We start from the raw sequence: 72,089 nt of genomic DNA, 5'->3' as shown, positions 1-72,089 counted from the left end.
TAACTTGGCATTAAAATACTGACAATATAGCATTGAGAGTACAGCTTGTCATCTGTCACTGTAAACACTTAAGCTTGTCCGTACTATTAAAAACAATATACGGCATCTCTAAAGAAGATTCTACTAAACTAAACTTCAAAGGAAATATACAGAAATCCTTCTTTATATGAACACTTATCAGGATTTTGGCTTCCTCCCTGTCTGTGAAAGTGACCAAGCATCCATGGTATTATCACCCCTTGAGTGACTAAATCACTTAAGAATGCTATTTTTTTCACTTAAAATGAGAAAGGGTTCCCAAGGCCAGGAAATAGTTAAGGAACACAATGACCCCTCAGTGGGGCCCACATTCATTGATGGGAAACAGTCTCTTTTGAGTAACATCAGCCCAATAGACTTGGGTGTGCACCCCTGACGTAAGCCTTTCTTTTTCCACCTAATTTATCTCTTGCAATGGTTTCCGTGATTACCAGTGGGTGGCTAAAGGAACGGGACAAATTGAAAGACACGCAAAGTTGTAAAAGTATCAGAGTGTTCAAGGTGAACATGAAAAAAGCAAGTGGAAGGAAGAGGTTTAACAAAGTCATGAGGGACCACCAGGAGAAAGAAGGGAAGTTATGCTTTGGAGGGAAATGGGGAGGGAGTGTGGTGGAGAACAGAAAGTCGTGAGATCTTACAGAAGAAAACAAGGGAGGTGAGGCTGACAGTATCTGGCAGCTGTGATTATTATGGTTCTGATTTCTTACTGAATATTTCTGGAATGTAGGGAGAAGCAGACACACACACACACACACACACAAGAGGATAGGGTGGAGCAGGACAGAGAACAGAGCAGTGGGGCAATGGAGTGAAGGCCGGGTCAGCAGATAACAAGAATGGAGTTACACTGGGTGGGAGAGGCTTACAGAGGGAGGAAATACAGATGGAAACAGTAAAAGCAAAGGAGAGGACAGGTTTTCACCAGCTGTCGGATTACAGTGCGCTCGCCTCGCGGCATTTTATACAGTAATTGCAGGATTTTTTGACTTTTATGAGCGTGAGGCAGGATTGGTTTTGGGAAGAGGCGACTGAGAGAAGGAAAAGGAGATTGGGCTTGATGCCAAAAGAAAGACGCTGCCAAAAGCCCCATAATGAAAGACAGACTGTTTTTTTAAACAGACCCAGGTTCACTGTTTTTATTTTGCTGTGTTGCAAATGCACTTTTTCTTTCATCAAATATCCTGTGCAAATAGTTCGCAGAGCTCAGCAAATGAAAACACACTCAGCAGAATACATAATCTACCAACGGCTTCTGAATAGTAGAATTATACGTATGCACTTTTTTTTAAGTGGTGGTCCACAAATATTGATAAAAAGTATCCCCATTTGATGCATGGGGGCACTGAGAGTGAGTTTTATCTTAAAGATCTGCTTTATTTTGGTCACAAACATTGTTCAGCATGGTGGTTTAGTGTTATTAAGAAGCGTGTTGGAGGTCTTGAATTATAGCCAGAGGAGTTACATAACTCCCACAGTTATACACAGGGTCACGTTGTAGCTATTTGATGGACAGTAACACTCTTGCAGATTGAGCTGGCCTTTCCCGCCCATGTGTAACTTTCATAAGAGGCCTTCTCTCAGAGATTAAAAACTAGAGATACATCTGCTTTGTGCCAATATTTGCTATCAGAACAATGATGCCATTCCTTATACAGCTATGTTCTCTTCACATCTTCCTTGTCAATTCAGGCTTCAAGAGATATATTGACTTTGGAAGAGATTCTGCTTCAATCCTAATATTGACCCGAATAGCACCCATTTCATTCCAGACAAGTTATGTAACACTGTCTGTCTTCCCTCATTTTTCTCCTCCTATCACTTGTCTTCTATCTGCCCTCTCTTCCACATCTCACAATCTAGGCAAAACCTCATCCCAGTTCACACCCACTGCCAGCTTACCTTCACACCAGGGGTTGAAGAGCATGAAGATGTTCTTGTTGGATGTGTAAGAACTCGTGGTCTCACTCGCCAGCAAGCCAGTTGTGACTGTTAGGCCATACAGGCCAATCACAGCATTGGGTGGCGAGTTGACTGACAGCTTGATCTTCTTGCCGTTCTGCTCTACAATCTTGGCCTCCCAGCGTTCATCCTCCAGATGATCCACCAGTGGAATGATAACATGGGTGCCTTTGGACACGATGGGCAGCGAACCTACATATCACAGGTTATATTTGAGTCAGGTTTTAAGGAAGCAACAACCAAAAAAACACGATAATAACATTTTTCCTATACAATAATTTGGTACATCACAATGCTATTCATGCTATGTCTTCATATGGTATTGTACAGTTCTTTCATATCTTTTCGAATTTATGTGCAGTGTTCTACCGAATAGAAAATAGTCAGCAGGGGAAAACAGCTAGTCTTGATCCTTCCAAAGGTTAAAAATTCATACTAGCACTAGCACAAATATTCCTACTAGCACTTTGTAAGCCCGAAGATGAATGTGTATGTATATCATTTGTGTGGCTGGTTTGTTTGGTTGGTAAACCTGGTTTAGAAGAATAATTTAGCACAACCATCTGCAGCTAAACAACAAATTCTTTCATCTAAAATGAATGAACATTTGGGGCAGAACAACATATTTGATGCTTTTACTTTAAACAATACAACCTTCCACAGGCATGTAATCTTGTGCAGCTTTGTTTCAATCAAAAGTATCTTTGAATCATATTTGGTTTCATATGTTTGTATGTAAATTCGTATCATGTGTTTCCACTGAAGTGCCTTGTAAGCATCTTTCATTCATGATTCTTGGCTAACCTTGAAAGTTTGGATTAACTACTGTTAGATGGCAGGAGTGGCAGTAGAAGCACTTCATTGCAACATGTAGCCCATGGGCACAAAGTAAACTCTGTTATTTACATCACAGTAATTCTTAGTTTGTTCCCACAGTGCATGACAGAACCTTAGCAAACTGTAAACCACAAATACATCACTGCCTCTGCATCCAGCAGTGCATGGTTTCTCTGAGTAAACAAAATGTGGTTGGTGGAAAGCCTCTCATCCCACACATAACCACAAACCAGGCAAACACAGGAGTATTTTATCTTAAGGACAGTAAGCTTGGATGTTACTTTACAGGTTTGTACTGGATGATTTCCTCAGAGTTCTTTGCTGCTGGGCTTTAGCTGACATGTACTAAAGCGAGTAAAGAGTTGATCAAGAAACCATTGTTCTCCAGCTGACCGCAACCAAGACTCCCCACCCTTCCTTTGTTAGAAAGGAAATCAATGGAGAACACTGTATCTTTTATTCTGAACCAACTTCACCTTTATTGAAAAACTTACTGTGCCACCTAGTTGAATGAAATCACAGGTTAGGGTGCTACAATGATATAAAGCCCTCATACTTAACGCCTTTTTCACAGCAAATGACACTGTCAAAGCAACAGTAATGAAAGTCTGTTGAAGTTGATTGTGTGTTGTTTCTTTGCCTCCCTCTTGGCAGTGGTGATGTAATGGCAATTCATTCCCAAGTGTGCAGTGGATCAGTGTAGTGTGAGGTCTTTAAATACCAGAGTGAGGTGTCCGATGTCCTACAGTCTGGAAACTGTTAACACTGCGGGTGGAATCTAAACCTTGTGGTGTAGCCATGGTTGATCATGCAGCTCAATATAAACGTGGTAGCTACGTATAGCATTCTGAGCATGTTTCCCATGCTTTGTTTAGTAAATGGTTCGTTCCTCTGCAATTCACATGGGCTTGCAACTAATATTGGTTTAACACTACAACAATTTTACACATGAACACCAGCCTATCTGTCATGATTGGAACTATTCAGCCTGTGAAAACTGTCATATTATTTCTACTGCCTCTGTAGAAGCTTTATAAAGTCAGAAAAAATAACTTGGACATGGAGTTTAAAGGATGAGGGCATTTACCAGGCAAGGACAGTCTAACAAATCCTCCCTTCCATCCTCATTGACACGACATACAATAGACAGTTGTTTTGCATTATGGGAATTGTAGGATCCAGATGTTTATTTAGCTTGACCCATAGGGCATTAAAGTTAGGATATCTCAGCCTCTGCTGCTTTGATTTTGATTGTTCTTTCTTAATCTGTCTCTTATAAATACCCTATATTTGTGTTGGCTGCAATCCAATTACTGGAGTGGCCTTTTATGGTTTACTAATATATTTTTCTATCTTTATTGTTTTGTTTTTCTTATTGTTTTAGTTTTGATTTCCTTCTTTCCTTCCACTGCACTGCTTATTTAAGTAAGATATATGAGTTTGGAAAGTATGACACACACTCTGTCCTTCCATTATCCTCGTACCTGTTTTCAGGTCCAGATGCAGCTTGTGAGTGTCAGCATTGAAGGGCCTGTTGAGCTCCATCTCTATCTGGAAGGTCTGCCCTCTGCGGATGATCAGCTCGCTCTCCTCAAACTGGTCGGTGTGGTGCTCTCGTCTGTTCTGACCTAGCTTGGAGCTCAGCAGGTCCACAGAAACCACTGACAACTTCAATTCTGACAGAGAAAGATTGAATATTAAATTTAAGCATGCGTCTGTATTACTGCTGGAATGGGTTTGATATTTTCTGTAGGAAACATCATGATGCAAAAGTTGAATGAACTTTCTAGTAGTATTACACCAATTTCCCGAAAAGGTCAATCTCATTACCTTCCATTTCCTTTGCTTCTCCATTCTCTGGCTTTGGCTTAACAGGCTCTGGGGCCACGATTGGGGCCGGGGGTTTGACCACCTCAATCCTGTCTGTAACATCATGAGAGGTGATGTTCTGGGGCTTACAGCAGCACGGGCAGATTTTCCTTAACCAGCGGCAACATCCTCCTTTCTCCTGCTTTTTCTCTTCCTCTTTCTCAATGGTCAACTCCACCCGGGTCGGCGGGGCTGCTCCTGGGAAGCGCCCCACCTCTGATGTGTCTCTTACTGTCAACCGTTCACCTGGCATTCTGGGAGATGTGGAAAAATTGCTATTTTTAGATACAAATCAAGATAGTAAGTAGTAGTAAATAAATAATCCCAACAGAAATTAATAAAACAGAGCAATTTGCCATCTTTAACAGAATGAAGACTAAGGCTGAGACAGTTGGTTTTGTGGCTTTTCTAGTAAAATCGCAGAAAATTTGATGGTCGAGATATCATCTCAGTATGACCCAGAAATCACTGTGGACAGATTTCATTGGAACTAAAGTAATAGTTGATTGGAAAACTATTGACTGTGTGTTCTTTGGATTATCCAGACTAATTGGGACATTGTTGAGAAGTTGTTGTTGATTTTCTTAATGCTGAGAACCCCACAGACATAATTAACCTTCATTGTAAAAGGGTAGAAGCAGAAAAGCAGCGTGAATAAATACATCTGTGCCTATAGAAACTCAACGAAATTGTAGGTAAAGGATTTTAATCGTGGCCTCAAAAAGTTGTGTACCCACTTCTCGCTTTCCTTCATCTCTCCATCATACAACAACCAATAGCCATCTCTTTCCCACAATTATCACATACCAGGCATGCACTTTTCTTGGCCGTCATGCTTTCCCAAAGCATTCTCGGGTAGTTAGCCTTTTGTCCTTGTTGGAAGTACTCCCTCTGCAATCTAACATAGTTTACCTACTACAACAGCTGTATTCCATTTGTCTCACCCCAGCTGTTTGGGCGTGATACAGCATGTGGTATGCCTCTGTGCATTCACATAGGTGTATAACGCTGTAAATCATATGAGCATTTATCATAGTCACATCCCCACCCTCGTACAGTGCACGCACTCATAATCACAGTGGAATTAGATCATTTGTCACATTAAAGATAAGCTTGTCCCTCGTGTTCGTCCTCAGCTTTTAAACTTGAGTCCAAATGTCAGCTTTGGGAAAACAAACAGTGTTTACTGAGATGAAAGGCAGAGGGGAGGGGACTTTCCCTGGTACCCCCTTCTTTCTCACCATCTGCATCTTTTCTCCATCTCATCGTGAAAGCCACATTGGGCTGCAGCCAGGCGCTACGCACACAAAAATAAATCTATATTACCCAAACATTAAAGCGCCAGTGGGCTCTAGTAAAACAGCCAAGAACTGTAATGAGCTGCAGTAATGCACGTAGTCAGCGGAATACAGCATTGTTGAGTAAACACGTATAGGAGATGTTTGCTTTATGGGGTAATTACTCTCATTTTTGCAAACAATTTACTAAACAACAGGAGTTAGGACCTTAGTTAGGACCTCTGTCAAGCATGCATTATACATAGCACTTGGTTTAAAGTGATACATGAGTACATGTATGGCTACATAGATGTTGTAATGCTAAAAAGCTAATGCTAAAGCTACAAGTTGCATTCAAAATGTACGCATCATCGTCAGTAGGTGTTCCACTGCCTTCATAAATACTAATAAATACTGCAGAAGTTAGATTTATGCTTTACTGTTTGTGTTTTACTAGAGAAAAGACTTTGAGGACTTTAGCTAATAAAGGACACATAATGGCATCTCAGGTTGTGAGTTTAAAACCAATAAAAAAGCTAACAAGACTCTAAATTTCTGATATAGTACACAGTGGACGTCCTGAAGGGATTTTAAAAAACCTAAAAAACTTCACCTGTAACCCTTTAAAATAACATAAAATAGTTAGCTGATGACATGCCCCTTGACTTTGGAGGCTAAGCTAAAGCTAAGTTAGTGGGCATGCTAATGTTTGCAGCTTAACTTAGAGTAGATAAACACACTTTTTTATGTATTTCTTATACTTTTTCACTTTTGGTTTTGGAAGGGTAACACAGATGATACCCTTTCTAGCCTTTAAACTGCTGACATACGGAGTTTTGCTCCTGCTGTTCTGTGCACATTGCTTCAGCAAGTGGAGAAATCTAAAGCCTAACAGATAATCATTTCTAGTGATTATTGACAATTAGACAATCACTGTTCAGTGGAGGGGTTTAAGGAAAAGTCAGTCAGTATCTGTGCACATCTGCTTAGCTCTGTGCATATCTCTAGGTGTCTTACCTATGTTGTCTTTGTTGTACGTTAGTGTTCCTGCTTCGCTGTAAGTAAAAGGTCAGTGCTGGGCAGTTGATGTGAAATATCCTCTATAGGAAAGCACAAGCAGCAGTGAGTCTTTCGTAAAGTGTTGCTACTTTTCTATTGATTGCATGTTTAAATATTAACATAGGACAATCATGCTGGTTTGAGGTAAAAAATAAAATGCATGTAAGTGAAAGTGAAGTAACAGTATAGTGACATTCAAAACAAAAGAACAGGATGTGGTAGGGAGGAACATCTCTCAGTATCAGACCCATGTATAGCATATGTGGGCGGCATCTTAGTGTGCATGTGTGTGTGTGTGTGTGTGTGTGTATGTGTGACTACTACAGTATGTGTCACTTTGAACATTACTTCCCGAGTTCATCAGCTGGTCAGAAGGTATTCCCCTCCCTTAAACTGTTTCCAAATCCTTCAAATATTTGGCAAAAACATTCATAATCATCGTGACAAGAACAATGGTACAAGCCAGGCGTATGTGTTGCACCATGAGCTCCACCCAAAGCTGTCACACTCTCCACACATTTCTGTTCTGCATCTCTAATTTTAAAAGGTGTCTGCATGTAGATTGAAATGAAGTGAATAGCACAGTGAAGTCTGGTTACAGAGCAGTATCTCTAGATTAATTATATTGCATTAAGCTCATCTGCTTTTTTCTTCTTACTAACAGATGATAGGTGACTACATTTTGGGGGAGACAAAATACAAGATACAACATACAAATTGCCAAATAATACAGCAAATATGGATATTTTTCAAATGCAACAATTGAACAAAAGTTTTTCAGGGTGTTTAGTCAGTAATGTGTGTCTTCACTGGCTTTCTAAAAATCAAGTTATCTCACGACTCCACCTTAGGTGGCCTAAAATTGCCCAATTAGAGTTTTCCACTCAACCCCCTAAAACCATGAAAAACCATTTCACAAGCCTAATTTTTGGCAGCTTCGCTCTTCCCTCACACTTTAATGCAGTCATTTAATTGGATTTACAATAAAGCCATCAGCCAGGCTTGAAATGAAGTGTTACTTCTTCATCTTTTTATCCCCCCTTGCCTATCACTACCACATGTATCACTTTAATCATTATGCTGCATGTACCCACAGTCCCCCTACACTTCTCCCCCCATGTCAGTTTAACTTTGGCACAGCTGGCAGTCCTGCTGGCCCCTAAGATAAGAGCTTCCAATTCAAGTCAATATTACCAGTAACAACAGGAGCCACTTTAAACAGCCAGGCTTGTGTGTGTGCTGATGTTGAGCCCATGTAAAGCTAATTAATTGATTAAAGGAGGGAAAACTTGAAATGTGGCAGTGCAGTAAAAGCCTGAAAGCCATTACATGCAGAGAAAAATAGCAAGAAATTGATTAAACCCTTTGTACTGCATATCCTTCAAGGTCTCTGAGAGAAGGATAGGGATAAAGCTGGTTGGTGGTCAACCAGCAGCAACAGAAGGCATGAAAATACCTGAACAAGCGTCAGCAACTGTTTGTTGTCTCCATTGAACACATTGACATTGATTTGAAGCAGTGGTAATCACAAACTAACTTTGGCAGGATGGAGCCCCTTTCCTTATGAACTGCTGGAAGCCAATCAGGGGAAGTCATTCATTTGATTGTTGCTGCATTTGACACAAACTAAAATTTCACCCACCTACCATTTAATAAAAAAACTTAGGCTACATCTCTAATAGTCAAATCATGACATCACTGACAAATGAAGTAAGTTTTTAAGCAACTTAAAAACTTAAAGCAGTCAATTCAAAAATAGTTTGATTTATTTAATGCTCGGTGGCTTCTGTAAATGTGATCAAACTGTTTCCTTCTCTCTACTCTCTTCCAGATAATTATCATTTAATTGCATGAGGGACTTTGTCTTTTTCTATAGGAGGAAACCGTTAGGTCAGGCGTGTCCCGCTACAGGTTCATTCTTCCCCTCACGTCCTCCTCCTCCTGGAAAAACAAGGATAAAGCAAAAAAAGAGAAGCAGCGAGAGTGAATGAAACTCTTACTTTCTATTTGAAGACTTTGCTCTCGATCAGCGATGAAACCTCTTTGTCGTCCTGAGTAATGATCCCTCCGCGTTTGAAAACTTTTAGAAACTTCTTTCTGAACTCGTACTCGTTCTCTGAGAATACTAATATATATCTGCTTGTCTTGGAATGTACTGCACGCTACTTAAAGCCCTTACACACCCCTTTCAGCTCAGCCCACCCCGCCCCACCCTGTCGGCTGTGGTGTGCCTAGGAGGTCCAGCCCCGCTGAGCTCGTTTAATATCTACACAGGATTCATAGTGCAGATATGTGTCATTCAATTCCTCCCAGTCAAAATGAATAGGGCTTTGAACTTCAGATATCCAAAGTAGCATTTTTAATATATATATATATATATATATATATATATATATGAAGTGGAGATCTTACTCCCATTTCAGATATCTACAATCAAATTCTTTGGTTACATAATTTTAATTTCAGATATCAGAAATGGAAAACATATTCATGATGTAATGCTTACTATCTAATATACAGTGTGACTAGTTAACGTCATTACACATATCCACAATTAGTATTATGACTGCCATTCATGTAAGTCCAGAATGATCATTCTGGATATCAAAAATGTATCTGTGGGTATCTGAAATTGAAAACCAAATAACCTACACATGAATGGCAAAGGTGATGTCATTGGTCCTAGGAAGAATAAAGCTGTGGATACTTGAAAAGTTCATTTTGACTATAGGAAGAAGTGAATTACATATATCTTTAATATATACCTAGTCTAGCTATTAAATATTAAAATAGACACTTATACTTTTTAAATACCTTACTCATTTTAGATGCGTTATTTTTGACTGGTACAATCAAAGTTACAGTTTAGTTACAATTTCTACTAGTAAGAATGACATATGGATATGTTACTAGTGAGAATATAGTTTTGACTATTAGAAACTGTATTCTGGCTGTAAAATGTAATTACAGATAGGACTGTTTAGATGTTAATTAAAATGGCATGACGTAGTCTAAAAGAATTCATGTAGTGAGTGGTTACATGAGGAGTAGCACACACACACACACACACACACACACACACACATGTGCAGAGTGGAAGCTGTTATGCAAGACTCAGCATTGCTTTACTATGCTGGAAGGGAGTGGAAACAGAGTGGTGGGTCTGAAGAAAAGGACTTGTGAGGCACTGTGATCACCCAGACAATCAGAGGCATTAACAACACAGGAATTATACAGAAACACAGCTGTTATACTTGCGAATTAATGATAAAAAAAGATTTTAAAAAAGATTGATGATTAAACTGGAGTGCATTTGCCTTAACTTCCTCTGAATACTTTCACTTCACTTTTTTAAAGCAAAAAGTAAGGTGAAAGTAAAGGGTGAAATAGAATGTCTGATAGAGCAAAACTATCTCACAAGCCAGCAACAGGAAGCCAGAACTAGTGTCTGCTAATTGCATAGTGTTGAAGTAAGTCCAAATCATCTATTCAGCAGAAACACAAGATGACATGTTTAAGTTGTCATAGATTCCAGTTTTTCCAAAACTCCTGCAACCAATAGCAGGAGTGGTTTGGCAGTGGTTCATAATGAAGTCATATATTTGTTCATAGGTGACAATGGAAAGTCTGGATGCGTGTCTAATCCTGTCTTTTAAATGGCTACATCATACCAGCTGAGAACCACGCAATGAAATAACATCAAACAAGTTTAAGTTCAGGTTTTTTTGTCTTTCCCACCTAAGAGAAAAACTGTTGAAATGCTATAAAAATCCTTAGGGATGAGATCAGATCAGACCAAGATATAATAAACTGGATATATAAACTGACAACTTGTACAAAAAACATAAAAGCAATAACGCGCGTATACTGGTGAGTGACTTGATTTACATTTTGTGTGTGTTTACATTAGCCGAGGTGTGGTTCAGTTTGGAGTCCTGACTCTGAAAAAATGTATGAAAAGTCAATGAATGAATGAATCAGTGTTTATTTATATAGCGCCAAATCACAGCTAACGTTACTCAAGGCATTACACATGGAGCAGGTCTAGACTGTTCTCTTGTGTTGATTTAATACATTCTCTTCTGTCACACAGCAGAGGGCCAAACAGTCAGAATAGTAACAACTAGAACACTCAATAAAAGAAATTAAAAACAAAGAAAACAGACATATTTTTATTGAAAATCTGCAGTGTATAATAATAAAGGATGTAGGTTGTTCTTCTATATTATTCACTATCTATCTATCTATTATTCACTGGATAACTTTGCAAAGTGCAAAAATTGCAGAAGAGTAAATCCAGTTTTTTCAGTAAAATGTACCACTGTCCTCGCTCATTTTCACTCGTCATTCAGAGTCAAGACTTCTTATTTTCCCGTAGACATCCAACTTGAGAAAATTGTCCTTCAAATTTGAATCACATTGCAAGTTAAATCTTTTCTTGGTGCACTTGGACATATTTTATCAGTTTCTCTACCCAGGTTACCTCTAGATGGTTTATTATAGTTAAGTTATAATATGTATAATACATATATTATATATTATTATAGATTATTATAGATTATTATGCAATGGTTTCACTGGTCATGCCCACTTAAGATCAAATCGGGCTGTATGTGGCCCCCAAACTAAAATGAGTATGACACCCCTGTTTTAGAGTATACAATTCAAATATACCATTCAGTTTAATCAATTACTATCCAGTAGATATCTTTCACAACAGACATTTTGACATGTCAAAGCACAGAGTTGATTTATGATGGCTAACTTAATCAGGTGTGTCAGCGCCTCTTGTGTCATCATGCTGGCTCAATCACTAATGGATTGAAAGCATCATTAATGTTATTGGTCACACCTGTACTCTTCCTGCTGTTACAAGTCAATGTGCCTGCAGCGAGAAGAGCTCACTGTGGACTGAAACCCCTTCATAAGTATAAAGTGATAAGATAACCTTTAGGAACTGATTCATTCATTTTGCTACAGTATAATTTCTAGAAGCCGGACTTGTGGCTCGGAGCCACACATTCCATTTTTGTCATGACTGTTTGTATTTTGAAAAATGCAGACCATTTACAGTTTTATTGTGGGTCCTGCTGGCCTGACGGCAGCGTGATAAATGGCACGGGCAACATTCTGCAGCTTCTGCAGAGCGGTGGGCGTGAGAGGAAACATAAAGGTGACTCGGGTTCGTTGAGGATCTGAGTGTAACAGATGGGACCAAGTCCACGACTCTCTCTCTCTCTCTCTCTCTCTCTCTCTCTCTCTGTCTCTACGTGCAAAACCAAACAGCCAGCAGTGTGCCAAAGGATACTTCCAAACTGTGGGAGACACACTGGAGATAAGGGAGAAGATATGCCCCTCTGTGTTGTAACCTATACATTTCCACTCGGAACAAGTGAAAAATACAGCGTTGTTCATCCAGTGTGTAAGAAATCTATCACTGCAAATGTAGGTTGTCCTTGTGTCCAGGACTTTCACAGAGAATATGTTTGGTATGTGCTGTATTGACACTTCCCTGTTAAATAATTACCAAGTTCCTCTGACCTTTTCTGCTACTTGCCAGGATGCAAAATTCATGCCGTGCCACAATACACAAAACTATAAGACAGCTGGTTGGAAGACAGCCAGATAAAAAATAATACGGTGGATGAAAACAACACAAACTGTATGCTCATGGGCCTGTAACATTAAAGGAAAAGTTCAACATTTTGTGACCCATGCTTATTTGCTTTCTTGCTGAGACTCAGGAAGATTGATACCGCTAAGCTAGTTAGCATAAAGACCAGACTGCATCTCACTTGTTTATTCCATATAATATTTCCATATAATTGTTAGTCCTACAGGATAACATTAAATGAAAAGTTCAACATTTTGTGACCTATGCCTATTTGCTTTCTTGCTGACATGCTCCCAAAAAATACCACTAAGCTAGTTAACATAAAGACTGGACTGCATTGTTCATTCCATACAAAACACAAAGTATAAAGACTAAATTTTAGGGCTACAAGATAACATTGAAGGAAAAGTTCAACATTTGTGACCTATGCTTATTTTGGTGAGACTAAAAGATTGATACTGCTAAGCTAGTTAGCATAAAAACTGGACTGCATTGTTTATTCCATATAAAAAACAAAGAATAAAGACTAGGCTATATATTTTAGTGCTACAGGATAACATCAAAGGAAAAGTTCAACATTTTGTGACATATGCTTATTTGCTTTCTAGCCGAGACTTGAGAAGATTGATAGCCTATAACTAAGCTAGTTAGCATAAAGACTGGACTGCATCTCACTTGTTTATTCCATATAAAAAACAAAGTATAAAATACATTTTAGCACTACAGGATGGATATGTGCTGGACTATCTTGGCTGTCTCTGGCTGTTTGTTTCCAGTCTTTAAGCTATGCTAAGTTAAACTAAACTAACAGGCCTCCTGTAGCTGAAACTGAACAGACACATGTGACGGTGATTTCGATATCACAACTCTTAGCTAGAAATAGAATACGTTTATTTCCCCAAAATGTTGAGCTGATCATGTCACTGCTGGGTGTTTGTTATAAAAGTCAGTGATTGCAAAATTCGGAGGAAGCATTTGCAATATTTTTTTCCACTATGAGTAATGTAACCTCTCAACTCTTGGAGTATAGCTTCAAAGGCAGCCACAACAGAGGAAACTAGTGATTTTACAGTTGTGATTAATATTTACATAAACTTTACGATTGTAAAGAATCTTCCCCTCCCATAATTACTTAAGATGGGAGTTGGCATTCAATATTCCTGCTATAGTTCTGATTCATGAAATTCTCGAGAAAGATTGTTGTGACATCAAGCATTGAGTGTTGCACTGGTGGAGTGATGAAATGTGTCTATGTACGTCTGTGTGACTCTTGAGGCCTTAATCACTTGCAGGGCTCATTCAGAGTTTGCCCTCCAGGAGCTGATTCATACGCTGCTGTTGCTCCGGAGATGAACACAAACAGACAAATCTAACAATCCAGTAGCTGTGCCGGCGAACAAATAATTTATCTGTCGTACTTGCTCTCTGCTCGCCCCCCCAGAAAAAAAAAATTACTCAAGCATATTATATTCTGTTTCTTCTGTGTGTATTAAAGGCATAGCGGTGTGCTCTCTGAACGCATTTTAGACAGGAAACACTTTCTTTCCTGAAAAGTATTGAATAATTTAGTGGAGAGCAGACCAGAATGTAATTATTTATTTTACTTTGCTTAGGTTTCATTCTCTTCCAAACTTTTTTGTCTAAACATTGTCTGAGAGTGTACAGCCATGCAAGCTCTAAGAGGCTGGCAAAGTGTTGCTTTTGAGACGTCCAAATAAACACTGAATTAAGTTTTTCTACCTGTTCATACTGGCCATTAGAAGATCCCCTCAATTGCACTCACAATGTAATTGATAGGGCCAATATCCACAGTCCTCCTTCTGTGCATAAATGTATTTAAAAGCCAAATCAAATAGATATCTTCCAACGTTACAGTCTTTTTAGTGCCAAAGTCCCTCTTTTTGGTCTTATACTTCCACCACAGCTCAACAGAGAAACACTAAGAGAGAATTTGATGCTAAAAAGATTGAATGTGGCAGATATCCACTTGATAGGACTAACTCAGACTACTAAAGCCATATATAAACTTCACATCAACTTTTAAATGCACAAAATGTGTGGATTTTGCCACCCATCACTTACACTGAAAGTTCAGTGTTCATATGGGCACATGACTGTTGTTTTAAGACAGATTTGAAACATTATGAAACTGTCTTTTAAGAACTGTAGTTCAATTGCACATATAAGCTGTATTAAAAAAGACTCACAACCAATGACCTCAGTGATAAAGCCGTCAGGTGGTGAAAACATAATGAGGAATGCAGTATCTTTAATATACGATAGTATAGGAAAGAAACATTGTTCTCCACCAAAGACAAACTAAAAGATAAGCATGCTGATAGATTTGGTGGTATAAACTCTTCTTGTGCCTGCTGGAATACATGCACTATTATCATTATTATAATTATTATTATTATCATTATTGTAGTTCTTATTATCATTATTTCTATACAGTAAGTGTGTCAAGTTAAGCTCATATTCCATAACCTTTTCTCCATCCTTCTCTGGCATGTTAGAAAATGCTTGATTCATTCATTCATATATTCATTCATTCCTTAGAAAAAGCTTTTCGAAGCGAGGACTGATAGTCGTTTAGTAGGCCTGCAATTTGAAAAACTGCAGTTTTTGTACTGAGTATGCAGCTGGAGCAGCCAAGGTTCTTCTCCTTTGTGCTTGGGAAAGGTTTAACTTTTTTTTTTTTTAATAATTGTTCGAGTCATGAGGACAAGTGAAGTCATGACTCACTGGTTGGGATACAAGTCTTTGTCACATGCCCTGGGCACTAGTCCACACCTCTGATCATTATCAGCTTTTACAGTGAACATGGATTCTCTCTGCCAAGTTACTGTGCTGCCCTCTGGTGGTTATTACTAAAGTTAAAGTATCTGGACTGATTTATTATCTGGTTGGTATGGGCTTGCAGTCAATACAGTATATCTGTATTCATTTATTAAAGGAAATAATCTGATTAATTAAAGAGACTGTAGACTTTATTCTGTAGGCTAAATCAGAGGGAAGACAAAACAGCTACCACGGTTAAGCCATGGATGTATTACAAAGGCTCTTATAATACATCTATGAGATAATCCTGATGGGTCCAACTACTTCTGGGTAGGCTTTTTTTGTTAATATTGACAGTACAATTTTTTGTGTTGTCTTTTTTTTTGCACATGTAACAAATCAAGATGTAGTTTTCCAGAGAACCTTGTAGTAGTAGTTTAATAAACACTTCTAGCCAAAAAACTGTCCTATTAAACCAGTTCTGCTCAATATGATACACATACTGTATTTGCTTAAAGGGCATAACAGTGTAATTCATTAGGAATATGAAGGGAATAATAATGAATTCATTTATTTTCCTTCTTTTGGTAAAAACTTAAAATAAGCTCAAAAATCATATTACACAGTATATGATTACTAGTCTATTAGTACTGTACTATAGATAGATAGATAGATAGATAGATAGATAGATAGATAGATAGATAGATAGAAAAATTGTGTATGAAAAGAGAGAGTGAGTGCGTGCTTGTGTGTAGAAGACGCGATCCCTCCCCTTCTTACGTCATCACCACGCGTCAAAGACACATCGCCCCTGTCAGGGCTACATGAACAACACGTGAGTTAAACATTGTTGCCTTTTACAACTTGTGTTTTTGTGGACTCAGATTTTGCAAGCTAAATACTACTTTCATGTGTTCGATATGGATTTGTTAAGATGTCAACTTGTTCCAATAAACACTGAGATAGTTGTGGTTGCAGTTGTGGTGTTGATAGTGTTAGCATAGAGGGCTACAGGTCGCCTTCTAACAGACTCCATTCACACAATATTCAAATGTAATGTTTCGCCGGGTTTTCGGCCACTACATTGTATCGATTAAATGTGATACAGGATATTCTCTGAATTAGTATTCATGTGTGAGTTCGGCATTCATTAACCTGACCTAGGTAGAATGGGCAAAACAATAAAAACAATAAATCCATGCTTAGCTATTAACCCTAACCCAATATTGATTTTTGTAGTCTTGCATATCTACTACCATGAATTGATCCCAGGACAAGTGATTCCTCTAATACAAGCACAGTTTTGTCATTGTTTTTAATTTGGCAAAGTGTTATGGAGTTGAACGCTACATTCCAGTTATTGCTTCATGATGTCTCTATTCTTTCTCTATTTCAGCCTGAAGATTTAGGTAAACACCCTTTCAAACAAACACCTGCTGGTAACCTGCATATTATAAGGTTACGAGTTATGTTGGATAAAATGGAGGAGAGGAAACCAGGGAAAGGGGGAGAAAAGAAGAGGAGGCACCCCGATGACGATGGTCTAGGAGGAGAGAAGAAGAGGAGGGAAGGTGAAGACGGAGAAAAGAAAAAAGATGGAGGCAGAAAGCGTCTGGATGCTATGAGTGTTGGCTATTTCCGCAGAGTCGGGGAAAGACTCAGTGAAGGTTTTGCAGATGATGAGGAGAGAGGTGAGATTTTTCTTCACAAGATATGAGCAGTCAGGTTTGGGAATTGAATTTGGAGTGTGCAGCAGAAAGACACATTACACCATTACTATAAGAATCTATGTTATAACACTGCAGGATGTGGAGGTAAGGAAAACAAAAGTCTATCTCCTGACATCAATAATGTGATGTTTGATGAAGTGTGAAAATAACAAATGTGATGAGGAGAGATGCATTGTACCAGGTTTTAGCTAAATTGCCAATTTGCAGGTGGAACAATAGATTAAATTAATGATATAGTTCAATGGAAATGAAGTACAAAACATCAGTTCATTAGATTTTACAAACACTGTCTTCCCCACATCCCACCCCATCTAATCATTTGACTAATAAACATTGACTTTGACTTCAGCTCCCAACCTCAAATTATTCTTACTGAAGCCATTTTTATCACATTATCACACTACCAGATTACAAACTGTAGTGTCACTTCCACACACCATTTAGACCATGTGATCAGTCTGATCAATATATATTTATTAGTCGCATCACAAACAAACATCACATCTCTTCCTGGGCCCAAGCGTGGGGAAACTTCAGTGAATGTAAAGAGTCAGAATCAGAATGCCTTTATTGTCATTGTATCATTAAAAACCATACAATGACATTTTGGATTGCTACTTTTGTAAGGTGCTGCAAGTTAAACACACATCCTCAACACGTTCATTCAGACATATTCCACATAATAATACATTATGAATTAGAAACAATAAATAAATATAGCAGCTGCTGTAAGAAAGTGTGTGTTCAAAGTATATCACATTTAGTAATAACAGATAGTTGTCCCATGTTAAAATGCCCCTTGATCGTACCTTTAACCTTTTTATTTGGGCTTTATGTTTAACCTCAATATATTTGTAATTCCAAATGAAAGTACTGGAAAAAACGTGTTCAGATTTGTTCTGAGTTTTTTTTCTTTTTTTTACATTTTTACATTGATTTTAAGACATACTTTCGATTTAGACTTAGATTTATATGTTATTTAGGTAAAGTTGTTGCACAGGTGCTTGTGTTTAATCAATATTTAACAGTTGAGAGTGATAGAGTAGAAAATCACCAGGGCCGTATTTGTTGATGATGCTGATATAAGGGTTTTAAATAAATCCTGATATTGATATATTGGCCAATAATAAGCTACAGAATAATACATAAACACACATTTTTCTTCAAATATCACTCAAATGTGATCATCAAACACTTGTGACAAAAATATGTAAAGGAGGCACAATAGTTTATAGTTTAACAATAAATTGTATGGTATAGAATAACATCTGCGGACTGAAACAGTAAACTTCACTGGGAATTTAATCATTATATTTAACTACAATTTAACACCTACAGGACAATTAACTATTGGACTTGAATTAAGAAAAAGGATCAAATATACATAAAATGCTGCCTATATAACTTTAAAGCACTACATACAAATATCAGCACTGATGTGAAAGGCCAGTATCAACTGATAATATCAGCTGATCAATAGATCATTCAAGCTCGAAAAATCACACTTGTGTTCCTGATGATGAGATGATAAATAAAGGTTTTGGTACTGGTATGGAAAGTCAGATATTTGCACTAGCATCACTATATGTCTAATAATACTCAGCCCTACGAGTTACTGAATCTGAGCATTTATTTTTTACTTCAACCTGCATTTTTTAGTTCTCACTGAGTCACAGCTCTCAGTGCTGTCAAGTATCAGCAGAGTCTTTGTTTGAAAGTCCAAAAAGAGGTTTAAATATTGAAAAGCTTTCCTTAATTGCTTTGACAAGTTGTACTTCAGCTATGTAGAGCCTTTGTTTTAATGATGACACATCACCTGGCTTTTCACTGATGCAGCCATTCAGATGTAACAATCCCCGGCTTCAAAGAGATATTCACGACTTCTCATTGTCTTGTTATCCATACACTGATTTGACATGATTCTGCTTATTGCAGCATTATTGCATCATTTTACTGGAAATATAAAAACCTGAAATATAACTGCTAACTATAGCTACATTGCACCATGCATACATAAGGCAATATATGTACATGTGTGTGTCCGACACTGTCAAAAAAAGTATCTAATGCTTGCTTTGTAGAGATGTTTGTGGAGAACGTCCTCTTAGAAGTGAAAGGTAAAGCGAGCCTGGTGGCGATGGACCAGACAGGAAGCATCACTCTGCAGCGCCTGCTCCCGCTCTCCAGTCCCGAGCAGGTGGGGGAGGTGCTGACTGAACTGGGTGGAGAATCAGGTTCAGAGTTGAAGGCGGTTTCTTGTGACCGGTGCGGCGGCCACGTAGTGGAGAGTGCCATCAGACAGGCGTCCAGGTGGATGGGTACGTTTAAATCACTTACCGCTGTGTAACGTGAGGTTGTCTTCAGTTGTATTAAGTTGGTGAGACTCTTTGCTTCTGTCCTTTTTAGAATCACCACAGAAGGAGGCATCAGAAGAAGAAGAGGAGGAGGAGAGTGCTGGAGTGCTGGAGACTCAGGTGTTGTCTTTAAGTCAGGTGGTGAGAGAAAACACTGAAGACTTCATCAAACACGCTCACGGCTCATACGTGGTCCGCACTCTTTTACACGTGCTGGCAGGCTGTCTCGGACCCCCACGCACTGAAACCCGTCCAGGTACACAAACAAACACACACACACACACACACAAAAGGCTCTATCCACTTTACATTTGCACCCATGTCATGTTTCCTCTCTTTCTTTCCTTTTCCTTTCAAGGTGTAAAAGAACGCAACGTCGCTCCTCAGCTGACAGACTTTGAGATTCCCACGTCGTTTTGGTACGAGCTGAAAAACCTCACAGAGACCTTGATGGACAACGTTAACTGTGAGTCATCTAACGTCACACACACCCTGGTCTAAGTTGTCACATGAGGAAAGATTAGTTGTCTTGTGGTTAAAGGTATACTGTACAGGATTTGTCGGTTGGTATTTGTAAACACAGCAAAGATTTAAACTTTGCCCCTCGTCCCGTTTGGACTAGAGTACGCTGAGAATAGAGATAGAAGTGGTGGTCAAATAAAGATAATAAGAATAAAACATCATTTTCTGACTGTTTCACGGCGGTTACGTTCTAAAGCATAAATAAAAACTCAATAATAAAGTACAAGCAGAGTGTCTCCACATAAGTACACTGCCACACTCTTGTAATCACTCATAAGTGATGACTGAGAGGGATTATTGTAGTCTATACATGTTTTTTTATTTAAGAAAATCCTGCGTAGTTATAAAAATGTATTTATTTATAATATAAATGTATTTGTATAAAGTTTATTCTTCAGGGAACAGTCTAGTATTTCAAAATAAAGGTAGTATCCTTGGCATTTAGTCCTATCTGTTTTTGTATGTGAATGGGGGTAAATAAGCTAAAATATCTGTTTATCTGTCTTTAGTTGTTTGTTGTTGTGGTCACTTTAGTTCCATTATTTCAGGAATTCATTCATATTTTCTGCCTCGACCATTTTTATTTGAGTTTTTTATTATTTTGGACTGAATATATTTTTGTGGACTGAATATATATTTTATTTTATTTATTTATTTATTTATTTATTTCAAAGACCCCCTATAGAACAAACGCCGTCAGCACGGCTGAGTCGTCCTTCATGTCATCGACTGACTGCTCTGACATTGTTGTTGGAATTGGATGAACATTCAACCGCATTCAATGCCAGCGAGGACTCAGCGGAAAGGCAAAAGGGAAATGCTCAAGGGCAGCTCCTTTAGAACAGAACACCCTCCGTATTGTGTTCCGAATTTCTATGATAAAACTCAAGCTTGCATTTTGAATAGCAAAACAAATAATAATAGTCGATAAACAGCCTTGTGGCAAATGCACACCACATAGAGCTACAGTATCTCAGTGCCTTTTATGCAAAGTGACGTTGATTTATTAACACAGACACACAAAATAAATACTATCTGGAGAGAAAAGCTGCATATATACGTGAGTCAGAAACATTTCTAACTTCCTTCCTGTGCTTCAGTAGTAAAAAAAACCCCATTTAAACCAAAGTCTGTTTATGATACGTTGTGTGTGTGTGGTCTAATATCTTCCAAACTCTTCACACAGTCAACTTTGCCAACATACTGCTGGGTACAATAGTTCATTTTGCTCACCCCCTTGCATTATTATGCTATTATCATTATATCAGTGGTTTAAAATTATCTTCAAATGACAATAATATTTTTAATTGCGATTATTTCTCAATATATCATGCTTCTGTTTTTTCGTTTTCATCTCACTTCCTGCACATTTTCCTCTCATTTTCTCATATTTACTTATTATCCTGCATCAGTCAGTTGTATAAATATGTATTCCTGCTGTTCTGCGTGTGTGTGTGTGTGTGTGTGTGTGCATAGCATGAAAATTAAACAAAACACACAAAACATTGGCAGAGAATAAAATGTTTCCTCTTTCCTCTTCTAGTAAGCGTCACTGATGTTGTGGCCAGCGCAGTGTTCCAGACCATGCTGACCGTGTGTCACAGAAAAAGGCCCAAACTCTGCAAACAGCTCCTGAAACGCATCACAGAGTATCTGACGAGTCGCAGCGCTGCTCCTGGAGTAAGGTCAGAGTCGAATCTAGTTTCATTTCACTCTCATATCCTGCAATGAGACGCTAGAGCGAAGATTTAAACAGCATGAAATAACACTGGGGTTTGTTCTCTCTTCCTTTTCAGTCCACTTCTGGTTTTTCTAAAGGACCAGACCTCCAGTCACCTCATTGAGATCATCATACAGTTATCTCACAAGTCTCTGCTGTGCAGCCTCTACAAGAACCACCTCAAGGGTCATCTGGTCGACCTAGCCCTCCATCGGATCGCCAACTTCCCCATACAGAGGCTCATCGCCGCTTCAGCCAAATGTAAAATGGTAGGTGGAACTTTCAAGAGGAACGTCTTGGTTTCTTATTGATATTGAAAGGAGGGATTTAATTTTTGTCCCTTCTTCTCTTTACAGTTCCTGAAGTTGTTCGATGAGCTACTCGAAGGTGCTGAGGCCATCTTGGCGGCGGGTCACATGGGTGTGATCGTACAGATGGCAGATAGCTGTGCAGAGAGTGAAGAGAAACAGGATGACATGATGAAGTGCCTCATGGGTGTAAGCCTTAAATCAACATAACAAAACCGTCATCTCAGTTTATTTCTCCGTCTTTACGACTGATACCGAACATGGCTGACAAACAACGATAAAACTGCTTAATGGGTAGTTTATGGTCTTCATGTTGTTGTGTTTTCTCAGGCTTTCCACTGCGCTGAGCCCGGCTCTCGACACACCAGCTGCCTCCCTCTCTTCATGTCCCTGCTCACCTACGAGGTGTATTACCACTCTGACACAGCAGAGGGCGGCATAGACATGCAGGTAAACAGCTGAGAGACGACCCATCAAATCATTTATCCTCACAGTTTAATTAGCAGAAAGCTGCACTGCAAATGACAGCAAGCTACACTTATGTCGAATACATGCGGGAGACATAGTGTGACACAGTCTCCATCACTTCCAGGTCCCGCTGTCCTCCATCTGTTACCACGGCTCCCGGCTGGTCCAGGCGCTGGCCAGGTTCAAGGAGCGCTCTCTCCTCCTCAACAGTCTGCGCTCTCTGACCCCCGCTGACCTTCTGAAGCTGGCCTCCGATCCCTCGGGCAGCCACGTCCTCCAGGCCCTCATCACCACATCCAGCGACAAGGGCAGAGGCAAGATCCTCAGGAGGCTGGAGGTATGAGCATGGACAGTTCCACAGTGTTAAACAGTAGCAGTCAAAAGTTTGGAAACACCTTCTCATTCAAAATGTGCATCCAAGGTCTCGACAGTATAGTTAATGATGTTACAACATGAAAACTTCAATAACTAAAAACGATTTAGAAACAGTCTTTGCCAGTTAAGTAATCGTTGCATCAGGTTCAAACAAAGAGAATGAAAAACAATGAATTCACAATGAAATTATGCCATTGACAAGTTCTGTCTATGTGGTAAAAGCCTGCACTTTGAACCACACTGTTACACAACATTCCTGCTGCTGCTGCTGTAAATACCAATTTGTGCACCAATTCCACAGCTGAAAATAGATCTAATTACTCCTGTTTGACTAATGTTTGCTAAGAACTACAATGCTCAGCTGTTTCTTTATTTAACCTAACTTTACAGCAACAGTCTGACACATTGTTTTGTTCTTTTAATGGAATTCAATGACAAAAACAAGAATACAACCAGCCTTGTACATTAAAGGTAAAGGTGAGTACCTGTTTTGTTTCTTATTGTGTATGCACATGAGGACTGTCAGTGGTTTCACACTGTACCACTGATCATCAGGGGGCAATGCTGCAAAAAAATGCAGCAATGTGCCTGTAAAGGTAGGGAAGAATAAGGCAATGCCTGCCACAATAATTATATTATCGACTGTCAACTTTTTTTTTATGATATTGCCACACTTCACACTTCACATTAGCAGCTAATTGGCTATTCATGTCATATTGGCAAAGCAAGTAGTGTCCTCCATTCCTCACTGTGCACGTCCTGAGTGGAGACTGTAGAAACGAGCGGTGCCGCCTATATGTAATTATAGGTAAATAACTCAAATGACAATAATGTCATTTATCACGATTATTTCTGAGACGATATATTGTCCAACAAAAGTTATCGTGACAAATCATATTCAAGATTTAAGATCTTTATTGTCTGTCACAATTGATTGGAGCAGCTCAATCAAAGACAAATGTATGGTAGACAAATGTAACAATAACAAAGTAAAACCAACAGAAACATCAGAGTAATATAAGTTATGCCATCAATACTGTTAGAAGACAAGTCTATTTGTGAACAATGTGAATTCAACACACTATTGACCTCAAGGATACACACAATGTATGTGTTGCTCAATATAATACAGTTCAAGTTCAGTTCACTTCATTTCAACCTCAGGACACTGCTTAAAGATGTGTTGAGCTCTGCTATTACTACTTTTCAAGTGATTGGATTTCACATTAATGGATCAGTCCACTGAACCAGTAATGACAGAAAAGACAGACTGCAGTCCTGATTGAAGCTGCTGTTGCTGCTGCTAATGGAACAATTTCGTTTTTTTTGCAGAGGTATCAGATTGATATTGAAACTAAGTACGAAAGTATTTATTAATCAGCCACAAAAAGCCACATATTTAAGGTACTGCAACAGACTTCTACTCTAAAGGTGTCCTTGTAGTTGAGAAAATAATCTTATCACAATGTCAGCTTAGTAGCTGCTGTAGAGCTTTCGATCCTATCACACACAGTGCCTACCTGTCATGTAATTGTTCTGTTTTACTAAGCACTCGAAGGACTTCTTGTTATTGTTTGTCTTGAAAAGTTGAGATCAAGGTCCACTCTTCTATAATGACATAGCTCTTGGGGGGAAATTGTCTCAACTGCTGTTTCAGGGGTCTAGATAACAGCTTCTTGTTGTTTTTATTTGTCATTACTCCTATGATTTTTCTTTTCATGCATCATCCCTCTTAGTTCATCTTACCATCTGTCTTCACAGGGTCAATATGTTCAAATGGCCTGCTCCAGGTTGGGCAGTCGGGTCCTGGAAGCCATATGGAACTGTGCTTCAGTCAATCAGAGGCAAAGCATCGCACAGGAACTAGGTAATCTGAACTCAGTCTAAGATTTCTTTTAAATGGTGGCAAGATGGTTTTTTTACCCCCTTTTTTGCATATTTTTTCTAACATGATCATGACTTCCTTTCCCATCTCTCCTTCCTCTCCAGTGCCGAGCGAAAACCAGCTGAGATCAGATCAGTTTGCGCGCCACATTTGGCCCAAATTTGCTCTCTCACACTTCATCCAAAGACGAGCTCACTGGCAGGAAATCCAGACTGGCGAGTCCAAGAAGCGGAAGCTCTTCAGTGACATTATTGAATGATATACATTTGTGATTTTTTAATGTTTTTATTTCCCCATATAATCAGATGAAAAATAATAAAAAAGAAAATATTTCTTATTTCTGTGTAGAATTAATTGATAATATTTTAAGTATGGCAATGTCAGCTATTGAGTAATTTACAGTAGTTACATTGGATGTACCTGTAAGGAGCAATTTGGCCACCAGGGGCTGCTGGTGGAATATTTATACTCAGACTCTTCTTTTCCTTATAGTCCAGCTTTTCAAATGAGCAGAGCAACACAATCTCAAATTTGGGATCATGAAGTCAATACGAAAACCTTCCAAGGACACACAGCTGACACTGCATCTTTTTTCAAATCTTATTTTGAGTGTAATGTTTGATTGGTAGCTATCTGGTGATGGCTGTGGCAAGAGGCATTATTTTTTTGGGTTGACTGTCCGTCCGTCCGTCCCATTCTCATGAATGAAATGTCTCATGAATACTCAGAGCAGAGGAAATTCCATTACATCCATTTTGTCCACTCAAAGATGAACTGATTAGAATTTGGTGGTCAAGGCATTTTATATGTAAATGGTCAAAGGTCAACTTCACCATAACATCATAATGTTCTGCAAAAACACTTTTCTAGCTATTATTCAACACCATAACTCAGGAGCAGAAGGGGAGATTTTGAGCATATTTCACACTTAGTTGCAATACTGAATTGGTGATGCTACTCTTGGGTGTCCACCTTTAAACTGTGGTGATTGTTTAGAACTTGTGAGCTGACAGGTTGAAAATGTGTGTGAAAATGTATGTGTTGAATATGTGTCGTGTCAACTGTGTTCTATCACAGTTGACATCTGCTTTATTTGCCAAGCATGTGAACCACATAAAAGGAAAATACATTTAATACCTTTTATATTCAATTTCTTCACTACAAATATACATCTTGACAGATATGGATACAAACTGCAACTTGACTGGTGGAGGCATATAACATTAAGATGGTATTTCTAGTTCTTTCTCCATTGATATTATGGAATGTTATTCACAGTAACGGAGTGAATATAGTATTTAACTATATAGGCATGCAAATATGTAAGAGCATTTATAGGAGGGCTTCACATCCCTCATGATCCCTCTGTTTCTCTGTATGTCATGTCTCCTCATAATTCCTTAACAGAAGCACAAATAAATTCAGAAATCCTTCTCTGCCTCAGCAGTGAGCCATTTCTGGCGCAAGCCTTTTGGAGACACATTAGATTAGTCACAGAGGAGAACATTGATTATAAATTGATCGGAAGAAGGAAGGCCTTTATCTTGGCAGATGCCTCTCAGTGGAGAAGAAGCACATGGCCAAGAAGCCACGCTGGAAGACAGCATGTGTTGTCGGTGTGGAAATAAAGCGCACCATACGCTTGGGTAAGAATCATATTGTCATTCATCCTAGACTGTCTTGGCCACTGAATTTTTCACTGTCTTTCTCTAGCTCAGGTATAGACTTTTTACACGTTGAGAGAAAAAACAAATGTATTCATATTTTGTTCAAAGGTCTTAAAAAATAGTCAAAGGCTTTATGTTTGAGACAGGAAGATAGAAAGCGCACTTCATTTTAATTCAATCCAACACTAGTCTTGTTATAAATACTACCTTTCCAACACCATTGACATGGTGTCATGGTTGTCTGGAGGTATTGATTCAACTCCAGTCATTTTGAAGTTGTAGGTTGTTTTATTGGATTGCTTTATAATGCAAATGTTCCCCGCATTTTTGCCCTTCTACATAAATTAAGTGGATAAAATATTCTTTCAACATAACCCAGTGCAATATATTCACACCAAACTACAGTTTCAAAATGTCTAATACATTTTAGTCAGCACACATGCAGACTTGCAGAGCAGTATAATAATAATTATTATTATTACAGAGCTGTATTGCATTGCATTACATCATACTGGTATTTATGTTTTTCCAGTCACTCAGTGTCTAGTGTATACATGCCCATCACATAAGCATTACAAGAGCAACTTGAAACAAGATCATTCGTTAATGTGGTATACTGTATTTATTAGTTCACCGAAACTGGAAGAAAACAAGTTTTATAACTTTCCCTCATTGACATCCATTTGTATAGTCCAGATGTTATGTAAGGAGGTTTTGAGATATGCCACCAACCCAATATGAAACAAAAACAGGGACCACAAATAACCCAGAGACCAGTGCATGAGTCTCAATTCACAACTTGCACAATAGATATTTCATTGTCAAAAGGTTAAATCACCTTGAAAATTATATATATATATATATATATATATATATATATATATATATATATATATATATACACATACACACACACACATATTCAAGCTCCTAAAGAGATGAAGTGCCCTTTTTTCCTTAAATCTCACTGACCTATGACACTGGTTCCCTGCTTGGTCTACCATCAGTGGTCTTCTTCCTCAACCACAGATTGTCTTAGTCCTTTTTTTTAAGACCTTTTGGCTGAAAAATTGGTTTTATAAGTAACTTGAGAGAAAGCACCATTTAACCTTATAACTGAATCTCTGTGGTTTGGAGCTAAGTTCCTTACCTTTTGACTTCATTTTTGTCTCTTCTACTGCTAAGACACATCACAAAATTATTCATACCATCAAACATGGTGTAATATGCATTTAAGCCTTTAGAGACGGTTTCCCCTGGGCCACAGGCCACTATTAGACCACTGAACATTTGTTATCAGGCCACAGGGAAATTGTATGATTTGGCCATTATCAGAAAGTAATTTTTTTTGTTACTTTATCAGCATGTACTTTGTCCCAATTACTGTGCCAACCAGCTATTTAAAAATAAGAAGATGAGAACTTATTCAGAGGGGAGCTCATTTGTTTGTGATGATTTTAATACCCCGTGGCCAGCAAGAACATTTTCATAGTCTGCGGGGACACCTGATTTAAAGGTATAGTAAGCAATGTGGGGGAAAACCAAAACAAACCTGTCTCTGATTGGTTTGAGCATTGTTGCGTTAGCTTGCGCCAAGCCACATATTTATCAACTGAATCTCAGAGCCAGGCTGTGTATTGATTGAGACCAGACTTTTTTTTCAGCACGCACTTAGAAGGGACAGCTAGCGGATAGTGAGGAGAGATTTGGTGATTTTGACAAAAAATGTGTTGGATTATTATCGCTTACTACACCTTTAAGGGAAGAGTTTGACAGAGAAATACTCTTACTCACTTTCTTCAGAGTTAAATGAGAACCTGGAGCAAAAAGTTTAGCTTAGCTCAGCACAAAGACTGAAAGATGGCTGAAACAGCTAGGCTGGCTTTACCAACACCTCTAAATCTTTAAAAAGGTAGCTCAGTACCTCTAAAAAGAAGGTGACAGATTTACTTTCTTTTGACAGAAGCAGGCTGGTTGTTTCCCCCTGCTTTCAGCCTTTATATTTACCCAGCAGATGAGAGAGGTATTGATCTCTCCATCAAACTCTTTTGCAAGACTAAGCATATTTCCCACAATATCAAATTATTCCTTTGAATGTTTAATGTGTTGTTCGCTAGGTGCTAGCATGTCTTTGCAGTGTGACCCTCCTTTTACATGATTCATGGCATGGTATCCAACAGATTCCCCATCACATCCATGTAGCCCAATGTTGCGATCAATACTAATCTCATGAAGGCATCTTATTATAGTCTTGCTGGATTTTATAGAACATATGGCTTTGCCCTCACCTTTTGACCTGCTATTCATCTACATTACTGTGGGGTGTGTTGTAGAAAGAATTCTGACCTTAATAAGGCTGATTTGTACTTTCTTTTTCAACCCCTGTTACAGTCACTAGGCCTGATGTTTCACTCTGGGCTTCTTGCGTGGACCAAACCAGTCTTAATTACACATGCTTCAATCCGAGCAAGACTGGTCTGGCTTATTCTGGCTTCCTTTGTTGTTTGGTTATTATAGCTCTGTGCATGTATAATCAGCTCTGTGCACTCAGGAGACAAAGCAGAGGAACAATGACCTTTGGGGTACAATGAGCCATTGCTCCTCGAAAACAAATCACATGGAATCCCCAGAGATTCAGACACACTTCCTTCACTGCCACTCAATGTCTGACCACACCAGCGTATGGCAATCACTGCAGACTCCACATGCCCTGGTCTATACCTAGTTATACTCCGTAGACCACTTTTGGCTGACATGCCTACACCCACACCTCAGGAAAATATGCATTTCATTAGTTATGCACAGTGCTCACCGAAAATAGTCTTTCTTTAGTGCAAAGTGAGGAGTTAGTTCGACGGGCTTTCACTGGCACACAGTAGGAGGTTTTCCGTCTTTTAATCTTCCTCTGTCTTCCCTGCTCTCGAGAAGTATTCTCTTTGCCCAAAAATCACAGTAAAAGCCCACAGAATGAGTCAGCGACAGAAAGACAGAGAGAGGGAGGATTTCTGTCACGATTTGAGCGAGTGATAGGGTGTCACAGAGAGAAGAGAAATCATATCATATTATCCTTGTTTCCTCTCATATTTCCTGCAGGCTTCTGTATAGCTGTCAAATGTATGATATCAGTTATCTGACCTGTTTAAGTGGGATAAAAATCCTTTGTCATTTTTCCATTCTTTGAGACATATTTTATCATATCCAGCCTGTTTCTGTTTGAAGAGTTCACATTACCTCCATGCTTATCGCTGTCTGTCTGTTATTCACCTACTCGGAGGGGGGAGAAAAAAGTAAAACAAACAAAAAACCTCGTTCTGAAAATCAACATAAATATAGGACATTTGAGATGCCAAAGGACTCTAGGACTCATCGTCTCCTTGACAACAGTCTCCAAGCAACCATTACTCCTCAAAGCATTTCTCCAACCCGTCTCTCTCTCTCCGACTCTCTCTCTCTCTCTCTCTCTCTCTCTGTGTGTGTCTCTCTCTTCAACCCCTCTATCTCTTTGCCAGTTTTTCTTCCTTTCAAGAGTCCTCCTGTGTATCCACTTCAGATAGTTAGCGTACCAGCATCAGAACACCAGCTATCTGATCTGATCTCATGTGATTGGCTGTTGGGAAAATGTTCTTGCTTTTTAACCTTTTTTTTAATCGATATTTGTGCTTTGGGGACTTGAGCCAGTGAACATAGTGACACAAAATGCTTCTATAATGGTACATTGTGGTGAAGTAACACGTTACCAAGTTTTTGGGAGATTGGCACTTTGGGGATCTTACAACTAATAGGACTATAGCCCTGTTAGACAACTGATAGGAATGGGCTTTTTAGTATTAAAGAATATATTTAATCCAAAAGTGGTATATCCTGTGGATTCATAAATGATCCATATAACTGATGTAGCTAACACTATTTCAGGTAACCACCCACTGCATAGTTATTTTAGTTGTAGACAGTCTCCTCTGGCCTCTGTCCTTAAGTTCCTTTAGAAGGAGGGAAAGTAAGACCTGATAGATCCAAGCAGTGTTTTGTTTTTAGACAGCACTGCCTGGAAATCGTGATGATTTTTCCAATATGAGGTAAAACTGAGACAAATAATATTATTTAATATCATGTTAACTTTGCATTAAGTCGCTCAACATGGTTTTTTATAGGGTCAGTTTACCCAATGTTGGGAAGGCTACTTTAGGAATGGAATAGGTTACATATTACTAGTTACCCTGTTAACAAATGTAATGTAGCTATGTAGCTAACAAATGTTTTAAACTGGGCAATAAAGCTGAAAAGTTCTTAAAGCATACATTTAAACCAGGCAGTATAAACCTTACCTACCTGATTTCTAGCACTGAAAGGCGTTGTTCTCTGACATGGTCACCCACTTTATTGTGGTCATCTGGTGGCAGGTATGGCATGCCTAGAGGAATATGCATTGATTTGTTTGGCAGACAAGAGGCAGTGTCAATTCCAAACAAGAGAGCCAATCAAAAACAACTCTCAAAATTGCCAAATGACCAGAACCTGTCTAGACATAGAAAGAGCTCCTTGTAAGCCATGCTACCCTTGATGGTGTTGCACTTAGATTTGTCCCAATGGCTTTCCTGACCCGTGTTTTCCTGAGATATGTCAAAAGAAAGCGTTCCTGCATGGGGAGGAGATGCAGGGACCGGATTCATACTACATTGTACATTTAAGCTTTTTACCGAAAATAATATATTCAGACGTAACCTGTTTGAAATAATCAACATTTTGATGAGTAACTATAATTTAATGAGATATTGTAGTTACTCCCCAACATTGGCCGATAGTAAGGAATAAATAGTGTACTTGCTATAAGAAATGAATGAACAGTTGATATAAGGTTAGGGGTTAGTTTAATAGAAAGCATCCAGCTTCTGCTACTTCAAGAGTGCAAAACATTTCAATGTTAAAGTATATGAAAAAAAATCACAGCAACTATATACACTTATATGATGAGGTCGTTCTCTTCATCTATGGGGATGTGTCAGACAGAAAAGGTTGGGGAGGACTGCAGTTGAAAAGAGAATTGGTTTTGAGTTGGTGATTTTAGCATTCCCATCATGAGCAGGTATATCACATTTGCCTAGATACATACATGCTGTATGTACCTTGAAGTTAGGACAGTTCAAAAAGCTTGTTCTCTTGTTCACTTGTTCTCGGTTCCTTTTCTCCCCTGACACAATCTATTTTTAACCTGAGATTTTGCTACTGCCACAAAGTGTCGACATGGCATCTTTTTGCTGCTCAGCGCTAAATGGAACAACTGTCCTGAGAGGCCGTCTCACAGTCTGTCTAGAGAGGACCCGTGAGTCACCTGATGACCTGTCACGCCATCCCTCAACCTAGTAACGTCTGTAAAGAGACATTCATTGCAATGTTGTTAGAAAGAAGGACAAGACACTTGTTCAGGACGTCAGACAAAAATTAATTTATTCTCTGTGGAAAGACGAGAGTGCTTAGTAGACGGTGACAAAAACAAGTGAGCATGTGTCAGTGACGCCAACCACACTTTGACGAGATATCCCAACAACGTTTCCAGAACGTTCTCTTCTCTTGGGTCACCTGTGTGGCCAGCCCCCACAGAGTTCAGTCCAAACACGGATAATGATGCCAGTGGGTAAAAAGAGAAAAATGAAAACATCAAACAGCCACAGGTAGATTAGGTTTACTGTTGTTTGTCCTCCTCGTCCTCAGGAAGCAACCTAGTGTTCTGTGACTCAGCTTCAGTTGAAGAAAAGTTCAGTCTGATCGGCCGTGCTAACATCTTATTCCTTACAGCCGTTTTGACCTTTTCTCCTATGCTCTGCATCCTACGATAAAGGGTTCTTTGTACTGATTGCTCATGATGTTTTCAGCAAAAATATGGCTTGGGCACTGATGCTTTTAGCCTTGGTATAAAAGTCACAGATGAACGTTTGCCATTGATATCGTCAAACACTTCCAATCAGTACGGGACACAAACGGTGGATGCGGTGTGGAAATTGTGGCTATAAAACAAATGCGCAGAGAGGGAGCATTTTCTTAAATAAAGGGTCTTGCCTCAGAGATGGCATTGCTAGAGACGCTAGCTAGATTGTGCATTAGCTATTGGCCACTGCGGAACAGTGAACCCAGTATCATGTAGCTGTAAAACCTACAGGGTCATGTCATAGATGGTCTACTCGGCATGCTATAAAACAGAGTCTACAATACATGAGATTGCTATATCAGTCTTTACATAATCAGTGCGTGCTACGTGTATGTGATTATTTGTGACTTCGCCCCCCTGCCCCGTCCTACCCCCCCATGTTTCGCAGCAGTAAGTGTTCAATCAGCGTGACTCTCTTCACCATCGCTAATTTTCTCTCTCCTGCTCTCATCAGGTAATGAGTGCTTGCTAATGCACCCAAGCTGGAGAATCAAAACCAGCTCACCTCCTTATGTATTTGTTCTGTTCTTTTTTGTCTCATATCTGGCCTCTTCCTCTCTAAAAAATGGTTTTCTTTCCTTGATAGGTAGAAGATAAAGGTTCAGGGCTGCGATCCAGGCTGATTTCTGCTATATCTGTCCATCTTTCCCTCCCACCTCCTCTCTCTCCCTCTCCTCTCCTTTCTCCACTCTTGACTTTTATCCACCATTGCGAAAATTCTCTCCTCCTCCCTTAATTTAACCGCACGTGTGCCTCCTCCATTTCCATCCTTCCATCTATTCATCTGCTCCTCCCTGCTGTTTTCCATTTTACCATCTTTCTCTCTTCATCTTTCACACATCCCCCCATATCTTCTTCAATCTTATGTGTGTGTGTGTGTACATGTGTGGGAGTGTATCTCTTTGCCTGTGTGTACTGTATCTTGTATGTATGTGTGAGTTGTGTGTTGTCACAGTGCACTGAGGTCATGGCAGGAACGGGATTTCTGGCGGAGGATCTTGCTGCCCCGGTGGCGGCTCATCTCCCTGTAGCGGCCGCGGTCCCGGTCTCGGGCATACGAGCGTGGTACCAACCCCGCCAGAAAGCGCTTGGCTCGGCTGGTCAGGCTTTCTCTGCGGCCCGACCCTGGGTCACCGTCAGCCCATCCGGGGCCCACGCAGTCGCCTCTCGCAGTCCGAACCGCCGCCTCCAATAACTCGTTGGTGCCGTGGTCCAATGAGGCTGAGAGCTCCAGGTAGTGGCAGTCAAACATCATGGCGCTGGATTGGGCCTCTGGTGTAAAGAGAGGGGAAGTTCAATTTTAGAACCTTGTTTATGATGCACAGTTTGAATACATCAATCTGCACCAGAGAGCTTCACACACTGGCAGCTGCAAACCGCAATTAGAGATAGCAGTTTGAAATTTATGGATGTTTAATCATGAAACCAGTAAGCTGTCCACAGCATGTTAACGATCCAGCTGGCGTCTGATGTGTCTCACCCTAACATATGTAGTACCACTGATAGACTACTGTATGGGAGACCATTAGACTCTTAAGTATTCATTCAGTCACTTCTTACAGACTAAATTATGACAAATAGAGTGAATCTACAGAATATCAAGTAGGAATGAGACAGTCCTGCCTTTTTTAGAATTCTTTTGAAATATGGTGTGACAATCATGGCAGTGAAAGAGACAGAGTCAAAAAGGAGAGACGTTTTATTGGGATGTTTTCAGTGAATCTTGTTAAGTGGGTTTTTATACATCGCATAAATATTTCAGTCCATTATTGACCATGGAAATAGTATTTTAGCAAAACAATCCCAACTGAATGTTCACTTACCAACTTTTTCTATAACTGTCAACTGTATTGTGTGTTCTCACCAGTGGTAGGAGTTTGCTCTGTGAAGGAGATGGATCTGTTGATATACTACTGTATATATGGTTAAAAAAAAATAGTAAGTGGACCTTGAGTGACGTTTATTTAGTCAAACTACTATTTTAATCATCAAGGGTGAACTTTCCTGTTTCATTACTTTTCAGCCGTCCTCAAAGTGCTACTGTATGGAAGATGAATATTCAGTCATCGTATGCATCTTCATGACAACTGCGCAAAACCAATTAACCGTTGAAGACTGTGATACGGTTGAAAGCACAGGAAATAGCTAGTAAGTGGACCTTGAGTGTAGTTTATTTTGTCAAAACCACTATTTCAAAGGTCTAGAGTGAATTTTCATGTTTACTTTTCAGCAAAAGTAAAGAAGAAGTCCTAAAAGTTGTGTGAAAGAAGAGACTGCACGAGTCATCGAATGCATCTTCATGATAACCAATCCACTGTTGAAGACTGAGTCGAGACAGTTGAAAGTACTGGAAAAAGCTAGTAAATGGACTTTGAATTTGTTTTTTGTTTTTTTTACCAATTTTACATGTGAAATATGCAGATCTTTCAAAACCAGAGCTGTTCTAAAAGGCAGGTTTTTTAAATTCAGAGAAAATCTATCTGTATTACAGATTTTCATTCATTCAACCCAATTTAAAAATAAACATGAGTAAACATTTTAACTAATGGGCCTTAATTACATTGTGATGTTTTAAAAGAATGAACATTTTGTGTATTCCTTGTGCAAATCAGTCAAATCAGAAGTCACGACTGAGTATAAAAACAGAGCAAGATGGCGAAGGCAGGATGGGGTTAATGTTGTCTCTCGCTGAATTATATGAGCTCAAATCTCTTGGCTGCGGCTCAATTGGGAAAATGTTTTCTATCTCAGTGTGACTCTCCTGGATAAGGACAGGTGACTGAACATGTTGTTGACAAGGCTCCATATCTCAGCTAAAAATGCCTGGATGGCTGGTCAAACAATCCCTCGATGATAAGGAAAGCTGACAGATACGGATCATTCAGCAACAAACAGGCATCATTATCTGCTCAAATAGCATTTCTCCTTTTCAACAATACTTTCAGAGATCTTTTGCTTTACCTTACATCTGTTCAGAGAGCTCAGGAGCTGTGCTTAGCAGTCTGTAGCTGGCACAAAAAATGCTTTTAAGGTGTACTATTGGTACAAATCGAGAACTTAAATTGACGGCAGAGTTAAAAGGTCACTGCAGACTAATATTGTGAGTAGTTTCAGAAAGAGTCTTTTATATACCTCAATTCTGTGTATTCATCTAAAAAAATGATTTTAAGCACATTATAATACCCTTTAAGCTTGGATAAAAAAGTATCTACTCTCAGGAGGATGAAAACTCACAGTATGTATAAAAACAAAGCAAATCTAATAAGATAAGTACCAAAAAAATATGACAATAATGAATCATTTCAAGACAAACAAGAGACTGCTGCCCACAATGTGATATTAAACTGAACACAGACAATATTATTTTTCCATTATCTGTCACCATTCATTCTTATTATATTACATTCTGCTGGTAAATTAGAAATGGAAGTCATAAAATTGAAGCTTTCTTCAAGACAAAAATGAACAGAAATCATTACCTGAGCTGTCCATTGTAACATTATTATAACTACACTGCATTTTGCATCAAGTCTGACCTATTGCACTTAATGTATGTATATATGTATGTATGTATGTACATGCATGCAATTTGCAATTATATAACAGTTCAGGTGTATTCACATTCATTTTTACTTCCAAATGAGTAGTTTGAGGTAATTTGGTTAAGCTGGAGAGCTTGTCTAAAACCCGTTTCTCTTTGTGCTCTATTATAAAGAAATATCTAGCTCTCTCAATAATAAAATTCTTGACTGGGAACAAGACCTTGGTTGTAAAATGACTGCTCTCTGATAGGAGGTAATAGTTAATACTCATATTTCATTCTCTAGTAAAACTGTTGTTAATACTGTGGGAGCATTAGCGCCAAGTAAGGTGTTGATCTGGTTTTTGTGTGGATGCATTCACACCATCACTGTATACGAGCCTGTGTTACACGGGTGTTACAAAAAAATCCACTAGATTTGATCTGGGTGTAATAATCCAGCCGCACAGCAGCTGTCTGCCCACAAAACTGTCACCTAATAGTGGGATGAGGTAAGAGTGGGACGGAAAAAAAAGACAAATCCCAAATCAGATCAAACAGGGCTTATCCTTGTATTGACAATGGCTGATTGAATTGAATTAATAAGAGGGTAAAGGGGTGTTTGGGGAAGTGGCTTGGAGAGGAGAAGGAGGAGGAGAGGGGGAAAATGGAGAGGAGATATGAGAGAGGAGACTAGAAGGGAAGATGAAAGAAAAGGAAGAGGTGGGATGAGGAGAGAAAATGAGGAGGCAAGTTGAAGAAATGAAGTGGGAAAACAGAGAAAAGAAGGAAAAGCAAGCGAGGCAAAATGACAAGTTTAGAAAAGGAAACTAGGAGAGAAGACAAGGATAGGAAAGAAAACAAGGAGAGGTGAGAACAAGAAGAAGATAAGAAACAAAGTAACAAGAGAGGAGACAAGATGAAGGAGAGGAGAGGAGAAGAAAAAAGGAAGCAGGAGGGGGACAAAAGGTGAGGAGATAGGGAAGGTCACTTCTTGTGTGTTTACACGGAGAAAAGAAAAAAAAAGGGGGACGGAGAAAGAGACGGACTGACAATAAAATAAGAGCGACATGTAGATGAACAGGAAGAAACATGTGAGTCACACAGAGAGAAAGAAGAGATGCTGAAAGGAGATGACAGGCAAAGACGGGAGATGAAATGAACACGCGGGTAGGAGACAGAGAGAGAGAGAGAGACAGAAGGACAGCGGAGGGAGACAGACCGAAAGGATGTCGACTAAGCAAACGGAGCCAGAGTGCATATTAATCAAAGCACTGAGGAGCAGGACCACCCCATAGCCATATTGTAGCAAATGATAAATATGTTCTCAGCGTGACAGTGTGTGTATCACTGTGTGGATGGGCGAAAGAGGGAAAGAGAGAGAGAGAGGGAGAGAAAGAGGGAGATGTAGCAAGGGGGAAGGTGAGAAATAGCAGAATAAAGTGTCACTGAATGTGCCATAAATAGACTTTATGACTCTTTCAGCCAGGCCCGTGGTTCTTTAAGGAAGATGTTAGCCGGTCAGGCACGCCCGTCGGCTTCCTCTGTCAGGCTCAAATATCAGTAAGAATACATGTGGTCTGTCCAGTGAGAACATAAGAACATCCTTGTCAGGCGCCTCGGGAACAACAATGGAGCATTTCCATATCGCTGACCTCATCTATGCTCCTAGGTTATGTTTGTTTTTCTTGCTTTCTTTCTTTCTTTCTTTTCTCTCATAAAAACAGAATATGCTGAGTATAGGCATCTCTCATTAGTCATTCCTCCTCTGCCTCCTCTATGCACTCGTGTCATTAAGTATAAACGAAAGCTGTGACCGAACTTGAGTCGACAGCAGTGTGCAGGCACCGATGTGCAGAATCTTTTACACTTGCTGCTTCTGATTAACTTGCACAGCAAAACAAGCCCAGCACAGTTTGACCACCAAGCTGTGGTTTCTATACTTCAACAACACATAAACACACACTTTTTCTATTCTTATGTCCTTGTGAGAACTTTCCACTGACTTTCTTTGTCTCCGTGTGAACACACACTGTTAGAAGCTTTAAGTTAACCCCATATGCATGGCTAAATTGTCCTAAACGACCACAAACCTTAAATGTATTATTGTTATTTATTATATCTTAAATGTATTGTTGTGATTGAAACATCTCGTGCTGCTTTTGTTCAGTTTGTTTAATGTAACTGTAGAGGTATTTATGTGTGCAGCCTTTGAGTCCAAGACAAATTTCACTACTGGGGCAATAAAGTATATCATTTCATATCATTATGATATCGTATCGTGTTGTAAATCATAATATAAATTAAACTTTAAACTTGTTTGATTTCTAATCATAAATCCCTTAATTATAAACTTAGCCTGAGTCCTTGTAGGATTAGACATTTAAAGGGTTAGAAAGACAATACCAATTCTGATGTTTTAATTCTACAGTATCTCCAGTTAAAATGCTGCCAATAGGGTGCAAAGCCCAGTGTTAAGCTCTAAAAGTCAAAGTGGTTCTTTCAGTGACAGCAAATCAAGCTTCACTCTCCCCAAAACACACAAAGCACTACTCTCACAATGTGTTTCACACATCTTTTCAAACTGAAGCAAATTCTGATTGTATATATTGTATCTTTGGTCAAGATATTGCCAATAGTTTGCAAAGTTGTCATCAAGATATACAGTGACTACTTTGAGGAATCCAAAATATAAAACATTTAGTTCTTTTAAACACTTTCCCCATAATGTGTTATATTATAGTTTTGATGTCTTCAGTATTATTTAACAATGGAGATAAAAAATACAAAAAACCTGGCGCGCAGGTCGAGTGGTTAGCGCGCATGCCATATACGCAGCCGACCCCGGTTCGAATCCCGATCGGAGGTCCTTTGCTGCATGTCGCACCCCCCTCTCACTCCCATGTTTCCTGTCGGTCTACTGTTAAATAAAGGCATCTATGCCAACAAAATCTCTTAAAAAAATAAAAATAAAGAAAAACCCTTGAATGAGCAGGTGTGTCTAAACTTTGGACTATGTGCATTTGCAATATTTTTCTATTAAATGTATTCTAACAAAAAGTACATTTTTTAAAAAGTCCAAATTTACAGCAATTTACTCAAATAACATTAAAACTGCACTCAGCAATTCCTCACCACTAGTCCAAAACAAATCCACACGTACATGTTGCTATCTAACAGCTAGCTTACGAATTTTTTGAGGCTAACATGTTAGCAAAACAATATGGGCAACATTAGCTTCCCTTTTGAGTCCTGTTTCTGGCCACCTTTACTTATAACTCTGCTTTAGTCTACACTAACTCCCGAGAAAAATATCAGGGTCTTAAGCTCAGATACTTGACTTCAAAGTACATTGAAGTAAATTGTTAATTTACTTCAGAGTTGTTGGGGGTTTATTTGTGATGGGCTTCTTTAGTGTACAGAGTAAACATGCTAGCTAGGCCTAGCATGTTGGGCTATGTTTGGTAAGAGCGGTAAGACTCAAATTGGACTATATGCAGGTCAGGGAATCAAATGAAAACTCTAAAAGTACAAGTATTGCTGAGCTGAAGAAATACTTGTGTATTCTCTGTGGGTTTGGCAGGACTAGCAACCCTCTCCTTAATACAGGGAGCAATAAAAAAGTATAGCTTCATATTTTAACATTAAAGACCTGACATGACACTTTTATCGTGAGAGAATCTTGTAAAGAAACGTAATTGAAACTTGTCTTGTATCTCAAACTTATGTTCAAAATGAGACCATTTCAGTTTTAAAGCCTCTCAGGACCAGCAACAATTTCTGAGCAACCACTACACTTAAGGACAGAATTTTACAAAATGGGCAACACAAGAACATCTTTTATAAGAGAGCGACAGAATAACCAAAATTACCTCTTTCATGCTGGCAAAGAAAGATGGATATGTTTATATTAACATCACTTGACTGATGTATGGAAAACAGCAATGCATTGGTGTAACAGTAGCCATATAGCTTCCATTTGTGAAAATAGGCTCAATCTCAAGAGTTAAAACTCAAAGTGGTTCTTTCATCACAACAGCATATCACTCACTCACTCTCTCCCAACACACACACACACACACACTACCATACACTCACAATGCGTTTCACACATCTCTCTTCAAACTGAAATTTACACACACACGCACACACACCGTTGTCATGCGTTTACCCTTCCCTCTGTCACTCCTCTTCTCCTCGCCCCTCTTATCACAGCCCTCGCTATGAAATAGCCTCGCTGACATGCAGGCAGGGAGAAGATGGAATGAGACGAGGGAACGTTTCTGCTCGTTTGCAAGGGGAGGGGGATGTTGAATATGTGTCTGCTGTGTCTGTGTACATGCAGGGAGTTGTGCATGTATGGCGAGTACAAATATAAAGGTAGTAAAAACAGCATTGTCCTGTTAGAAAGAGATAATCCAAACAGAGATGTGCCATCTGGAAACAGAACAAAACAGAAAAAAACCTTTAGAGCTGAGGGACACAGGGAGATGGAGCCCTCCCCAGAGGATTAGATAGCGGGGAGATACTGTAAGGTAATGTCTGCAACTGCAGCAATACATGAGTCTTTTTGTTAGATGGATGTGATAGTGGATAGAATTATAAACTAGATGTATACTGTGAGTGTACTGAAATTGCATAGGTGACGATAAGGGTTTGAATTAATACAATGCCAGCTCAAATCAAGGTGAAACTGCTGTCACTCTCTCTTATCTACAGCCACTCTGCACCGTTTCTATTTGAAACATTAATGACAGGCAGACAAAGAGATGTTCTGCCAGTGCCCCATAAAAATTCACTCATAAAGTCCAGAAAAAATTGTAACCTGCCTGCAGCCTGATCTCTGCTCAGTGGATTTTTAAGCATCACTAAATGGATTGCGGACAGCGCTGTGTCTTTCTTTTCCAGTGAATTTGTTTTGCCAAAACCTGCTTCAGTGTAGCATGCCAAATTACAAAAAGTCATTTGAGCTCGCTGCCCAACAGTATTTACCAGAATAAGTTTTATTCATTTTGCAGCTGTTGCACCATAAGGCCAGTAAACACACTATAAAGCCTATAAAAAGTCTATAAAAATATTCACCCACTTTGACCTTTTCATGCTCTGTTTTTACCACTTTATATCATGTAGAAGTAGACGGAATTAGGATTTTTGACAAGGATCAACAGAATAAGGCAAAGATAACATACAAAATAATCAATTACACTTTCCTCCTTAACAAGTCAAATGTATTGATGAGGCACTTTTTGCAGGGATTACAACATTGAGTCTATGTGGACAGGTCTTTAACAACTTTGTACAATTGGGCACTGATTTATTCACTCATTTATGTTTAAGAGATATTCAATAACCTGAGATTTGTTTGTTTGTTAATTATGTATTTTACCCAGAAAATCACCCTCCAGATGCTCAACTGATTACTTCTGCTTCCATTACACCTTGATGTGCACTTCATTTAACTGGCTGCACATGTGGTGCTATATATATATATGTTCTCCATCTTAGTCTAGTGTTTTAGCATGCTAATATTAGGTCATATTGCTACCAACTGAATACCTCTACCCTCACCCTCCCCTTCAGAGCATGCAGGAGAACCTACAGTGGACATGAAAATCATTAAAAAACCCATATAACCTATCTAGAGCCAATGTTTGTTTTGTCTGTTCTAGGCTACAGTAGAAACATGGCTGTTCAACAGCAACGAAAACACATTGATTCTTATTTTCATGGGAATACACACTAATTGAATCATATTTGAATGAATCAAATGCTACACACTGCACCTTTAACACTAAACACAAAACTGAGGTTTGTGTTTAGTGTTAATCAGGAGCACATAATTCCACCAATCAGCTGTCTAAAGACTGAGATCAGTTGATTAAATGAGTCAAGCCTGATGTGCTCCTGCTTGGTTGGAATGAAAACCTGCAGCCACATGACCCTTTATGGAATAGTTTGGACATCCCTGATGTAGACCATCTGCATGACCAAAGGGCACTGCCATATCCTGAGTAAGGATTGCTAAAAATGCTGCTCAGTTTTGCTTCATGTTGTAGTGTAATTGGGTAATCTCACTGCTGCAATACAACACAGAGAAAGAAATAGGACACAGTTTTATATTTTTTTCCTTTTTAAATAGGAGTCAGTTAACACTACAGTTAATGACTGCCTATGCATTTCAGCTACAAATGTTTGCATGTCGGGTTAAGAAAGTAAATACATAAATATGTTGCTTTTTTATAGTCACAATTAATTTAGATCAATTTACGTAACTTACAGATTTGTTCTCTTTTCAGTATTCAATTAGTGTCAAAAAGCCTAATTATACCCACTGTGATTAAATGTTCTAAAGCAATAAAACAGAAAAGCCAAGGGGGGGATAGTTTTTATAGGCTGAGTATATCTCCACCCCATTATGACAATAACAAATGATATAATTTTCTTCCCATAAGGAGTTTACCAACAGAGCATTTATCCCTGGGTATTGTAAACAGTGAAGAAATTGATTTTGCTGATCAAAGATAGATCCCCCAAGAGCCTCCCTAATGGATACGCTGTGGGCTTGAAGGAAGATTTATTGTGAAATACCAGGGCAGAGAAACAGATGAGTCAAAGGAAAAAGAGAGAGAGACGGAGAAGAGGGTAAATAGAAGGGATAGATTAAGATAGAGTAATTGCACAGAGCACACTGCTATTCTTCTCTCTGTTGTAAGTATGCGTGTGCCTATTAACTACACATTTGCATTTGGAGCATTTAGGAGCTGTTATCCATTACAACCAGCAGACAAAGCGCCAATATCAGCCAAATTGCTATTATAACAAGAAAGTTTCCATTTGAGATTTTCAATTTGGAGCGCTACTTGAAAAGGCATTACAACATTTTTTTTTTAAAGGAACCAACAAGAGTGTGTTGCACTTACGCAGATAATAACAGTAGCAGATTTACCACCAGAAACGTATAGTAATTTTTAAACAATAAGTTCTTGATGTTAGAAAGAGAGAGAGAGAAAAAGCGAGACTGTTGATTTTATTGGTCAGAATGAATGTTTCTGGCAGACTTTATCAGCTGTGGCTAGGAGGCTAATTAGGCTAATTAGCATTTTCAACCAAGAGTTGGTAGAGAATGCTGCCGCTGGCTCACTTGTTTAATGTTACCAGCTGACTTGATGTAAAATGAGAACCCTGTTAAAAGAGTCTTGAATATGCACTTGATAGCAACGCACTACTGTGCAAAAAGATTAGCTATCACGCTAAAAAGTCCAAACATGATACTGAGCTAAACCAGGCAGCTAAGTTACACTAAATAAACCATTAACGCTAAACACGCTGATATCCACAACATGCAACCAATACGATTTTGGCACTGACTGTAGTGAAGAATGGGCCAGAATTTAACTTGGTGCATCTCAAAATTCCTGTAGTTCAAACTCTGTGATTCTACCAGGACTTTTCTTTACCCTTACATACTGTTTGGGTCAAATTTGACCCATTTTGACATTTGAAAGCTGTAAAAACACCCCAAATGTTGTTCTTTTACCCTGAAATTTAATGACTTTACCCCAAAGGCACAAAAATGGAAATATGTTAAAATGTTATACTTTTGTATAGGTGCTACAATTTTTTGTCCATTGAGGCTGTTCTGGCTCAAATTTGACCTGTATCTGTTGACATGGCTTTATGTTAAATTAACAGTTAATAGTTTGAATAAGATAGTAGTTATGAGGATTTCTTTTTATAATGTAGCAGTGAAGACAGATGGCTTTAATGGTTATACAATAAACCCCACAGCTCCATAAAGTTTCAGTTTTAATAAAATACAAAATTGACCCAGAACATATTGCAAGGGTGAATATGAACAGTATGTAAGGGTTGAAGGGAGACGGGAGAGGGCAGAGTGTGCGTGGCAGCTGGGGTGTCTCCATTGCTCTCTGTCCATCTGTCAGCTCAGCAGAGTCAGGTTCATACCTGGTGATATTTGGACAGTATTAGAAGGTATTATTTAAAATATAAAGGAATCCGTATATTCAGTGTTAATATCAGGGGAAAGGCAAGCCAGATGTACTGAATCCTGCCACCTGCCACATCCTGACATCATTCATATCAGCCGCTGTGCTGCTCCCTCTCTTCTGTAAGCTGCTGAGACAGCACTGATGAAATTATGAGTGGACTTTGATTTAAGATTTGACTCGGCTTGTATGTTTTCATATTGAAAGGTGCTTATGGAATAGTTATGGCTCACTACAAGCTCAAGTACGAATATCACAGCTGTTTTCAATTCTGATGATAAAGTGGAGCTATAATTAACACATTATGTGAGGTGAAATTAAATGTGTGAGAGGAATCAGCAACTTTTGCATGGGAATACTGTTGGTTTCTCACTGCTGATTTTTAAATGAAACCCCAGGTTTTATATAAAATAAGGATGAGGGTTAGCACATAGAATAAAAAAGACCCCTAGTTCTGCTGCATCAATATCTTCTACTGTGAGTCCAGACATGTTATAGGAGTGCAATACTGAATCAGTGGAGTGATTAGAATTGTTCATATTCCTTTGCAGTCTGTGGTATCCTTAATAGCTGCCCTTTAGGATAATTATCTGCTCTTTGGGTTGCACTTTTGGTCTGAAGCCGCATTCTGACTGCATGTCCAAGGCAAAAAGTCAGCTTCTTTAGCAGACATGGGGGGAAAAAACTGCATAGTTGGTGTACTGCAGTGCAGAGCTATTTAGCGTAAGTATGATTTTAAATATTCATTAATTTCATGCATCCATTCATTTTCGCTCTGGTTCTTTTGGTCTTGGAGAAGCTAAAAAAAAGGCCACCACCCTCCAAGCTCTCTAAATACTACTATATCTCTCTTACTACAACACCACTTCAACATGCAAAGGGACATACAGCATGACAGGCCTGCCATGCCGGGTTAAGGCTATTAATGGACAATTGTTGTTCCAGGAGGGTTTTGGAATCACTGAGTGAGTGATAGCTCTTACATGACAGACTGGTGTCACTCCCTCTACTGTACTTACCCTCTGCGCTGATTTCACGGGAGCGGACAAGGTCACTCTTGTTGCCCACTAGGATGATTGGTGTTTGTGGCTGGGACTCCCTGAGGAGAAGGCGGAGCTGGGCGGTACGGTGGAAACTTCGCCTGTCAGTCACTGAGAAGACCAGGATACACACATCGCACTGCAGAGTGGACAGATCCTAGGGACACAAATACGAAAATGCATGAATAAAACAACACCTCGGCAGAAATGATTAGCATTGCACACACAAAGGAGAGATCCAATGACAGCTGAATTGGTGTGGAATGTCACGTCGCTGGAAGACATTACACAAGATCCCTTGCATGCCATCAATAAATTGACAGTTTATCCTTGAACGTCTTTAAACCTTCTCAATTTCCTGTATTGTTTTCTTGGAGCTTAGCCACTGAAAGGACACCAGTGCCAATGCCAGGCAGGCGGCACTCAAGTTTTTATCAGTCACATGACAGGACACAGAGGAGGCTTTGCTCAACTTGTACTGTACGCACGTCACGCTTCACTTTGAATCTCCTGACCCTTTTAACAGTGACCACCAACATCCCGTCGGGGCTTCCTGTCACAGAAGCTCAATTAGCCCGAGTGGCTCTAGTAGAAACAGCAGCTTGGAACTGCCTGAGACCATTTTTGTCCTCTCTCACTTTATCTCTCTGATTTCTGTTGGACCGAAGGTGGTTCATGGGTGTAAAATGGGTCATTGCAAGTTTCTGCGGGGTGTTCCTACATTTGCCTTTGTGTTTCTTCATTTTAATGGAGGACAAAGATCAAGCAAAATCCAAAGCCAATTAAGTGGATCATATCCAGGGAGCAGTCAGGGGCCAATTCCCTCTTAGCTGATCATGTGTTGACCTAATTATGTATCACACTGACCAAATGATTACCTTTTGTCAGGCTGGTGTCTCGGTGAATGATATTAGATACAGATTCTATACCAAATGGTTGATTAATTATTGAATTGTCATCCCAGTGGTTGTGAACTGCAGGGGAAGTGCAATCCAGTTCTGAATTTAAGTGTGAAGCCTATGGTTGTGTGAATTAGGTATGTGCCACATGTGTCGCACAGCATGTAATTCACTGTCTTTGTTCTGAATGTGGCCAAAAAACATCAACCGTAGTAGGTTTCCCAGTAGTTCCCTCGCAGCAGTACTATTCAATATTTTTATATGAACAACGGGTCAATGTGAAATGTGAGAAGTGATGAATTTACAGAGAGTTACTGTTGTGCCCTTAAACAGGGAAAATAGTGAGGGAAGAGGGATGAATGAACACACTCTGCTCTTGCCTTCACTCGTTTGTATTGAGTGAGGAAGTAGCGCGAATCCCCCTACTGAAAATAGTGAGGGAAGAGGGATGAATGAACACACTCTGCTCTTGCCTTCACTCGTTTGTATTGAGTGAGGAAGTAGCGCGAATCCCCCTACTGAAGCCCTGAGGCATTACTAGTAGATTGACGCATAATCAACCCAGACAAAGAACATACATTACCTATCTATTATTTACACTCTGGCTGCATTTTCTCCAAGAACCTTAGCAATTTAGTTGAAACAAACAATGAAATTATATGTGAAGAAAGTGGAACACTAGGCATAACGCTGAAAAGGAAATCAAATTATTTTTAAATTCTTAACTACCACATACTCCCCCTTAAAAATAGATGTTGTCCCCAACATCCTGACATTTGACCTTTAGTGCATATAAGGGGTTAAACTACATATCATCTATAAACATTCACTGCAACATTACATACTATTACTGTTGCTACAACTTGTCTTATACTCTACACATGTCGTTTTACAGGCTGCAACTCTTTTCATACATTCTTCCATATGGGTTAATACCGAGAGTCCATTTACTTACACACAGCTAATATAGTCCATTGCTGGCTTGTAACAGAGTCCTGCTATTGCAGCATGTCCAAAGCAACTACACTCTCCTTTGATAAAGGTCCATGAGAGTGATATGATTGACTGCAATCATGTGATGTACTTGAGATGTGTGTGGTGAGCTGTAATCACAGTTTATATGTGTACCAATTGTTCAACAGTCCCTTTTAATGAAAATTCTATGCTGAACAGTCCATTTGTTTTGTCTAGAGTGTAATGTTTATGCATTTACTCAGTTCAGTGATCTGTGGTGTGTGTGATCACAATGTTTCTACCGCCCATGTCCATAGAGTTGCTGGTAGTAGTATGGCTGCACCATGTGTGTCCATGGCACCTTAAGGTGTGTATGATGTGGTAGTGCTCTCAGATTGTAGCAAGCTGGTGAGCCAAGTCGATCATACGTGAAAACCTTAGGTCGCCTGTGCTGTCGTCTAGGCCGCTGAGACCTCTGCTCAATGGTCCTGTTGTGCTCGCTTGGGACAGGTGAAGGGACAGCCTCTTCCACAGGTAGGTGTTCGACATAACTGTCTTCTTGGTCCGGTAAGTGCTCAGGTTGGTTTATCACTCCATGTTCTGTCTCTGACTCAGGTGACGCATTTTCCTCCAACTGTATTTGTTCAGCAGGTTTATCTGTCCTCTCAGCATTCAATGTCTGAGGTCGACATGGCTGAAATGGCACTGGGTAGTATTCATCGTCCTCTTCTTCCTCTGACTGCTCCACTCCCTCAGTTGTCTCTACAGTTCTTTTCTTTGCTCGTGGCTGGACAGGCGTTTCGAGTGGCAGATGGTCACACGGTAGGAGAAGATTGCGGTGTAATATCCTTGATCTCCCTTTTTCCTTCTCAGGTCTGAGCTCGTAGACAGGGATGTTTTCACTGACTTGACGGACAACTGTATGGACCGCATCTTCCCAGTGGTTTCTCAGCTTGCCCGGACCACCACGAGGTGTCATATTCCTGATTAAAACACGATCACCGGGCTGTAATACTGAGCTTTTCACCTTACTGTCATAATGCCTTTTGCTCCTCATGGCTGCTTTGTGAGCATTCTCTCTTGTGATCTGATATGCTTCTTCCATGCCCTGTTTCCACTTTTCCATGTAGTGATGATGATTACTGTCGCCTTGTTCTGGGGTCAAGTTGAACAGCATGTCAACTGGCAAGCGTGGAGAGCGCCCATGTAGCAAGTAAAAGGGAGAGAAACCAGTCACCTCGCTACGAGTACAATTGTACGCATAGATCAGTTTGTTCAGTGAGTCTTTCCAGTTGGTCTTTTGTCTTTCTGTGAGTGTCTTTAACATTTGGAGCAGTGTTCGATTAAAGCGCTCTACCTGTCCATTCCCTTGGGGGTGGTAGGGAGTAGTTCTCGACCCAGCAACTCCACAGTAGTTTTTCAGTTGCGCAAACAGCTGATTTTCAAATTCACCACCCTGATCATGGTGTATTCTGCTTGGGAAGCCAAATCGTAGAGCATAGTCATTAAAGATTTTCTCTGCAGCTGTTTTGCCTGATTTGGAAGTCGTGGCGTACGCCTGGGCGAAGCGTGTAAAATGGTCAATGATGACAAGAATATATTCATAACCACCCTTGCACCTATCAAGGTGGAGAAAATCAACAGCAACAAGCTCAAACGGGTGAGTCGTGACAATGTTAGTCAGTGGTGCTCTTGTCTCACGGCTCGGCTTCTTGTGTTTAAGACACACACATCTCCTCATGACGTAATCCTCTATCTCCCGTTGCATATAGGGCCAGTAAAACCGGTCCCGTATCAGTGACGTCGTCCTATCCACACCTTGATGGCCCATTTTATCGTGGAGTTCCCTCAACACTGTACTTTTGTGTTTTTCTGGTAGGACCAGCTGTTTTCTGCTAGCTGTTTTCCTGTACAATACTCCAGTCTCACTAATCTCTAATTTGTCCCATTCTCTCAGAAGACAAATGATCTGTGAGCTAAGTTGTTTCAGTTGTGGACCTGATGGCTTTTGCTCTGATAGTTTATACTGAATCATAGGTCCAGTAGTCGGATCACTCCTCTGATCCTGTTTGATCTGTTCTGTTGTCAGGGGAATGATGGGTGTGTCTGTAGTTATGGTTGCACACTTGGCTGAGATACCCATGGACCAAGACACACTGGATTCATCCTGATTTTCCACTGCCTGTGAAGTTGCTCCAATCACATCGTATGACATTTCCTCTGAGCACCCTTTCATGAACATCTCCATATCTATAGGCATCCTAGACAGACTATCTGCGTCAATATTATCCTTACCAGGGCGATACTTGATCGTGAAATGGAAATCTGCCAATTCCGCTACCCATCGGCACCCTGTTGCATTCAATTTGGCAGTAGACAGTACATAGGTAAGTGGATTATTGTCACTATAGACTGTGAAGAAAGGCGCATAGTAGAGGTAATCACGAAACTTTTCTGTGATCGCCCACTTGAGGGCTAGAAACTCTAACTTGCCTGAATGCAAATGATAATTCTTCTCAGCTGCAGTCAAAGTACGAGAGCCATAAGCGATCACACGCAGTTTTCCATCCTGCTTTTGGTACAATACTGCACCTAGTCCCTGATTTGATGCATCAGTATGGAGAATAAATGGCTGTGAGAATTCTGGGAAGCCTAGAACAGGAGGCTGAGCTAGACAGTCGATCAATTGCTCTAATACTGACTGATGCATGTCGGTCCATTGAATAGGTGTACTCGATGGAACCCTACTGTTTTGTCTTGTTTGCCATTTTCTCCTTTTGTTTTGCAGGGTTTCAGTTTCCACAGGTCCTTTAAGCAGGTCATACAGAGGGCTGGCAATCCGTGAGAAATCCTTAATATACTGTCTGTAATAACTCAACAGTCCCAACACTGCTCTTAACTCACCAACAGTACCTGGCTGTTTGTTTTTCAGAGCTATTACTGCAGCAGTGTCGGCGGGGTCTATCCTGTTTCCCTCTGCAGACACAATCCTGCCAAGGTACCGTACTTCAGCTTTAAAGAGGTCACACTTCCTGGGTTTTAGTTTTATTCCATGCTCCCTCAGCCGTCGCAGGACCATCTTGACATCATTAACATGATCCTCAAATGTCCTGCTAAACACTAGGACATCATCCAGATAAGGCACACATACTTTATCCCTTAATCCCTCTAAGCACTCTTCCATGCAGCGCTGGAATGCTGCAGGCGCGTTCATGAGTCCAAATGGGATTCGGACCCATTCATATAGGCCCCCGGGGGTCACGAAGGCTGTTAGATGTTTACTGTCCTTGCCCATGAACCCCTGGTGATATGCCTTACCCTGGTCCAGCAATGAAAACAGGGTGTTTCCACCAAGATTGTCCATGATGTCCTGTACTCTGGGGATGGGGTGGCGATCTGGGTGAGTTTTCTTGTTGAGCTCCCTGTAGTCGATACATAAGCGCAGAGTACCATCTTTTTTTCTCACACAGACTACTGGGGAGGAGTAGGACGAAGTGGATTTTTCCACCCACCCCTGTGCTATCAGATCCTGTAAGTAGTCTTTCATCTCCTGGTACAAGGGCTTTGGGACAGACAGATATGTCCGCGACACTGGTTCATTATCTTTTAGTGAAATGTTCATCTGCAGATTTTCCACACAGCCTATGTCATCATCAGACCTAGAGAATGACTGTGATTCTTCTCTTAACATCTGCCTTACAACTTGTCTTTGGTGTTCAGTCAGGTGTGTCAGGTCAACAGGAGGATCCCATTGCTCATCGGTGGGTGTGTCCTGGCTGGAACTCTTAGCCTGGACTTTGTGGACTGAGGCAGTAGGTAGGCGGTCTGACTTGAATATGTTGGCAGGATAAACTGATCTAACAGACTGCACTGTTCCAATAACAGTCCTTCCTGACAATGTGATGTCATGGCCGGTAGGATTTTGTACACTGACAATGATTTTTGGGGTCATGCCTGCCTTCACTGATACAAGAGTGTCGCAACACTCAAGTCCTTCAGGCCACTGTGGGTTCTCATGAAGCTCAAAAATAAGAGTCTTATCCTCCTTGAAGGGGGGAGCCTGCACCCGACATTCAATCTGGAGGGCGCTGCGTTTAGGCACACTGACTCTCTCATTTGCTGTTCTCACATTGTGCTCACATGGCTGCCCTACGCTCACTGCCTTAATAAAAGCTTTGGCTCTATTCTTCCTGAGGTGAGGGAAAGCTATCTTTACTGTTTTCAAGAGCTTTTCTTTGTCCCTGTGCTTTGTCTGATCCAGCACACTGTTCACCACTAGGTACTCAATAACGTTAAAGCCAATGATGGGACAAGGTTGTTGATTACCTTTTAGCACTAACATGGGTATCAGTAACTCTTCATCATTAGCAGTAAGTTTAAAGCTCACCTCAAGCCAACCAATGTATGGCATTTCCGTTCCATTGGCTGCTTCAATGTGCAACGGGTCAAGTGGGTCAACTAACTCTGCTACATCTCTTAATTTTACATCAGGTAAGTGACTCTCTTTCCAGACCTCATCTATAGCACAAATTTGCGAGCCTGTGTCCCACAGTGCCTGGATTCTCTCTTTGTGCAGAAAACACCTGATAACACATTTCTTTCCTACCAACTCCCTTACGGTAGGTGTTTTAGCTGGGTCGCTAATTTTCCTACAATTGGACTTCTCATATGCCTGTGTTTCTTGTTTCTTAATGCCTGAACATGTGTACGGCTTACAGTGTCTTTTGTGAGCCTGCCAGTGGGTCTCTTGGCATTCTTTTGAACAGTACAGTGTTGTTTTACAAACAGAACAACGATTTAGTTCCCCATTTTCTTTCTCTTTTCCACAGCTAGCACAACCGTGGGACTTATCTGTATTGCAGGTTGCCCCATGTCCCGTAGGAGCAACCCCTCTTAGTTTAAAGGGCTCTCTCTAGCTGGTTTTATCAGTCTCTGTGCCTTACATCCTGCACGAAAATGCTCACTACTTCCGCACCTAAAGCAGTGCTGACAGTATTCCTCACCTGACTGGATACAAGCAAAACACCTAGGGCGGGGGCGTGGTGCTGAGTAATATCGTTGTGGTGCAAATCTTTGTTGGAACTGTGCTGTTTCCCTCACATGTCCAGGTCCAAGTGCTGGTTGGTACTCCTGTACCGTTGCTGGTGGCTGCTGGTGGTAAAACTGCATACCCTTGTGTTCAGCCTGAAAGGAAGAGGGTTGTGGGGTTGCAGGTGCTGACTTTTGAATGGTTTCTATAATTTGGGAGACCTCAGCTCTCAGGCCTTTCAGTAGCACCATGTCAGACCGTATTTCTTTAATTTCTGAGAGGAGGTCGGGGGGTAGAATGGCTGTATTTTGTTGGGTGTTGTTCTTCTTTTCCACTGGGGATTCACTGGACTGGACAGTGTTTACATGAGTTACTCGTGATGGAGCTGAATGTTTCTTTTTGTCCTGTCTCTCCTTTTCATATGCACATGCAACGTTCACTTTCTCCAGCAGCAGCTCATCTGATGTACTTGTTTGCAGGAGGTAAGGCTGCAGGTCACTTTTAATATTGTCATTCTGCAGACCAGTCAGGACAGTGTGCATGAAGAGACTTTGGACTAGCGCTGGGTCGTATTTGAGACTTGATTCAACTTCCTGAGAAGCGAACAGAATTTTCTGTCTCAGATCCATTGCCCTTATCAGGAAATTTTGGGGTGTCTCCTTACTACTCTGGACCTCAGAGGTGAGTTGTTTATATAGCTCTGTGGCACTTCTTTCCTGATAATGGGACCTGAGGATTCTCCTCAGGGCAGGCAACGTGAGGTTTTCTTTTCCTTCAAGGTAACTCCTCAACTGCAGGCCTGGTGTGATGGCACGGATTACAGCATCAGTGACCTCTGACTCTGGGTAGCCCTTGCTGAGCCCACTTTCAATTTGCCTAGCCAGACTAGAAAAGGTGAGTCTATCTTTTTGTCCGGGCTCCCCTATTTGGCCTGATATCTTAAAATCTTTGTGCCACATAGAGCCATTTGGCAGTGCTGGAGCCATGTTTTTTATTGGGGTGCTGGCACTTAGAGGGAGTTTCATGCTATTTTTCATCAGATCATGCATTGCACTCTCTTTTTCACTTAATGACAGCCTTAATGCCTCTACCTCCTTCCTGAGGCTTTCCTGTTCCTCGATTTGATTTTGAAGTTCACTTGTACTCTGTACTTTGTCCATTTGTATTTTGTCTATGACATCCTGAGCATTAAGGAGGTCGGACATACCTTCATCCTCTAGGCTGGCCGATTCTTCCCGTTCGAGGTACCTTATGACATGTGCAATTAACTGACTGCGTGTCTTACCAGTCACATGCTCTTTTCCTGGTCCTGAGATTTGAAGTGCATCACATACTTTAATCAGCTGCTCTACAGACAGTTTATACAGTGTTCCTTTAATCTCCAGCTGCAGCTTCTCTAATTCAGATTCCATTGTATCAGAGGAGTTGGCATAGGCAGTCAAATGAGGGTTTATCTGGTTCAATTGGTTTTTCGCTGCTCCCTAGTGGTCACGTTGCTCACTTCAGGATACAAACCACCAATTTTTGTCTGAAAAACCACCTCCACTGCTTTGCTGAGCTCCTTTCTGATGCCTGGGTAGTTTGGGGGGATGATCGACGAGAGGATTTCTCTTACAGGTTAGGGATGGTCCTAAAGCCGAACATCCCAGCGGTGCCTCCAAATGTTGTGCCCTTAAACAGGGAAAATAGTGAGGGAAGAGGGATGAATGAACACACTCTGCTCTTGCCTTCACTCGTTTGTATTGAGTGAGGAAGTAGCGCGAATCCCCCTACTGAAGCCCTGAGGCATTACTAGTAGATTGACGCATAATCAACCCAGACAAAGAACATACATTACCTATCTATTATTTACACTCTGGCTGCATTTTCTCCAAGAACCTTAGCAATTTAGTTGAAACAAACAATGAAATTATATGTGAAGAAAGTGGAACACTAGGCATAACGCTGAAAAGGAAATCAAATTATTTTTAAATTCTTAACTACCACATTACCACCTAGATCTGCAATTACCCTTAACTTTATGGAGCATTTCAGTGACTGTCTTTCAGCTTTTGGCTTTGTTTTTATAACCAAAACCATCACTCTTACCAATCCTATCAGCCTTATTTTCAGTGAAAAGGCATGGATAACCTGACTGCTATCTGTTGACAGACGATTGAACATAGTGGAGTGTTTAGCTGCTAAAGTGACAGATGTGTTCCTGAATCTATCATTAAGCCTTTACAGTTCCTGAATTAGCATCAAAGTTGGATAAAACATTTTCATATAACGTGTTAACTAATGTGTTATGTTAGCTAACACATTATGTTTGCAAGTGTACGAATGATACTAAACTAAGCTATGTTTATAGGTTATTCTGGTGCCATAAAAAGACTAAAAATCTATCATTCAGCCTTTAAAATTCCTGAATTAAGTGTTTTTTAAGGATGTAACATTACATCTAATGGGAAGTATTCAGAAACTCATCATTTTCCACACATATCCCTTTTACCTAATTCACCATGTTTGATATCTGCAGAAGTTCTGGCTTCTTCACTACTATTTCAATCTAAGTTCTGTGAGTTTCAGCAATGCCTTTCCTACAATAAGAATGAGACATCAAAGGTCTGTGGGGTTGAGGAGGTTAAAACAAAAGACACTGGAATCTAAAGTTGGACAAACATAATCAATACAAACTATTTTTCTCTCAAAGACAGAAACCTGAAACCAGACTCCACTGTGATGCCAGTCAAAGTCACGTTCTCCAAGCTACATGCAGGGCACATTATAGAATTAGACAACATACAGGAATGATTGTTTTACAGTCGGATGGATTTTCATGTAGTGAAGCACAGACTGTAGGCTGTAGGCTGTAGCTTGGAACTTTTTCACTTGACTTAACTGTGGACACTCTCATGGGAATGACTAATATTTAGCTTCAGGATTGATTTAAACTTTAATCCATAACTTCTTATTGTATTATTTCTAAACACTGGAAAATTATGACCGATCCTGACTCGTAAACGCAATCCCTTTGTTTTTCAATTTGAAATAAGACCCCGGAGCCATAAACATTGCTGACTGAATCAATATAAAAACGTTATTTCCACCAGCTAACCAAATCCACCTGCTAGCTCTGGACTGCATGTTGTCTGTGTGTATGTGTGAGTGCTTGGATGCCCTTGCCCTACATCCACAGGCCTCAAGGTAAATTTCTGCCCTCCAGAGAGTTTCAGACGCCTGAAAAATTCACATCCTCTCAAGCCGCCAAGTAGTATCGGATCAGACCCTGGAGCAGGAAATTCGTGGGGTGCGCCTTGGCACTCTATTTGACGGAGCACAGGAAAAGATAGGGTGAAGAGAAAAGAGGAAGGGAGGGAGCCACTGACTGGGAAGGCGGCTCCGCCACCTGTCACTGTCTGATTGAGGGATGTGGAGGAAAGAACAACAAGACAGAGAGAGAAATGGAGAGAGACAGAAAGAAAGACGCTAATCTGTGCAAGCAAAGGGGGTACAAACACAGAGTGGGTATCGATTAGGAGTGTGATGGAGTGCTCCATGAGGAAAACTGTGACCAAGTAAATACTCCTCTCTATCAAACGGAGGCAGACCAACGTAGGACAGTGCCAACTCCCTCTGCCGCTCTCATTCTTTCTCTCGATTAAGCAGCTCTTCTCTGTTCACAAAGAGCGGACCATCTGTCAATACCTACTCCTCCCATACACACACATACACATGGGTGAACACACCAACGAAACGGCAAGCTTCCACAGAATGATGTTCAAATCACACACAAATACACACAGCTTACTGAGCTTTGAGGATAATATTAATTATAATCCTATTAAGAAAGAACTCATGTGGCTGATGAGACCATTTTCTCTGGAATACAGGTGCTTTGTCAGGTCTCATTTAATTGACTTTAGGGTAGTTTTTAATGGTTTCAGCCAGGCCCCTTAGTTCAAATTAGGGGAGCTTAACCTTAGCTCTAAAGTATTCAGTGATGTATTTTGTTAGTGCACCACAGTGTTGTGACCACAGTTTGGTGACGGCTGTTTGCCCCTGGACACAACGTGAACTCCATAAGGACATGGTGGAAGAACTGTCCTGTACACAGCCATGACCTTAACCCCATCCAATACCTTTGGGATGAACTGGAGAACAGACTGTGAGCCACGCAGGCATTATGGTAAAAAAAGAAATGAAAAAGAAAAACAGTGGCCGACTTTACTAATACTCTTGTGGCTTACTGCAAGCAAATCCCTGTGGCCATGCAGGTTCCAAAATTTTGTGAAAGGCTTGTAGCAGCATGTTAATGCTGCTTTTGGACTGAGATACTCAACAATCATATATGGGCAGTGTTGGGGAGTAACTAACTGTAATTTAATCACTAAATAAATCTAAGTGTAATCCGTTACAGTTACTGAGAAAAAAATGTATCAATAAATTACAGTTACTTATAAAAATGTTTATGATTACAAAGGAGGTTACATCTGAAGTCACACCACATATATTGCTGTTTTAATTCTTTGAAACAATAATTTTTACATTTTGCCAATAAATCATGACTTTTGACTTTTTTCATAAAATATCTTTATTTTATATTCCAAAATCTACATGAGCTAATGAATACATTTTCACATGGGAGATAAATCTTGCTTCATAAGAAATGATCTCCCTTATAAATCATGTCAGTATCCATGAAAAACAACTGAACTTGATTTTGGTGCTTAATTGGTACACTAACAGCAGAAAACATTTGTGAGAAAATCAGAAAAGTAATCAAAAAGTTTTTTAAAAATGTAATAAGTTACATTACTTTGATTAAGTAATTGAAATAGCTACATTACTTATTTCATTTTACATAGGGTAACTAGTATCCTATGCCATTTCCAAAGTAACTTTCACAACCGTGGATATGGGTGTAATGTTCAAGTGTCGACACACTGTAGGCAGTGTTGTGTACTAATGGCTCCGTCTTTAAGATCCTGGAGGCAGATTTTTCTTATGATTACTGTATGAGTTCACAGCTGTAATAATAGTGACACATGATTTGTATGCACACATTTACAATTCTGCCTTGAAATTGAAATGATGAATAAATAATAGCAGTATTTTTGATGGGAGATTATTGCTTAGGGCTATATCCTGCCATGTCTCTGCCAAATAACCACTGTTATTTCACATTAGTTATGCCTGTGTATCTATCTTACTTATAACTTTATTTTTTTATTACCACTGGAGCAGGATTTCTGTGGTTAACTTTGATATTGGAGTGTTTAAAGAACTAATCAACATCAATTATTAGCTGAACATGCAGTATATGTGCATTTATAAATTTGGTCATTACAGAAGTGTAATAACATGTTTTATGGTAGAAAAATTAAACTCTAGTGTGAATTATGTAATGGCAACACTGGACACATATATCTGTAATAAGCTCAAATCGGCCAATAATATACAGTGCTGATATCTTAATCTGGCTCTCTTTCCACTCCACTGCAGCTTCTCACTCCATTGAAACTCAGACCAATTGTTCAGGCTTCAAACACCATGATAAATGGTGTTCCAAGAGTCAATCAGGCCATATCTGTTCTATCAATAAAACAGTGCCACAAACCAGGCGTTTTAAGAATTCATTTTTCCAAACTTCCTGTTTCTGGCACAGATGTAGATAAGAAAAACATATCCAATAAAACATGATAGAAAGCATGGAATTTTTTTTAAAGCACAGAGAGAAACTGCTGCAAAGGCTGTCATTGAGGTTATGGTTGAAAAACACTGAACCCAGCCTTTAATATATCACTGTATGGTTTCAAAAGCTTTTTGTACATACAGAAATTATACACACACACACGCACACATACACACAAATGCATATTCACCTGCACTCATCACATACACATGCTCATCCACAAACTTGTGAGAGCCAGGCGTTACATCAGCAACCATTAACAGTGAGGACAATGAATCACTTATCAGACATAATTTGCATAACATGCTGTGGCTCTGTGAGCACTCTGACTATCATTCCTTCCAGTTGTGAAAAAAGGCAGAAAACACAGAATTTGACCCTATTTTTAATATGTGTCTGAATGTGCGTGTGTGTGTGCGTACTTTATTATACAACACGCTCCCCACTGACTGGACCACGTACCCCAAACCATTGCAATCTATTGGCTCCCACGTCATTCGCTTTGCAGAACGAGATATATGAGCAAAGCAGCTTACGGCATGGAAACAAAGGTCAAATACATCCCCACCTGTTTACACAAACAACCACAGCGCGCACTTACATGCACAGATAAATGCGCTCATGCTACCATTTTGCTTTAAAAGCAAACACATTCACATTGCACGTACATCTGCCTCTTTGGCTTGCGTTCCATCTGTCTAAGTGCCTGTAAGAGCAAAATGAAAGAGCAGCCAGATCAATAAAGATGTAGGGGTGACAGATGAAGGGAATAAAAAAACAAGATAAGGAAAGAGAGGTAGAGGAACAAGGAGTGGAGGGAAGAGGAGTGGAAGTAGAAGGCGAGACGGTGGGGTACTTTGCTCTGGTAGCTTAGTCAAAATCTGATAATTGGATGACAAAGCTTAGTTCACATGGAATGCATGTTTGCTTTTTTTTCCCTCTCACTTACTTTGTGCTGCATAGAGACAACACCTCCCCAAGGAAATATATTACTGAGGCCATCTGGCATGCACTGGCTCGGCCACACACACACACACACACATACATAAGTACTGCCTAAGCTGAGTACCAGTGAGCACAGATGACCACATCACCTGACATCACTATGCAGACATAAGACATAAAGCACCGTGCAGGCTATTCACACATTCACAACACCTAGCACCTCATGCACACGCTCACGAGCACACACACAGTATCCAGGGGGTGTGGTGTTTGCCCCTGCATGACCCACATTCAATCATTAATATGACAGCATGTGGAGTCTCCACCCTGCTGAAGTGTCTATTAGAAAATCCCAGAATCCCCACCGGTTTCAGGGATGCTATCCTGTAGTTGATCTCTGACCTCTCTGTAGAGGGGAGGGTAAAAGAGTATTTCCCTGCAGGACACGATAAGTGTGTCAAAAATGTTTTATTCACATGGCAGCGTTGACAAGTCACCTATATTCTGTTAGTTTCCAGTCTTTTCAGTTTTATGCATTAGTGTTACAAATAACAGCTAAGCTGAGAGCCATTTTTTCATCCTGTTGGAAATTGATGAAAAGCCAGTTTTGTGCATTAACTGTCAAGCTTAACAACTAGCTAACTGATATCAACTACACAGCTCATGCTAACATTTATTAGCAAGAATGAATATCATGACACTGTTCAATGTTGCAATGTTACAAAAGTCAACTACATTTTTGTGTTGTTTTAAAAAAAATCTTGTTTAAACATGATGCAAAGTTTGTAGTAACCGTGCTAGCTTACAAATTTCTTGCTTAACTCATTCTATAATACTTTAGCAACAATTAATGTCATTCTTAGTGACTCAAAAGTACTGTAATTAGAGCTAACAGATAAAGGACAAAATCATTTAATGTATTATTTTTAATGTTAGTTAATGATAAATTCAGTTTTATTTAGCTGGCTAGCTAGCTGACAGAGCTAACGGATGTATTAAAGGGAACGCTAACTCTACCTGGTTTGTGTCTAACTTTACAGCTCAGACACTAATAGTAATGACCCTGACTTGTCCTGAAAAGAAGTACATTTGTAAAGACAAAAAGAGAACAGACGAGCACTAAAAAAAACAGCAGACTGAGGGACAGAAACAGAAAAGAATGTAGAGTAACAAGAAAAAATGACAGAAATAGCGACAGCATTTACAGCAACACTTTTTTGATTGATTTGTTAGGGTTAGGCATTATTAGTATGAACTGTGTCATCAGTTCAGTCAAAGTCTTTTTGATGTGACCAAATACAACATGTTGCTGAATTGTTTTTTGATCCAAAATAGCCTATTTTGCATCATTGTAGAATTAATACATTGATTCTTTGTAGCAAAATAAACTGTGTGCCTTTTCCAAGAGAACTTTTGATGATTTCAAGCAGAAAATGAGTTTCTATGAAATCGCCCAATTTGTCCTCCTGATGTAGTTTGATATAATATATTTATCCCTAAAATACTTTTTTTTTAAAAGCTTTTTTGTCTCTTGGTTTACTTCACACAGAATATTCTACACAAATAAACTGAATAGCAATCTCCAGTGTAGACTAAAACAAACAAAACTGTTAAACTAGAATAGTTTATGTAGATTAGGTTAAGAGATGAGAAACTGTAAATAGTCCAGAACGACTCTTATAAGGCTGCAGAACAGCTAAACAGGAAAGGAGAAAAATGCCCAGGGAAGGAGCTCCCCAGACATTTAAAGCATAAGCTTGAGGCGAAAATCAATTTCTGTTGCATGCGCTGGATGGTGGGACAAGTTTTACTTCCCTCGTAATCCAGCTAAAGAATGTGGTCAAGCAGCAATTATCTTCTTCTAAATTGCATCCTGGACTTTTTCTCTAATTTGCGTTAACATAATAAACAATCCCGTCCTCCGGGGGCAGCAACAAATTCTACACATGCATCACTGGCCTATATTTTACCGGGCCTCAGGCTGCACCTTTTGGTTGTCTATGATGAATATTTTAATTTCAAGCTATAAAATAATAATGCAAACTCCTAGACTGGCTCCAGCTTCAAATGTATTCAGGCTCACACACACATTAGGGTAGAGGGCAAGAGGACCCTTCTGGTCTTCCATGACCTCAATCTCTCTCTTGGTCCTTTAAATACGGAACACAATAGGTTGTTAAAGAGATCCATCACAGAGCCAATGTCAATCTGAAGGTAGAGGACAGCATGGGCCCACTAGGTCAAGGCCAAGTGTGCCAGTGTTTCTATTTTGGGAACATGGATGACTTATTTAAACCATCCTACCCCACGTGACGTCAACAACGCTCGCAACATCCAAGCGTGTGACTGAGCTGACTCTCAGCTTTCTGTGTGCGCGTGCTGGTGTGTTTTACACATTGGACAATGCCAATGCTGCACGTGCCTGTACACACGCATCTGTCTAAGCAATCTATATATTAATGTGTTATCTCTACCTGTGCTTTGTTTGGCGCCGCTCCCTGCACTGCAGTTAGGACAATTATAACTCTGGCCTGACCTTTATGTGTCAATCAGCTGTGACTCAAGCAAAAAGAGCACTTGAAGGAATAATCACAGAGCATGACTTTATCAGCTTTTAATCTTTTTTTTTTGGCAGTTTGCGTTGCAGGGGAACGATGAGGCGCTGATCGAGGCTGGCCAAAGAACAGATGAAGCCCCACAGCCAACAGCGTTGGATGCTGACTGTTCTAGCATGATCTTATGCGTGAATGAGTGATTAAGTCAGCCTGTACAGTATGTGCGTACGTGAGTGTGGATGTGTGTGTGTGTGTGTGTGTGTGTGTGTGTGTGTGTCTGTGCATGTTGCTATGGTAACTTGGGTGTAGGTTGGGGTGCCCCATGGAGAACACTTGCAGCTTTGCCTCAAGGCCAAAAGCCCTGCCTCTTGGGAGTTGGAGTGATGGCAGTTAATGCTATGCCAGTACAAGGCTGCAACACATGTTAGGAAGCCGGACACAATCTGTTTGCTCACCTGATTGAGTGTGTATGTGTGAGTGTGAGAGAGAGAGAAAGAGAGAGAGAGAGAGAGAGAGAGAGAGAGAGTTAAGGATTATATTTGTATGTGTGTATGTTTTTTTCTACAGGCATTAATAGAAAAAAAAAGCACAAAAACACGAGCTTGAATTGGCGGATGATTTGGGATACTGTCCAGTCCTCTCTGCTTCCCCCCACTGCTGAAGGCCCTGGAGTTATTCCAAGCTTCCCGCTGGCCTGCGTCTGTTGCTTCAGCCTTAATGCCCTGCCTTGTATTAACACGCGCAGAATAACAAATGTAATTAACTCTCAGCGAGATTTAGCCACAGCAGAAAAGAGGTTGGTGGAGGGAGGCAAGCATGTCCACAAGCACACACACACACACACACACACACACACACACACACACAAAAATAAAGCAACAGAGTGCGTGAATGAATGGAGCGATCTGAAGATTTGATGATGAAAGCTGCTGGAAGGCTTGGCAACAAAATTGGAGAGGGGGATGTTTGCAGGAAAAGTGAGGAAGTGAAGAAATTTGCTTTCTTTCAGTAAACTTCCCCCAAGTTAAATGTAGTTCTGTGTGAATAATTTACCCTGAAGGGTGGATGACCATGAAGGCCGAGTGGACATCTGGAATGAGATGCATCAGGGATGATCCACCCTACACACTAATTAGATTGCTCTACTGTTCCATCACATCATTAATAAGCATTAATGACTGCATGCCTTTTGATTTCTCATAATGTCCTCTGTGTCACGAGGAGCTTATTGACAAGCTGTTCCTCCTTTCCGCTGCTGTCTGCTGATCTCAGTACTCACTATTTGCAGCTGAAAATCATTGCCACAGGGGTCGATCGGATCAGTGCAAAGTGAAAGGTGGCTCAGAGAGAAATAGGTCACTGGAGCACAAATTCGCAAAGAGCTGGTCTAACAGTACGAGAGAAACAGGACAAACTGATTGAAGTATGAAGTTGAAAATCAGTAACTCACCTGTTTCCAGTTGTCGAAAACGATGACTTTACTGTCCTCGTCATCAACTGTCACCGAGCACTCGTAGCCCTCACCTGCAAGCAAATAACCGTGTGAGTGTAAGATAAGCACCTCAGCATGTAGTGTGTGACAACAGCAATAAAAACTAAGGGAGTAGTATGTCACACGGTATTATATTTTTGCAATAAAAAAATATGACAGTGTGCATTGAGGAGGATAAATGCATCGCAGTATTAACTAAAGTGAAATGTCAGGAGTCTAAACAGCTGCCTGAAAATGTTGACAAGTTAATCTAAGTCTTAGAAAATGTCCTTGACCTACTCCAGAAACCTAAAATCCTGTGCGCAGATGTTTAAAACAGGTTTTACGGCCAGTTGATGTGTGTGGAGAATGTTATTCTTACCACATTTCAAACATCTATCTATCCTAATAAAGACATTCTTATCTAGAAATGTATTTTTTTTAAATTCTACAATTCAAAGGATAAAGCTGATAATGTTAATGTCAACAAATCTCATGAAAACACCAAAAACAACATTCATCCATCTCTGAATACTTTCTCATGTTCTTATCCTGTCTTAAGCTCTCAGCCCCAAGCCCATTTCTTCCAACTTCAAATGTAAATCTTAAAAAGGGGAAATTTCATCCCAAGTCAAACTTTAAACAAATACATTGCCATTCTGTGATTTACTTTCTTGTGGAAAGTTAAATATGATGATCCACACACCTCTCATGTCAGTCAGCTAAATATGTAGCTGGAGCCAGCAGTAGGTTAGCTTAGCTTAGCATGAAAACAACTAGTCTGGCTCTGATTTGCTTGATCATGCTAAACTTCCCTCAGTCTCCTCAGGGAATAGTTTGCTTGTGAGCTCTCTTGACAACCTTATCTCTGACATATATAAACAGGAGTACATAATTTGGATGGAATTAATAGAGGTTATATTTACTAGTCTGGTTTGTTTTCTGTGTCAGTGCTAGCAAGTGGCTCGGTCGTGCAGTATTTAGATCCTATTTTTGTCTAGCTCTATACATGAGGAAGTTTGCTCTATGTTGTAAATGATTGAGGTCTCTGCTGAGTAACTCCCAGTTAAGCACTAGCTCAGGTGTAACATTCAAGGCCATAATGTTTTCTGCTTCAGAAATGTATTTTGCCGATTTCTGAATAAACTGCAATCTGGATTTGTTTAGATTGGAAGAAATCCCCATTGTTTGATCCCTTTAATGCCTCCCACAGAACACAAGGATCATCCACTGATGGCTTATTAATTGTAATAAAGTCTTCCAGTTTTACTTTTTAGTTTCCCTCTGCAGTGATGAGGAGTTGAAATGCCAACATGCTGCATTTTGGAGTAGAGATAAGGGTTATTATACCTGCCACAGCTCTGTGATCTGAGATTGACATGGGGAGCAGATTAAGATCAGAATTCTTATCATATAGCTGTTTAGAGTTTAAAACGAAGTTACTACAAGAAAAAGATTGATGTTGTGAAGTGGAACAGGTAAATCCACTCAGGGGTATGAAGGCTGCCGAGCATCTGCAACAGAACAATCTGTAGCCTATTGCCTTAATGCAGGAGATGCCAGATGCTGTTCTTTTGACTCAGTGATTCCAGTTTTGTTTTAAGAGTACAGCCAGATTGCATTAAAGTCACCCCCTATTTTTAGAGCTAATTTGGATAATTCAAGTGTTGTATTTGTTAAGCAGAATTCATTTGGTGCATAAACAAACAGAAAGGGCTATTTTCTCTTATTTACTACTGTTTTATGTGAGGAACTCTCCCGTCTGTATCTCCCCTAGATCTGGATATTGACAGGCACACTTGGCAGGGATTACTACACCTCTGTTCTTGAAGATGCAATAATATTGTAGAATCTATTCTGCATTCTGCCAAACTCCTTTTCCAATAAAATTGTGTCTTGAATAAAGGCCACCTCAACCTTTTTTCTCCATAGGAAATCCATAATGGTTATTAATTTCTAGGGGATACTTAGCCCTTACACATTCCAAGATAGTAATCTTATGCTAGTCATGAATGTAAAGAGGAGACAGCAGTGCTAATCAAGAGTTGCTCAAAAAAGTAACTACAGTTGTTTTAATAAAGAGCAATAACGTTGTTACATAAGGCTCTGTACCACATTCAACTCACCATGCTTCAATTAAAGATAGGGGTACTAGCAGTCTCCTCTTATTCTCCAAAGAAAAAAAACCTCCACCCAATGCTCTCAAAATAATTATAAATACAGTATGGAAAGCACAAAAGTCAACCTCACACCCAATCCCCTTAAGGTAGTCCCTTATGTGAGTCACATAGTTGAACAAAAACAAAAATGTCTTAAATGTAACCAGCTTCTTCAAGACAGAATAATATAAAATAACAAACAAATAAAGACATATTGCTTATTGTTAATGCTCAAATAAGGTCTGAACTAAATCAGTACAGTATATATATTTGTTTAGAAAATAAATAAGAAAATAATCTAAACCACAGTTTAACCTGTTGTGGCAGATTTGTGGAGTAGGTAAGAGATGCAAGCAAAGTTTATTTATGTAGCACCTTTCATAGATATCAGCCATAAAGTGCTATGCAGTGAAAGGAATTAAATCAAATAGAATCAAATCAAATAAATAAAACAAAGAGACCTGATAAAATATACAAGGGGAACAGACGAGACAAATGAACACGATTCCATGTTACCTTAATGCATGTCTGAGCAGATGGGTTTTTCACTGCTTTTAAAAATAGTTTACAGTGTCCAAGGACCTCAAGCTTATTGGGAGACTATTCAAAAGCTCAGGGGCTGTCTGGAAGGCAATGTTTCCCTGAGTCTTAAAACATGTCCGAGATACACTTAGAAAATCCTAGGTGGAGGGCCTAAGAGCTTGGCTCTCAGGTATAGCAGGGTCCAGCTTTGTTTTCTTCAACAAAGATTGAACAATAGCCTGCTTAAAGTAATTGGGGACACACTGTGTCTGCATAGTCATAATACTGACTATGCAGGGGCCAATAAAGTTAAAAACCTTTAAAAGTAGGACAGCTAGTGAGCTTGAGGAGGGTTTAATTTGTCCTAACAAGGCAGCAATATCCTTCAAGGACACAGGACAAAAAGGAGTCCAAAGATGGGTAGATTTGAGAGACCACCGGTGAGTGGACTGGACAAGGCAACATCATCTCCATCATACAACGCCACTTCATGTGGAAGTAAACAAACCAGCATGCGCAGTAGAGTTTATGTGGAGAGCTCAAGGCCTTACCAGTCAAGAAGATTGGACACTATGCCTATTGGCCTTGAGGAAATTGACAAACTGCGTTGGATGGGTCGATGAAAAGATGCTCAACACTGTGGTGACAACCATCAGACAGACGGGTGACTAATGGTGTTGTATTGATGTATGTTTCCCCATGGATATGTGTTTCCCTTTACCTTAACCTGCACCCAACCTTATCTTGTCTTTTGAGGTGCAATTCTATCCGGAGGGGTACGTTATTTAAGGGGGGTGGGGGGCAGACACAAAACTGGGTATAGCAAGAAAAGTTTTGACACCCAGACCCTGGTGTGGATCAAGCCAGGCATGAACAATGAACTGGCAGTGAAGTTGGTCCAAATTGAAGTTTGGCTGGCAACTTCCATGGGTGTTCTTCTTGAGTTATTCAAGATGCAGCTTCTACTGTGTGGAGCGCATAAATTTCACTGTCATGACTCTTGGAATAGCTCCAGTGGATTTTTTATTGAGACGTGTGAACAACTTGGGAATGGTGATTGTTGGGTAAGCCAATGTGTTTCCCTTCTCCTCTGTCTCTTTTATGTGAATGAGGCACAGGTTGTCTCATCTGCTTGTGTCCTCAAGAGACACCAACTAGATTTTGAGCTGTGTTGCATTGCGGTTTCTTCAGTGTTCTTGATCCATACCTGCCGAGCTAGGGTGATTGAGCACTAGGTCTTGATTTCTTCAGCATATTTGGACAGGGTCTCTTGTGTGGTGCTCAGTTGACTTTCTAAATGTTCAAATCTTTCTTTGAAGCTCATTTTTCATCTATCTGTAGGGTCAGCCTCTCTTTGGTTTGGAAATTGCGTGATCACGTTGACATAATATGCAACGCAGACAGAAGTTATAGTTCTTTTTACAAGTTTGATAGACATCAAAACAGTCTCATCAAAAGGTTTTGCTGCAACAAAGGGGAGTTTGAGCAGAGGGTGTTCTACTAAACCATCTTGATAACATCACCTACTGGGGCTTCTCTGTCTGACAGTTTGGACAATATAGTTCTAAGCAAATGGAGCTAAACTAACAGAAGTAATTATGGCGTTTGTTAAAGGACTATTTTCAGCAGTAGGTTTTGGTGCACTTTATTTAATGTCAGCGGTATGGTATGTGTGGGATTGACTGAACATTATCTATAGTTCAGTACAATGGGTGCTTTGTACTGAAACGATGAGCTTGCTATCATTACACCCCTAGAAAACACACAACTATAATTACATGGCAGCTTTTAAAATACACATTACCCAAAAATGCTTGGAAGAGATTGGAAAACCCACTCTAATGAATGACATGTCTATTATAAGGTACGAGTGCAAGTCCTGGTGTTAATCAGTGCTGTCTTTTACTGGTGATTACTTGCTGAGGACACGTATTGATTAATGAGGTGTCTTTCCACTCATGGAGTTGATATGGTGCTGGGGCATCTGTTTGTAACTACCTCAAAGTGTTAATTGAGTGGGTGTTGAATAGTGGGGTATGTTTTTTACACTTTGCTTTTTTGCCGTGTAGCTCATATAATAATCCAGTACATACAATTCCCATTCAGACTGAGAGCTGAATCATGAAATTGTGTACATGCTCCTTAGATAAAAGGGCTTTTTCTATCCATTTATGATGCATGAATGTGGGTGTTCTACATGGGCTACATGGACAGTACTGAATACTGTATGGTGTGACTGTGGAACAAGTCAGCATTATGCAGAGGGGTGAGTAGCCTTCTTTCAGCAACACTGATCGATTGGATGGTTGAGGATTGATCATCAGTGTTGCAGTGAGCTCTGTTTAGAGACACACCTAATGACTGACCACAGAAGAGGGTAACGGGCATCAGGCCTGTTTTTAGCCTGTTTTAATGCTAAATATGTGGCTGCAGCCAGGAGACAAAGACTTTAAACAAAGACTGTAAACAAAGGGAAACAGCTTGTCTGGAACATCTTCAGAGAACTGTGACCATTCTCCACACCAAGTGTCTGAATTCTAATGTTAAACCTTGAAAATGATTTAAGAAGATCTCCCATCCCTGACCCAAATTCACACAAACACAGACACACACACACACACACACACACACACACACACACACACACACACACACACACACACACACACACACTCAGTCAACCTGTGTATAAGGCATTACCACATGCTTGTGTCTCAGAGTCTATAGAGAGGGATCTGTCTGACTGCCCAGCCAGAGATAAGGCCAGCGACGATTTGCCCACGCCATTCTGTCCTAGCAGCACTATTCTCAATGCCCCACCATGGCTGTGGTAAACCGCCTGGGTGGCTGCCGATTGGCTGAAGGATTCATCCCGAGGCACAGATGTGTCACTGATAGGCAACATAGCAGGCTCCTCCAAGCCTGGGATCCAATCGCAGTCCTCGGATACGGCCTCTTCTCTCCGCAGCTGGTGTTTGACAGGCAGGGGTGTGCTTCCTCTGCGGAGTGGGGGCGCCGTGGTGAGAAACATACTGTACTACAATGAAATTGACATAGAAGAAAAAAGAAAGACACGTGTAAGTATAGAAAGGAACCACTGTTGCTTGACGCATAGTTTAAGGCATTGCCTGGAGTACTTAAAAATGGTCCAAAAGGGCCAAAGAGACTGCAGATCTACCTGTAACACTGTCTATTTTGGTCAGTGTTATCACTGGAGAATGGGGGAAGGGTGTTTCCACTATGTGTCTATGAGTGGAGGAGAGGAGGGAGGTGATAACAATGGAGGTGAGACAGATAAATGGCAGGAAGAGAGAGAGAGAGAGAGAGAGATGCTGATGAAGACACAGAGCATGTCAACCTAGCAGAGGTGGAGGGGGGTTAGAAGGTGTAGGGGGTGAAGGGGGTGAAGGTGGGACACAAAGAAATGAGGAAGACACAGGGCAGGAGGAGCTGCTGGAGGAACAGAAGAAGATAAGAGGACGTAAAAGACAGCAGGTTGATAAGGGCACATACAGAGAGAGAAAGACAAGAAAAGGACATGGAGGAGGTATGGAGAGAAAATCACAAGGGAGGAACAGATGAAAAGAGGCTGTGCAGCTGTGTGTAATAAGGGTATAAGTGCGGTCAGGTGGCTCTATACTGCGTAGTGTGTAAATAGTGAGTGTAACATGAATTCACAGAAAAAATAGGTCAGAAACATAGTGTAGATCTCTAACCACAGTTATTTAAAAAGAGAAAGCTGCAAAGGAGTTTGTCAGCAATTTTCCCCAGAACAATAGTTTGGCTGAGAAAAATGTGTGTGCGTGTGCGTGTGTGTGTGTGTGTGTGTGTGTGTGTGTGTGTGAGAGAGAGAGAGAGAGAGACAGCGTGAGAGTATGTGTGTACATGCCTGTGTGTGTGTGTAACAGAGTGTGTGTGTAGCCACAGCAGGTCAAGCAGAGAGGACCCTCATCAATATTAATACAGCAATTAATCTAGCTCCACTAGGAACCCCCATGTGTCTGTAGGCCAGCATCTGCCTGTGGCAAAGCTAAGTCCTGTATTGGCACTTCATTAAAGGGAGTAGAAACAATAACTGGATTGACTTGTATTAGAATATAATGCAATCCAAGTCACCACTACAGCAAAGTATCACAAATTGACATCTCACTAAGACACAGTGTCGGCAAAAATGTAGGACTAAACGCATTACAAAACTAAGGTTTATTGGATTGCAGACTGTACTGGTAACTTACTACTTTTAGTGGTTTTGCTCTGTTTTCATAATATGCTTTAAGTATAATTTGCGTAGTAGAATATTAGTTATATAATATACTGTAGAATACAATAATGGTATACTTCATAAGTATGTGTACGAACAGTATTATAAGCAGTATAGTGTAATTTAATTTAGTATAGTGCAATATAGTATCAAAGTAGTGTAATGTTGTGAAAAGTGTGATTTAGTTACATTTAGGTACAGTATAGTTATAGTATAGAACAATAAAGTACAGTATGCAATGTATATACTGTGATATTGTATAGCATAGTAGTGTGTAGTTTTATGTAGTATAGTACTGTGTATAGAATGTATAGTGTTGTGTAATGTGAGGCATTGCAAAATAGTTTAGTGTAGTGGTAACATGGTATAGTATGGTGATATACAATGTGGTATAAAATAGTATAGTATACTGTATTGTTGTATAGTACAGTACAGTACAGTACAGTACAGTGTAAAGTGGTGTAATGTAATGTATTAAGAGCAGAGTAGGAATGTGATGAACTGGAATAGACTGTAGTTTTGTGTGATGTATGGTTGAATAATACAGTGTAATATACAGTACTATTGTGTAGTATAGTGTTATATATTAAAGTATGGTAGTGGTGTGTACTGTGATAGTTTGTGATATAGTGTTGTATAATTCAGTCTAGTACAGTTCTATGTAATTCATTGTTGTATAGTATAGTATTAGTACAGTATAGTAAATTGTAAATAGTGTATAATAAAGTATAGTGTTGTGTGATGAACTGTAATAGAATGCAGGTTTGTGTTATTATTGTGGTTTAATGCAGTAACTATAGAATAGTATAATGTACAGTATATTACTGTGTAGTGTAAGTGTATGTTGTAAAGTATGGTGCAGTGTTTTGCAATGTATTCTTGTATAGTACAGTTTAGTATACTACAGTATAGTGTAAAGTAGTGAGATTTAGTGTAGTGATGTCTAGTGTTGTGTAATCTGTTGAATAATGAAGTTTTGTATAATAATGTAATATAGATGTAGTGTTCCGTGCTGTGATTTAATAGAATATATATACATAATGTTGTTGTGTAATAATACAACAATAATAACATAGTGTAATGTAGTATTATATGGTACTGTAAAAGTAATGGTGTAGGCTTGTTTAATGTGCATATGAGATACACATAGTGTGTTGTTGTACAGTACAGTATAACCTATGCATTTGAGGTGTGGCTGCTTGTGACACACTATAGCTGCTGACACACACACACACACACACACACACGGTCACTCATCATTCATATAGGATCGCTCAGGTAGCTCAATTAGGTTAATTGAACCAGCTAATCAATTAAGCATGGCCTCTATTGTCTGCGGCGCTCTGGGGAACCATACATGCAGAGACAGGAAACTCTGACCGTGGGCTGAGCCAGTGTGTCAGGGGTTAATCTCCCTCCCTTAGCAGGCTGTGGAGAAACTAGGGCAAACAACCCGTACACAATACAAAATTTATAATACAAGCAATGTTTTTTTTATCCTGCTGTCGGTACTACCCAGTTACACTCACTGCTGCTCCCCTACAAGCTGCAGCCTACTTGTGTCTGGTGTACTTTTGCTTTCTTCTAAATCATCCTCACTGCGCGCTTCATTATGATTATATGATATAATCTGTGAGGAATGAAACGGTCCACCAAAAGGGCGAGAAACAGATCAATTGATGGTATACCCTCTAGAACTCTGATATACTGCACATATCACAGCAAAACGTGCTCAGAAAATATGGGCTGTGGTAGAAAATCATTTATAAAAATATGAAGAAAGTCAATATTGAGTACTCATATGCGCGTAAAAATTAAAGAAGCTCCAAATTCCCACATACAAAGACAGAAAGAGACCGCTGAATAAAGTGCTGCATGGACAAAATCAGTGTTTAGATCTCGCACTATTCACTAAATAAGATTAGAGGGGGGTGTGTGTAGCCTACCTGGGGTTTGTGTCCGTGTGTGTGTAGTCTATGGCTATTGTGCAGAGCGCGCACGAGGTGGGTTAAAGCTGGAGGTGGACAATGTATGCAGCCTTACCTGGTCAGCCATGGTTTTTTCCCCCCTGTAAGTCTTCTCTTTATAGAACAAGTGCTGTAGTTGCAACCGCCTGTGCCTCCCAGTTCAAGTCATCTGTGCTGGCTGCGGACCCGGCATCACATTCACAACGGCAGTGCCAGGCGGCGCACAAAGGAGACGCACCGGATTTCATTTAACATGATGTTATTCTCCCTCACTACGGCGCGTAAAATCTCTCTGTGGTGCCTTGAAAGGAGAGGTGCGGCGCATGGAATTTTTTGGATGGATAGTAGTAGTAGTAGTAGTGGTAGTAGTAGACTTGAGGGTGGATGTAAGGAGGATACACCTGCGTCTCCGCTTGGAATAAGAGGCGAGTTCATAAAGGAAGGAGATGTAAGAAAGCCATCAGCACAACAACACATCCCCTTCTGTCCCCTTGGTGTCCCAACGGCAAGCAACGACTGTTCTTCCCTCCCCACTTCCACTTAATACCTGCATCTCTCTCTCTCTCTCTCTCTCTCTCTCTCTCTCTCTCTCTCTCTCTCCTGCAAAGTGAGTGTAAGGGGGGCGCGTCCTTGAGTCAGTATGATGGTGTGACCTCCTATGGGTTGGCTTGGAGGTGGAGGAAGAGATGCTGTGCCATTTCCT

The 72,089-nt window shown here is 40.0% G+C and overlaps 3 protein-coding genes across 3 annotated transcripts in view; 1 reads left to right on the top strand and 2 right to left on the bottom strand.

The window, feature by feature from the left end:
* Nucleotides 1-9,158, bottom strand: part of tgm1l1 (transglutaminase 1 like 1) — a 17,376-nt gene extending 8,218 nt beyond the window's left edge. Inside the window, exons 1-4 of the mRNA XM_053330536.1 lie at nucleotides 9,041-9,158; nucleotides 4,666-4,958; nucleotides 4,320-4,511; nucleotides 1,939-2,190 (exon numbers count right to left, since the gene is read on the bottom strand). Of these exons, the coding sequence (XP_053186511.1) occupies nucleotides 1,939-2,190; nucleotides 4,320-4,511; nucleotides 4,666-4,957 (736 nt within the window). The 5' untranslated portion in view covers nucleotide 4,958; nucleotides 9,041-9,158. The remainder of the gene's footprint in view (nucleotides 1-1,938; nucleotides 2,191-4,319; nucleotides 4,512-4,665; nucleotides 4,959-9,040) is intronic.
* Nucleotides 9,159-16,256: 7,098 nt separating this feature from the next.
* Nucleotides 16,257-25,958, top strand: LOC128369491 (nucleolar protein 9). The gene is made up of 12 exons (XM_053330539.1): nucleotides 16,257-16,270; nucleotides 16,832-17,126; nucleotides 19,247-19,483; nucleotides 19,572-19,775; nucleotides 19,878-19,985; nucleotides 21,585-21,726; nucleotides 21,838-22,030; nucleotides 22,118-22,258; nucleotides 22,400-22,519; nucleotides 22,662-22,874; nucleotides 24,674-24,779; nucleotides 24,902-25,958. Exons 2-12 carry the CDS (start codon nucleotides 16,904-16,906, stop codon nucleotides 25,054-25,056), a joined length of 1,842 nt encoding a protein of 613 aa, XP_053186514.1. The 5' UTR covers nucleotides 16,257-16,270; nucleotides 16,832-16,903; the 3' UTR covers nucleotides 25,057-25,958.
* Nucleotides 25,959-33,333: 7,375 nt separating this feature from the next.
* rem2 (RAS (RAD and GEM)-like GTP binding 2) lies at nucleotides 33,334-71,474 on the bottom strand. The gene is made up of 5 exons (XM_053330194.1): nucleotides 71,463-71,474; nucleotides 67,859-68,195; nucleotides 62,457-62,530; nucleotides 44,930-45,107; nucleotides 33,334-33,656 (listed from the first exon to the last, which is right to left on the bottom strand). Exons 1-5 carry the CDS (start codon nucleotides 71,472-71,474, stop codon nucleotides 33,334-33,336), a joined length of 924 nt encoding a protein of 307 aa, XP_053186169.1.
* Nucleotides 71,475-72,089: the final 615 nt, after the last annotated feature.

This window comes from Scomber japonicus, chromosome 12, assembly GCF_027409825.1.
Source record: "Scomber japonicus isolate fScoJap1 chromosome 12, fScoJap1.pri, whole genome shotgun sequence".
In the NCBI taxonomy this organism is placed as follows: Eukaryota; Metazoa; Chordata; class Actinopteri; order Scombriformes; family Scombridae; genus Scomber; species Scomber japonicus.
This window is presented reverse-complemented; position numbering and strand designations above follow the sequence as displayed.

Coding starts and splice junctions, on each gene's coding strand:
- rem2 (XM_053330194.1), bottom strand. Junction 45,108..62,456: donor TTTTCGACAACTGGAAACAG/GTGAGTTACTGA, acceptor TTGTGTCCCTAG/GATCTGTCCACTCTGCAGTG. Junction 33,657..44,929: donor CCGTGAAATCAGCGCAGAGG/GTAAGTACAGTA, acceptor TCTTTACACCAG/AGGCCCAATCCAGCGCCATG.
- LOC128369491 (XM_053330539.1), top strand. CDS start 16,904: ATGTTGGATAAAATGGAGGAGAGGAAACCAGGGAAAGGGGGAGAAAAG. Junction 22,031..22,117: donor CTTCAGCCAAATGTAAAATG/GTAGGTGGAACT, acceptor TTCTCTTTACAG/TTCCTGAAGTTGTTCGATGA. Junction 24,780..24,901: donor AAGCATCGCACAGGAACTAG/GTAATCTGAACT, acceptor CTTCCTCTCCAG/TGCCGAGCGAAAACCAGCTG.